Source organism: Neoarius graeffei, chromosome 14 (genome assembly GCF_027579695.1).
Source record: "Neoarius graeffei isolate fNeoGra1 chromosome 14, fNeoGra1.pri, whole genome shotgun sequence".
In the NCBI taxonomy this organism is placed as follows: Eukaryota; Metazoa; Chordata; class Actinopteri; order Siluriformes; family Ariidae; genus Neoarius; species Neoarius graeffei.
Genome location: NC_083582.1, coordinates 14,672,760 through 14,744,848, shown reverse-complemented (window position 1 = coordinate 14,744,848; position 72,089 = coordinate 14,672,760). Strand labels below are relative to the sequence as shown.

At 42.9% G+C, this 72,089-nt stretch overlaps 2 protein-coding genes across 3 annotated transcripts in view; both read right to left on the bottom strand.

Moving 5' to 3' along the window:
- pyyb (peptide YYb) overlaps positions 1–433 on the bottom strand; it is a 2,874-nt gene extending 2,441 nt beyond the window's left edge. Inside the window, exon 1 of the mRNA XM_060938759.1 lies at positions 264–433. Within this exon, the coding sequence (XP_060794742.1) occupies positions 264–430 (167 nt within the window). The 5' untranslated portion in view covers positions 431–433. The remainder of the gene's footprint in view (positions 1–263) is intronic.
- A 29,396-nt stretch (positions 434–29,829) lies between these two features.
- Positions 29,830–61,762, bottom strand: tut1 (terminal uridylyl transferase 1, U6 snRNA-specific). 2 transcript variants are annotated; one of them, XM_060939337.1, is made up of 10 exons: positions 61,609–61,762; positions 60,756–60,946; positions 60,443–60,649; positions 60,253–60,367; positions 59,747–59,871; positions 59,313–59,542; positions 59,115–59,224; positions 57,406–57,528; positions 54,303–54,395; positions 29,830–32,042 (listed from the first exon to the last, which is right to left on the bottom strand). In XM_060939337.1, exons 1-10 carry the CDS (start codon positions 61,682–61,684, stop codon positions 30,928–30,930), a joined length of 2,385 nt encoding a protein of 794 aa, XP_060795320.1. In that variant the 5' UTR covers positions 61,685–61,762; the 3' UTR covers positions 29,830–30,927. The 2 variants fall into 2 exon arrangements, with proteins under 2 accessions (XP_060795320.1, XP_060795321.1); XM_060939338.1 differs by having other exon boundaries at positions 59,313–59,539.
- Positions 61,763–72,089: the final 10,327 nt, after the last annotated feature.

The window sequence follows — 72,089 nt, the reverse complement described above, 5'->3', positions numbered from 1 at the left end:
AAAATAGATTTTAAAAAAAGTATGATACATCATTCTTTAGTGAATGAAAAATTTTAAATGTTGCAAACTTGCTGTAGTGTATAATGGATACAACTCTCAGGGATGTAATCATATGACAAAATAAGGAATTTGTTCGAGATCCAGCTGTTGCAGCATTGCTCTGGCAGAATGGATGTGACCCAAATCTTGGCAAAATGTATTTTGCTGATTGGGTGATGAATATAAACCTGTAGATAATGCATAATAATGGTGTAGCTGCTCACCTCTGCCTAGTGATCAAGTTGATGTAGTGGCGCAGTGCTGTGTGGTACTTGGCCAGCTCCTCGGGTCCCGCATCTCCTGCTGGAGGTTCAGGTTTGGGTGGGTATGCGTCTGCCACACACACCAGGATACACAGCACTATGGCTATGGGCGCCAACCAAGACTTCATCGTATCGGCTGAGTCTGAGAGGGACAGAGGGAGATGATAATGAAGTCAATCATAGAGAGGAAATGAGTGTGTGGAAGAAATTAGTGAGTATAGTCACAACTAGCATGCTAAAGTCACTTGCACAGGGGTTAATTAACAACTAGCATATTTTAAAATATCTGTTTGAGATGGTTAAATTAATTTTTTTTTAAATGCTGAACTCACATCTACAGTGCCAACTTAACATGAGAGGTGTTCATTCATTTTACTCTGTCAATAATTGTGAATCTTTTAAGATTTCTGCAAAACGTCTGGTTTTTTTTTTTTTTTTAAGTGTTTACACAGGAAAAATTTTCAGAAAGGATCCAATTTGTCAATGAAAACTCATTCGTCAGTAATCCCATCACAAACTTAATCTGGTTTTTAAAAAAATGCCAATGAGCCAACTGGAAGCAAAAAGTGTCAGCTCTCATTGGTGAGGTGTGTCAAATGATAAAACAGTTTTAAAGAAACAAGATTGTGTTCGCCAAACACTTTTTTTTAATTATTCCATTATCATAGTGATAATAAGGACAATTTTATAATGATGTAACTAAAAACATTACACATTATTACATTTACAAATGACTTGTGCATAGTATGGGGAATTACATGGCTATTAGTTAGGGATCAAGTTTTAACTCAGAAGTTGGTAAGATAACAGTTAAGAGGTCAAAAGTTAAAAGTCCTTTTAAAAATAAAAAGCCTATTTAAATATAAAGGTACTTCACCCAAAAATTCTATATATTTTTTGGATATTTATTACAACTTTTCTGACCTTTTTGAAAATTGCTGTGAAACTCGAGACATAATTTACCCTTTTGGATTATTGTGCTTTACATTCAACACAATCAATTCTAGTGACCAGTTAATTACTCTTTTAATTACTATAATAACTAATGAACACAATGACTTTTTTAGTAGCGTAATGATGCTATGTTAATTGGCCACAGTCACATTTATTATTATTATTATTATTATTATTATTATTATTATTAATAATCCAAGTTTCTGATCCCTTTAAAACTCATCTGTCCTGAAGACTGTCAAAAAAGTTACAGCTTTACCACTGAGACCGGAGACTCCTTCCATAAATATTAATTTTTTATATTATTTGCCAGAGAAAAATAATCAAAAGCCAGGAAACACTAAAAGAAGCAAGTAGAATTTTTTTTTAAAAGCCAGTTCTGTAGGACATTTAGAAATGACCTGAACTGATGAAACCCATAACCTTATCAAGAAGTTATGTGACAGAAAGCAGATGAAGAAGAATAAAGACAATCACTCACTGTGTAGTGGATGTTGAGGGTCGAAGTAAAGGTGCAGCTCAAACGTTGCTGTCGTTTCTCCTGCTGCGTCTAATGCTGCTGCTTATATACAGGCAGTGAGGGACGGAAACGAGGGAACACTCCACCCTCATCTCTGCCCATTTACAATCTCTGAGTCAATGGGGGGGCATATTGACATTTGAGGCTCATTACGCATTTAAACATTGGCAAATAATTTTATAAGCATAGAAAAAGTCTGGTGCTGAGGCATTTCCAACAGTTTAAATACATTAAGACTGAAATGGCTTTTTTGCTTTTTTGTTATTGAACTGCGAGATCATATTTTACATTTAATTTATTTAGAAAATACAAGTTGCTTGACTAAGACAGGGTTCCCACAGGTCAGGGAATTTCTAAAAAGTGTTGTCCAGGCCTGGAAAGTCAGGGGCAGGGGGATTTGGGGCAGGGGGAGCCATGGAATATCAAGGAATTTTTTGTTCATAGCATGTTTAAATTTTAGCTGACATTTGTCAAAATGTACTACTTTCCATGCAGTATTTTTCTTGATCTGGTTATTTCACTATGTTTAAACAGTGAAAATTAAATTTGGGACCAAAAACTTCTAAACTACTAAATAAAGCTCGTACACTGATGGGTTTAAAATTCTGTGGTTTGTTTTTGTTTAGTCAGCACTATGCCTATGTTTCTGGTCATTATATAGTTGAGGTCAAAAGTTTACATTCAGGGACATGAATGTCATGATAATATTATGGGTGGCACGGTGGTGTAGTGGTTAGCAGTTGCCTCACAGCAAGAAGATTCTGGGTTCGAGCCCAGCGGCTGGTGGAGGCCTTTCTGTGTGGAGTTTGCATGCTCTCTCCATGTCAGTGTGGGTTTCCTCTGGGTGCTCCGGTTTCCCCCACACACAGCTGGTTAACGTGGGGTGGCCTTGGGCTGAAGTGCCCTTGAGCTGAAGTGCCCTTGAGCAAGGTACTTAAACCCTGACTGCTCCCCGGGCACTGTAGTGTGGCTGCCCACTGCTCTGGGTATGTGTGTTCACTGCTTCAGATGGGTTAAATGCAGAGGATGAATCTCACTGTGCTTGAAGTGTGCATGTGACTAAAGGTTTCTTCTTCTAATATCGGGCTTTCAGTGGTTTCTCTGAACTGATCTTTTTCTGAGGCAGAATGATTGTACAACATACATCTTTAATAGGAAAAAAAGAAAGAATTTGGTGAACAAGTTAATGTATTTGGGGTTTTCAGTGTCAAAATTATACACACACGGTCAAAATGTCCCTTAGCAAGTTTCACCCTAAAGCATATATGCAGAACCTTTATTTTTAAATACATTTCTGAGTGGATAGTATCTCCATCCTTGACTCTTGTATGCTGCATAAATGGGAATAAAAAAAATATTATATATATATATATATATATATATATATATATATATATATATATATATATATATACACACACATACATATATATATATATATTTTTTTTTTGAGAGTTAAAATCGACCGCAAAGTTGGCATTTGAGCTGCCCCACTGAGCCAGCCAGCCCTGAGTGCGTGACGTCACAGCAGGAACCGGTTTTAAGGCCGAGGCCTTTGGCTATAGACCAAAGTCTCGTCTCGTCATCTTGTCTCGTCTTCTTCTGCTTTATCCGGGGCCAGGTCGCGGAGGCAGCAGTCTAAGCATGGAAGCCGAAACTTCCCTTTCCCCAGACACCTCGGCCAGCTCCTCGGGAAGAATACCGAGGCGTTCCCAGGCCAGCCGAGAGACATGGTCCCTCCAGTGTGTCCTGGGTCTTCCCCGGGGCCTCCTCCCGGGGGGACATGCCTGGAACACCTCCCCAGGGAGGCATCCGAAAAAGATGCCCGAGCCACCTCAGCTGATTCCTCTCGATGTGGAGGAGCAGCGGCTCTACTCCGAGCTCCTCCCGAGTGACTGTGCTTCTCACCCTATCTCTAAGGAGCGCCCAGCCACCCTGCGAAGGAAACTCATTTCGGCCGCTTGTATCCGCGATCTTGTCCTTTCGGTCATTACCCAAAGCTCATGACCATAGGTCAGAGTCGGAACGTAGATCGACCGGTAAATTGAGAGCTTCGCCTTTTGGCTCAGCTCCTTCACCACGATGGACCGGTAAAGCGACTGCATCACTGCGGAGGCTGCACCGATCCGCCTGTCGATCTCACGCTCCATCCTTCCCTCACTCGTGAACAAGATCCCGAGATACTTAAACTCCTCCACTTGAGGCAGGACTTCTCCACCAACCTGGAGAGGGCAAGCCACCCTTTTCTGGTCGAGAACCATGGCCTCAGACTTGGAGGTGCTGATTCTCATCCCAGCCGCTTCACACTCGACTGCAAACCGCCCCAGTGCATGCTGAAGGTCCTGGTTTGAAGAAGCCAACAGGAAGACATCATCCGCAAAAAGCAGAGATGAAATCCTGTGGTTCTCAAACAGGATTCCTTCCGGCCCCTGGCTGCGCCTAGAAATTCTGTCCATAAAAATTATGAACAGAACCGGTGACAAAGGGCAGCCCTGCCAGAGTCCAACATGCACTGGGAACAGGTCTGACTTACTGCTGGCAATGCGAACCAGACTCCTGCTCCGTTCGTACAGGGACCAGACAGCCCTTAGCAAAGAGCCCCGAACCCCACACTCCCGAAGCACCCCCCACAGAATACCACGAGGGACACGGTCGAATGCCTTCTCCAGATCCACAAAGCACATGTGGACTGGTTGGGCAAAGTCCCATGAACCCTCGAGCACCCTATGAAGTGTATAGAGCTGGTCTGGTGTTCCGCGACCAGGATGAAAACCACATTGTTCCTCCTGGATCTGAGGTTCGACTATTGGTCGAATTCTCCTCTCCAGTACCCTGGAGAAAACCTTCCCTGGGAGGCTGAGAAGCATGATTCCCCTATAATTGGAGCACACTCTCCGGTCCCCTTTCTTAAAAAGAGGGACCACCACCCCAGTCTGCCACTCCAGAGGCACTGTCCCCGACCGCTACGCGATGTTGCAGAGGCTTGTCAACCAAGACAGCCCCACAACATCCAGAGACTTGAGATACTCAGGGCGGATCTCATCTGCCCCCGGTGCCTTGCCACTGAGGAGCTTGCAAACCACCTCAGTGACTTCGGCTTGGTTAATGGACGAGTCCACCTCTGAGTCATCAGCCTCAGTCTCCTCAATGGAAGACATGACGGTGGGATTGAGGAGATCCTCAAAGTATTCCTTCCACCGCCCGACAATGTCCCCAGTTGAGGTCAACAGCTCCTCACCCGCACTGTAAACAGTATTGGCAGAGTATTGCTTCCTCCTCCTGAGGTGCTGGACGGTTTGCCAGAATTTCTTCGAGGCTGACCGACAGTCCTTCTCCATGGCCTCCCCGAACTCCTCCCAGTTCCGAGTTTTTGCCTCCGCAACTGCCCGAGCTGCGGCACGCCTGGCCTGCCGATACCCGTCAGCTGCCTCAGGAGTCCCGGAGGTCAACATGGCCCGATAGGACTCCTTCAGCTTGACAGCATCCCTTACTTCTGGTGTCCACCACCGGGTTCGGGGATTGCCGCCACGACAGGCACCGGAGACCTTGCGGCCACAGCTCCGTCCACAATGGAGGTAGAGAACATGGTCCACTCAGACTCAATGTCCCCCGCCTCCCTCGGAAGCTGGGAAAAGCTCTCCCGGAGGTGGGAGTTAAAGACCCCCCCGACAGAGTGCTCGGCCAGATGTTCCCAGCAGACCCTCACCATACCTTTGGGCCTGCCAGGTCTGTCCAGCTTCCTCCTCCGCCAGCGGATCCAACTCACCACCAGGTGGTGATCAGTTGACAGCTCAGCCCCTCTCTTCACCCGAGTGTCCAAGACATAGGGCCGGAGATCAGATGAAACGACAACAAAGTCTATCATCGACCTCCGACCTAAGGTGTCCTGGTGCCACGTGCACTTATGGACACCCCTATGCTCGAACATGGTGTTCGTTATGGACAAACCGTGACTAGCACAGAAGTCCAATAACAAAACACCACTCGGGTTCAGATCGGGGAGGCCATTCCTCCCAACCACACCCCTCCAGGTGTCACTGTCATCACCCACGTGAGCATTGAAGTCGCCCAGTAGCACAATGGAGTCCCCAGTCTGAGCACCCCTCAGTACCTCTCCCAGGGACTCCAAGAAGGCCGGATACTCTATACTGTTATTCGGCCCATAGGCACAAACAATAGCAAGAGCCCTCCCCAATCTGAAGGCGCAGAGAGGCGACCCTCTCGTTCACTGGGGTAAACTCCAACACATGGCAGCTGAGCTGGGGAGCTATAAGCAAGCCCACACCAGCCCACTGCCGCTCACCATGGGCGACTCCAGAGAAGTGGAGAGTCCAGCCCCTCTCGAGGAGCTGGGTTCCAGAGCCCAAGCTGTGAGTGGAGGTGAGCCCGACTATCTCTAGCTGGTACCTCTCAACCTCCCGCACAAGCTCAGGCTATTTCCCCTCCAGCGAAGTGACATTCCATGTCCCAACAGCTAGCCACTGTGTCCGGGGATCAGGTCGTCGAGGCCCCTGCCTTCGACTGCCGCCCAATCCACACTGCACCAGTCCCCTACTGCTACCTCTGTGGGTGGTAAACCCACAGGAGATCGGGCCCACGTCACCTCTTTGGGCTGAGCCCGGCCGGGCCCCATGGGCAAAGGCCCGGCCACCAAGCGCTCGCATACAAGCCCCAACCCCGGGCCTGGCTCCAGGGTGGGGCCCCGGCTGCGCCATACCGGGCGACGTCACAGTCCTCAGTTGTTTCTCCATAAGGGTTTTGGTGAACTGCTCTTGGTCTGGCCTGTCACCTAGGACCTGTCTGCCTTGGGAAACCCTGACAGGGGCATAATGCCCCCGACAACATAGCTCCTAGGATCATTCAAGCGCACAAACCCCTCCACCACAATAAGGTGGCAGTTCTTGGAGGGGCTAGTCATATAAATAAAAATTTATGGTGAAAGTAAGAAATACCTTTACCAACTTGCTCAACTAAGACTGATTTGACTTCATTGATTGTGGGTTGACTCTCATTAAAACAGGATAGGTGTTATAACTTATGCAACATACAGTACATGTACATGCATGCATTTTCACTGATAAAACATAAAAGGCTAATTAAATAATCAGATGAACTGAGACAAATCACATTCTGAAGCAAATTAAATAATCTTATACCAGTAACTTAAATACACAATACAAGTTACATGTATTAATCTAAATGCAGGTAAACAACGTGTTGTTTTATATCCAAATGAGAATCGGCACTTACCCATCTGTGTTCTCGCTTCTTGAAGGCCGATCTTGTGGCCGATTGTTTCAAAACAATCTGATTTTCAGTTGTTCATTCAGTTCTTCGTTCATTCGCTTCTTCCACGTAAGGGCGAGATGGCAGCAATATCCAGTGGAAAAATCAGACGGCTGCTTCACTCATCCTCCATTTTCTCCATACTGAGTACTCCGCCATTACTGCTTAGCTCAGGCAATTACCAAAACATGGGACGGGATGGAACGTCACCAGTTTTAGCAACAACCGCGGGGAGGTCACTGCCGGAGCGATAATAATGTCACGTCCCGTTCCGTCCCGGGTTTTAGCAACAATCCTTGGCTCACACTGTGGGAGAACTGGTGCAACTGAACTTACTTTCCTTTTTTAAATAAATAAATAAATAAATAAATACTTTCCTTTTCTTGTAGTTTTCTTTTCCTTTAATTGCTGGTACTGCACCCTCTTTCAATACCGGCTTATAGCCAACGCTCCTCAACAGATCAGAGGTCTCGTACGAGTCTTCAGTAAAATGTACAGAGCAGAGGAGAGACCACTTCATAGGCGCTCAATGTGCCCGTGAACTTCTCGCAAAACACGTCCAAATCTTTGCAGTTTGAACATTCTTGGGCCATGAATGTAACATAAATCCACCTTCTGTCATGTTGCTGCACCGTCCAGCAATACATCTACATGGCATGGTGATAAATTAGCTCAAAATGGAGGATCGGAGTTGCAGTCAGCTCTGTTTTAGTATAGCGGAAATGGCGATGAAACCGATAGACTTCCTGCTGTGACGTTACGGACATCAAGGTCATTCACTCAGATCACTACCTATATGAATCATTTTAATCGTAAAAATGACTATATTAGATTTATTGTTAACACTTAAAACTATTCATGTGCCATTCTTGAGGTCTCAAGGTGTTTATAAACAAAAGTGAGGCCATGGTTCTGCGTATCTCTTTTAACCAGACGCTTGTGTTCACCATCACCAAGCTTCTGTCAGAATTCTGGTTGGATATTTGTCCACTCTTCTTGGCAGAATTGGTAAATTAAATCTGTATGTTTCCTGGCACGGACCTGACTTTTAAATGCAGTCCACATATTTTCAACAGGGTTAAGGTCAGGACTTGTTTTAAGCTTAAATGTTATTCTGCTTTATCCTCAACAACCAGCTTTAATGTGTGCTTGGGGTTACTGTCCTATTGGAACACCCAGTTGTGTCCAAGTTTCTCATGCTTAGAGGTTATGTTAAAGAATTCTGAGAGTGTCTTCCACCTTCATTTTTCCATATACTTGGTGCAAGGATGCTACCACCACCATACTTAACAGTTGGTACAGTCTTACTCTGAACCTCTGGTCATTGTGGCCAAACAACTCAATCCTTGTCTCATGTGACCATAAAACTTTCCTCCAGAAGACTTTGTCGATGTGATCAGCTGGAAACTTTAGTCAAGCTTGAAGGTGTGGATCTTGGAGCAGGTGCTTCTTTCTTTGATGGCAGCCTCTCAATCCATGGCAATGTAAAACTCTCTTGACTGTAGACAGTGACACTGGTGTTCCAGCAGCTTCCAGTTCATGGCAGGACTGTGCCATGGTGGTTCCCAGGTTGTTCCTGACCATCCAAACCAATTTCCTTTCAGCTAAGGGTGACAGTTTGGGTTTTCTTGAAGCAAAGTGACTACACCTCACAATAACTTGCACACAATTGTTTGAACTAATCTTGGAATTTGCAGTTGTTTAGAAATGGTTCCAAGAAACATTCCCGAGTTGTGTACATCTGCAATCCTCTTTTTCAGATCTGCACTGAGCTCCTTGGACTTTCCCATTTTATTGTGTGTTGGTCAATCCAATGAGTGCTGTAAACAAACCCTTTTTATGAAGGCACAGAGAAGCTACCAGCTGTAGTCAATCATGATCACTAACAGGAAATTAAGAGATCTTGGCCTTGGCAAGATAAAAGACATTTTGGAAGTTTCAGCACCTCTGAATTAATAATCTAAGTGAATGTATGTAAATTTTTGATCATGTATGTATAATTTTGACTGTGTTGATTTCAGAAAACCCAAAGAAAATTAAAACTTGTGCAACAAATTCTGCTTCTTTTTTTTATTAAATATGTATGCTGTACATTCTGCCACAGAAAAAAAAGAATAGTTCAAAGAAATTACTGAAAGCCCAAATATTGCCACGACATTCATGTCCAAGATGACATTCATGTCACTGTATGTAAACTTCTGACCACAACTGTATAAGGCTATGTTTTATTAGTTCACCATAAAAACACAATGTCCAACATTTATTTTACACTTGAGATGAAGAACTTTGACATTTATTATCTGCGATTTCTTTAGTGGTGTTGTGTTAAGGACGCACTTTATAACGACATTGCGAAAGATGTTACGTCATTCACTTCAGTTAATACACGACTGTGGAGGTTTAAACTTGAGAAAACAATAGTGTCTCGTCTTTGAAGCTTTAAATAAACCAATCTGTCATTCCAGTTCCATCATCATGTGGTGGACAATGTGGTAGTTTTCCATAAAGGCAATGCTGTTCATGTTCCCCAAATGCTATATATTCAGTTCAGAACATACCTCTCTACTAGAAATATGAAGCGATTGAAGGTCCAAAGCTGCAGGCTTAAAACTTGTGCAGCTTATAGGAGATTGGAGCTGTTAGTTATTTTGATGGATGTGTGGTAAAAGCATGTAGTTATAAGTTACATATCATCTACAACACCTTGGTGATGTTTGGGAGATTCCAGTTCAGTGACCTGGAGCAATAATCTTGCTAACTGCCCTGCATCATCCATCTTTTCTTTTCCGTCCCCTTCTTCCTACCAAACCAATAATTCATCTATGTCCACATAGACTGTCGTGTTCATATGTCCAGAAAAAAAGGATGGCGCCAGCAATGTTGACAGTGCGATCTGGCTTCTTTCATGTTTCAAATGTATTGAGCCTTGAAGTAGCATCCCACTGCCTGGAAAAAACACTAATTCATTCATCATTAATAGTCTAAATTTGTCCGATTTTGCCCCTGTAGTCACCTGCCGATCAGCGTTGAATAAAAATGTTTGACCTGCCAATGTTATAGCAATGCAATCAATAGAATATTAATGTGTCTTTAACAATGATGGAAACTGATCCACAAATTAAGACATGGATTGAAAGGGAACTACTTCTAACTGACCAGTTGCTGAGTGGAATATGATTTCAATGGTCTTAACATCATAACATTGTAAAGTACTGAATGCTAGCGTATTGAATATCAATTGACCTTTCCATACTTTGTGCAACACTGCTGTACTGTACACCTCCACAGCAGATACAAACAGCCCAAAAATAAACATTTGCTGAGCTCTTGCAGTTTCCTCCAGCAACAAGACTGTCACCGTTCACCATGCAATAAAAGTCAACCAACGCGCAGTAGATGATGATCCTCCACTTCAACCGATTGGCATGGGTAAATATGGAGAAAGCCAGCAGAGATAAGAGCTAACACAAACCCTCATGCTACGCCAAGTCCACAAACAGCACGTTCTAAGATAATGCACTCCTAAATGGATGATTGCTGGAGCTTTGCGTTTGATAAGTAAACATCTTAGTGAAGTAGAAGTCTCCAAGACTTAAGAACCTAGACTTGTTCCTTTGGCTTTGAAATTTTAATATAACCCTTCACAGAAAATTCAATATAGTGGTTTGGTCCGAATGTTCACCGGCCACTTTATTAGGAACACCCATACATCCACCTGCTGTTTTATGCAGTTATCTAAAGTTAATGTTCACTTCAAACATCAGAATGGGAAAAAATTGTGATCTCTTTGACTTTCACTGTGGCATGGATGTTGGTGCCAGTTGGACTGGTTTGAGTATTTCAGAAACTGTTGATCTCCTGGGGTTCATACACACAACAGTCTCTAGAGTTTACACAGAATGGTGTAAAAAAACAAAAACGCTGAGTGAGCGACAGTTCTGTGGGTGGAAACAAATGCCTTGTTGATGAGAGGTCAGAGGAAAATGGCCAGATTGGTTTGAGCTGCCAGGAAGGATATAGTAATATAATCACTCTTTACAACTGTGGTGAGCAGAAAAGCATCTCAACATGCAGCAACAGAAGACCACATTGGGTTCCACTCCTGCAGCCAAGAACAGGAATCTTAGAATCAAAGAGTTCCTATTAAATTGGCCGGTGAGGGTATACGTACATCAGCCGTTCAAACAAGTGTTCATAAAATCCTCATTAATAGCTCCAGACATTTTAAAATGAAATGCTCATCAACATTTTTCCACAATTCAGTTTTGTGAGCACTGAGCTAGGTTCTACACTTTGCTCTTGAATCAAGATGCAAACCACACCAACACTATAACATCTTGAACATAAAACCTCATCATTAGCAGCATCCAACACTTGCTACATGAGATATGTTATTTACATTCACCTAGACAAGACTTAGTCGCAGTCCAGTTCAGTATGTTGTTCTTGATGATCAGCCGCTCTCGGTCACTGACATTTAGAAGGGATTCAGACACAATGAAAAATGTACAGAAGCTGTACAAATGTGCTCTTCTTTATAACAACCTTACTCAACCCAGGCTAAATAATGGAGCTAGCCAATGTACTTCATTTCAAAATCAACCATGTGCATGAACACGTGTTATTTTCATAGCCATTATTTAAACTGAAGAAACATAAAAGGAGTGAAATAAAATGTTCCATGATGTCCCTGATTGATTGGTCTTCAGTAGATTACTTATTTGTACATCTATCGGAATTGACGAAAACTGAAATCCATGCACCCGTTCTGAGAAAAACACAGTACTGATTCAATCCTAATTACGACAGCATTTATGCTAAGCAACCTATCAGGAAGGAAAGTCAATTCCCCCATCTATTGCAATGAGTCAGGCATCTCGGAGAAAAAGAAAAATGGTTTCATTAGGGAAAAGAGTTGTTTCTTCTGCTGGGAAATAAAATGCATGTCTTAAAGGTGTTTAAAAATGCACTGTTTATAGAATGCACCTTTAGCTATGTATTACCAAGTTTAGAGATGGCACAACATAGCAGTGGTCCTACAGGCGTGGAGTTGGACACGTGTGATTTATCGTTTTCATTAGGGAGCAACTGAAACGGAGATGATTGTTGGTTGGGTATGACGTTGGAATTTAGCTGCAGGTGAACATGAATGGCAATGCCTCATCTTTGGAGGGGGGAAAAAAGCACGAGAAGAGTGATGGCAGAAGCTGAAATAAATGTTTTCACTTATCAATGGCTTCAGAAGGGATTAATAGTTGATATTTGTCTTTCAGCAGCGGTGATCCAATCACAGACACTGACGCTGAACTGTAATAAAACCAGAGCCGGAGAGTGGTGAGTCAAATTTCCAGACGCTGACCGGACCCAAGACAAACAGCTTCACCCCCAGAGACGCAGCCACTTTAAAACCTCTCACTGCTGTGTCAAATGGTAGTGCTAATGGTATCAGTCGCTGCGTGCTCACTCAAACGAGACCTAAACTCGCGTATCTTTATGGGCGCCTCGCTGATAGTGCGCTAACCCACCTGCTGTCTGAGGCGGCTAATGTGAGCAGAGGGCTTCAGAGGTCTGTTTGCGCTGGTGTGTGGGAACGGAATAAAGACTGCAAAGACCAATATGGATCAAGTACCGTCTTAAAGGAAGAAGCACAATGGTAATAAAATATTCCAAATAAGGTCTTTTTTTAATCGAGGAATCATGAATAAGGCATTAAGTGAGGGAAAGCGTTAATTCCCCCATAGCTATCAAAAGACAAAGGGGTCAAGATGACATCCGGAGTGTCACGACACCATCGGGTACAACCACAGCCCTGTTGATTTAATTCTCTCTCATTTGTTGCTGGAAAAGAACAAATTAAAGGAGCAGCATGTAATCCTGTTAGTACACTGAATCTCATGGCTAGCATGCAAGAGACATTTGTAACAGAAATGGTTCATTGATGAGAGATCAGAGATCTTGATGAATGACCAGACAGCAACTCAAATAACCACTCTTTGCAACCATGGTGAGTAGAAAAGCGTCACAGAATGTACATGTCCAAAATCGAGGCGGAAGAAGAAACCTTTATTCGTCACATGCACACTTCAAGCACAGTGAAATTCATCCTCTGCATTTAACCCATCTGAAGCAGTGAACACATGCACACACCCAGAGCAGTGGGCAGCCACACTAGAGCACCTGAGGAGCAGTCAGGGGTTAAGTACCTTACTCAAGGGCACTTCAGCCCAAGGCTGCCCCACGTTAACCTAACTGCATGTCTTTAGACTGTGGGGGAAAACGGAGCACCCAGAGAAAACCCGGGCAGAACATGCAAACTCCACACAGAAAGGCCCTCGCCGGCCGCTGGGTTCGAACCCAGAACCTTCTTGCTGTGAGGCGACCGTGCTAACCACTACACCACCGTGCTGCCCGGATGGGCTACAATAGAAGAAGACCACATCACATTCCATTCCCGTCAGCCAAAAACAGGAATCTGAGGTTACAGAGGGGACACTCGCCCAAACTGAGCGGTTAAAAGATGTGAAAAAGACGAAGCGATGTTTGTTCTGATGTTCGCCACAAACGTTAACTGAAGCACGAAAATAAAACCTGCATGATTTTATTCTTGTAAAATTGCCTCCAAAGATACAGCCAAAGCAAAAATAAATTCTCAACATCACCTGAGTTACACCCGCCTTTATTTCCAATAATAAGAACACAAGCTAGGTAGCCAATACTAGCTAGGACTAGCCAAGAAATGGTGTGTAACTAACCAATATTTACCATTAGATAGAGTTTAACTGGCCCTGTCCACACGGCAACGGATTCAGGTGAATCCGATAAAATTTATCGTTTCGGCCTGGCGTCCACACGGCACCGGCGTTTTGGGTGCCCCAAAATGATATTTTTTGAGAACGGTTTCCAGAGTGGAAAAATCTGGCAACGGCGCCATCGTGAAGTCGTCTGGATGAGTAGAACGGATTTGTTTACGATGACGTCACAACCACATGACTAGAACAAGCAGCACTCACTCATTCACGCCGGGTAGAAGAAGGGGTTTATGCGCATGCGTCCTACTTCTTCTATTGTTCTGGTGTCTCCGATGGGACCGTCTTACAGCGCACGTAGAGGTGTGGCATGTGTATTGCATCGTTTTCAGCAAGCGTTGCGTTGCCATATGTACCTGATATTTTACTGATCCGTTGCCCATTTGGACGCGATATTTTTTTTACCTGCTAAAAAAAAAAAAATCTCGTTGCCGTTGTCGTGTGGATGTAGCCTAAAAAAAGTACAATATTAGCTATTGGAAGTGATGCTATGTCATTAGCAAAGAAAACAGGCTAACTTAGGTTAAACCTATCTAGTTAATGAAGGAAATTAGTGAAACTTACCTCCACATGCTTTCTCAAATTTGATGGCTCAAAGTTCACGCCTTCTACAGAGGTAAATGAGATGCCCAATTCTATACAAGTGTTTACTCCAATTCTATGGAGTGTATACTCCAGCATATTGGAAATTTTTACCGATGTAGCGCCAGAGACGCTCATTCTCAAGTTCAACACTGCAGTCTGGTGGATTATCCATATTCACATGGATAGCTATAGCGCTAACTACACTGTGGATCATGGCATGGTCACAGATGATAAATTCGGACAATTCTGGATTTTGTTTTTCTCTATGCTGATGAGGTTGATGGCAAACTGAGCCCATAGAAAGGTAATTGGGTAAGAGTACAAGTATTCATTTTCAGTCATAATGTAGTGACGTATAAATATGTCAATAAATAAATAAAAAAATCATCATCACACTTAACCTGGTATAGAGGATGTGCAGTCACGTGACCTGTCCGTGTTTACTCCGCCATATTGGACGGCTTCAGGATTGTTTACCTTGCGCAAGCGTAATGGATCCAGGGAGTAAGCCCCAAGAAAATTCGGAAAATACCCCATCTACATCGCGCGATAACTTGTCTAAGTTTGTTCAGCATCTTGAAGGTGACGTGAGGCAGCGTTACGTGGAAAAGTGTTCCAGGTTGGGGATTGCAGATCCGTACAACTTGCCGCAATCCTTGTTCATGGAAATTCGGAGCTGTGGTGCCGGCGATTTGCCCGATCTGGCCTACCACGACATTTACAATTTTCTTGTTAATCGTGAATCGTGTTACACTGGCAAAGCCCTCAAAGCTTACAAGAGCCTGGAAGCTTATAAATATTTTGTTGCGGGATGGGTATCCCAACTATACCTCTGGAAGGTTCCGAAGAAGAATGTCTACTTGATAACCTCACGGGTAAGTGGCATTAAGACGTTTATCATAAAGAGACTATGCAGGACGTTTTATCGTAAGAATGTTCGAAATCTAAACTCAGTTCCAGATAATGACAGGGTTGTAAATATGTATGTTTTTGTCTGAAAAAAAATCACAAAATCACCGACTATGCAGTTGTCATTCAATCCGAAAATCAACTTAACAGATATACTAGGAGTATTGAATTACAAGATTACACCTACCTGATATGAAGTGTTCACTACAAATTCAGCTGGTAGAACTGGGGTACCAGTTTTCTCTTCGCACAGCGGACACCCATTTTGCACGTCTCTCCTCGTCTGCGGGGAATCTATAAAATGACAGGCCCTCCTTTTGGCCCTGTCTATTGGTACAACCAAATGCTGAACAAGATACAACCAACCATTCTCGAAAGATCTACTCCCACACACTTGATAATTAGAACGGGTTCATCTAAGTTCTATGCGCGGTCATGCCGTCCAAGATGGCAGATAAACAAATATCACGTGACCTCGTGACGTCACGTGCACGCTCTCTATACATACCATACCTGGTAAGTCCTTCATAAAAGTTCCTCTAAGAAGCTTCACAAGTAGCTTTTTTTTGGCCTTTTTTCACCTTTATTGTTGGATAGGACAGTGTAGAGACAGGAAATGAGCAGGAGAGAGAGATGGGAAGGGATCGGGAAATGACCTCGGGCCAGAATCGAACCCGGGTCCCCAGATTTATGGTATGGCGCCTTATCCACCTGAGCCACGACGCCCCCACAAGTAGCTTTTAAGGAGATCAGCTCCACTTAGGAGAACTCTTATTGCTGAGATGAGGTCTTTTGTGAATCTCCATTTGAGTACAAGAAACAATGAAACAACTTCTGAACAATCCACATTAGGACAAACAACTTCTAGGAGTAATGCTCCTTGAAGAACATGCTGTGAACCTTAGCACCAACTATCACAGCTCACTTTGTGTAATGACAGCCATTAACCACCTGCAAGTGAGGTGTTGGATACTAATGGTCACGGGAGTGGCGTTACATGGCAATTTCCAATCAATTCAGGAACTCCTTAACAAGCATGTTAAAAATGACGCCAGCATGGCTAGCAACAGAGACTTCTTTTCATGAGGGTATGGCTTTAGGGTTACAATAAACATGATTTAAACTCGAGCTCAGCTACAGTCATGGCCGAAAGTGTTGGCACCCCAGATTTATTTTCCAGAAAATGAAGCATCTCTCCCAGAAAATTATTGCATTTACACATTTTGTTATATACATGTTTATTTCCATTGTGCGAATTGGATTAAAACAAAAAGAAAAAGGAAAAAAGCAAAATTGATATAATTTCATGCAAAACTCAAAAAAATGGGTTGGACAAAATTGTTGGCACCCTCAACTTAATATTTGGTTGCACACCCTTTGGAAAAAATAACTGAAATCAATCGCTTCCTATAACCATCAACAAGCTTCTTACACCTCTCAACTGGAATTTTGGACCACTCTTCTTTTGCAAATTGCTCCAGTTCTCTCATATTTGAAGGGTGCCTTATCCCAACAGCAATTTTAAGATCTCTCCACAGGTGTTCAATGGGATTCAGATCAGGACTCATTGCTGGCCACTTTAGAACCCTCCAGTGCTTTCTTTCCATCCATTTCTGGGTGCTTTTTGAGGTATGTTTGGGGTCATTGTCCTGCTGGAAGACCAATGACCTAGGACGCAAACCCAGCTTTCTGACACTGGGCCCTACGTTGCGACCCAAAATCCCTTGATAATCTTCAGATTTCATGATACCTTGCACACAGTCAAGGCATCCAGTGCCAGAGGCAGCAAAACAACCCCAAACATCTTTGAACCTCCACCATATTTGACTGTAGGTATTGTGTTCTTTTCTTTGTAGGCCTCATTCCATTTTTGGTAAACAGTAGAATGATGTGTTTTGCCAAAAAGCTCTATCTTGGTCTCATCTGTCCACAAGACGTTTTCCCAGAAGGATTTTGGCTTATTCACATACATTTTGGCAAACTGCAGTCTAGCTTTTTTATGTCTCTGTGTCAGCAGTGGGGTCCTCCTTGGTCTTCTGCCATAGCGTTTCATTTCATTCAAATGTCGACGGATAGTTCGCGCTGACACTGATGCACCCTGAGTCTGCAGGAGAACTTGAATACGTTTGGAACTTGATTGGGGCTGCTTATCCACCATTCAGACAATCCTGCGTTGCAACCTTGCATCAATTTTTCTCTTTCATCCTCGTCCAGGGAGATTAGCTACAGTGCCATGGGTTTGGAATTTCTTGATGATGTTGTGCACCGTGGACAAAGGAACACAAAGATCTCTTGAGATGGCCTTGTAACCTTGAGACTGTTGATATTTCTCCACAATTCTGGTTCTCAAGTCCTCAGACAGCTCTCTTCTCCTCTTTCAGTCCTCCATGTTTAGTGTGGCACACACAAACACACAATGCAAAGATTGAGTCAACTTCTCTCCTTTTTATCTGGTTTCAGGTGTGATTCTTATATTGCCCACACCTGTTACTTGCCACAGGTGAGTTTAAACGAGCATCACAGGCTTGAAACTAAATAATTTACCCACAATTTTGAAAAGGTGCCAATAATTTTGTCCGGCCCATTTTTGAAGTTTTGTGTGAAATTATGCAAATTATTATTTTTTCTCTGTTTTTTTTTTTGTATTGTTTCAATACACACAAAGGAAATAAACATGTGTTTAAAAAAACATGAGTAATTGCGATAATTTTCTGGAAAAAAAATCTGGGGTGCCAACACCATGACTGTATATTAAAAAAAGGTGAACTGGGAACGGACAGCCAGACATTAAAATGCAAATTGGGCAGCACGGTGGTGTAGTGGTTAGCACTGTTGCTTCACAGCAAGAAGGTCCTGGGTTCGAGCCCAGCGGCCAGTGGGGTCCTTTCTGTGTGGAGTTTGCATGTTCTCCCCATGTCTGCACGGGTTTCCCCTGGGTGTTCCAGTTTCCCCCATAGTCCAAAGACGTGCAGGTTAGGCTAATTGGAGACTCTATTGACCATAGGTGTGAATGGTTGTTTGTCTCTAATGCCGCTTTTCCACTACAAACGCGGCTGAGTCGGGCTGAGCCGTGCCGTGCTGAGTCGAGGTGAGTGGGGCTGTTGGAGTTGCATTTCGACTACAACCGCGCTGAACCGTGCTGGCTGGAAGTGGGTGGACACATTGGGTGGAGTTAGCGAAAGTGGGTGGACTTCACGTGATGTCGTTAAGCAGCGCAAACAGTGACATCAGTGAGCTTTTAAGCGGTAGTCTCACGACCCGAATAGTAAACAATAAACATGGAGGACATGGAGTCGTTAGTGTTGCTGGTCTTGGTGCTGTGGCTTGTTGTCACCGACAACGCCAACAGATACTGGCAAGAGCGTATAGATGAGGTGAGGCGCATAAGGCTTCATAATTCTCGTAATTCGTAATTCTCCTTCTTCCGGGTTTACGGTGTTTACAGATCCCAGCGTGCTCGCGGGGCGTGTGTGGGCATGTGAGGACACTCCTCCTCACCAATCAGTGCACAGGGGAGTGTCTGCTCACGCCCCCAGCCTCACTCGGCACGGTTTGGCTCGCTTCAGCCCCACTCCAAAACCGTGCGAGTTTTAGGGGCTAAGCAGGGCTGAAGCGAGCTGAGTCGTGCTGTTTTTTGGTAGTCGAAACGCGAGCCGTGTCGGGCTGAAGTGAGCTGAAAAAGGGTAGTGGAAAAGGGCCATATGTGTCAGCCCTGTGATGACCTGGCAACTTGTCCAGGGTGTACCCCGCCTCTCGCCCATAGTCAGCTGGGATAGGCTCCAGCTTGCCTGCGACCCTGTAGAACAGGATAAGTGGCTACGGATAATGGATGGATGGATAAAAAGCAAATTTACAAAGTGCAATTTCATCAGAGATGCTTTTCACCGAACCGTCTTTAACCATTTTCACTGCTGCAATCATGCCTTGTTTTGCAAACAAGGTCCTATGCTAATCAGATCAGATTAGTCTTTTAAGGCAGGGGTTCTCAACCTTTTCAACTTTAACACCCACCTATTCATACTTGGAATGAGTCAGAGCCCATTAGAAATGATCCCCAATTATTTTGGCTCATCTAAACTATTAGAATCTAATAATCAATTGTAAAGTGTATTAATGGAATGCAACATCACTCCCTGTTACAGATGGGAGCCCAGAAATTAAATAAATACAATAAAAAAAATTTAATTGTAGGTATTGTATTTAAAAATGTATGGATGTACCAGAAGCCAAACCATGTATGCAGGGCATTGTCAGTCAAAAGGGATTAATGATCCAAAAATGGAGTCTGGTCGATTAACACAAGAACTTATTGCCATGTTTGTGTACAGCAAACAAGCAAGTTATTAAAACCAAGAAGTACACTCAAAAGAAGTGGATATAGAAACCACTCAGTGGGATAGATCCTAACAAATGAACAAAGAAGGATTTTTCCGATGAAACAAAAATTTACTAGCTAAATTTGACATTAGTAGAATAAATTTTTATCCTATTGTAGCCAGAACTAAATATAAAGACAATAGTTATGCATTACATTAATTAACTTAATGTGAAGATAATTAACAGATAATCAACAGATTTTAAAGGAACAGTCCACCGTACTTCCATAATGAAATGTGCTCTTATCTGAATTGAGACGAGCTGCTCCGTACCTCTCCGAGCTTTGCGCGACCTCCCAGTCAGTCAGACGCAGTCAGACGCGCTGTCACTCCTGTTAGCAATGTAGCTAGGCTCAGCATGGCCAATGGTATTTTTTGGGGCTGTAGTTAGATGCGACCAAACTCTTCCACGTTTTTCCTGTTTACATAGGTTTATATGACCAGTGACATGAAACAAGTTCAGTTACACAAATTGAAACGTAGCGATTTTCTATGCTATGGAAAGTCCGCACTATAATGACAGGCGTACTAACACCTTCTGCGCGCTTCGGCAGCGCATTGATACGGAGCTCAGATATCAATGCGCTGTCGAAGCGCGCAGAAGGTGTTAGTACGCCTGTCATTATAGTGCAGACTTTCCATAGCATAGAAAATCGCTACGTTTCAATTTGTGTAACTGAACTTGTTTCATGTCACTGGTCATATAAACCTATGTAAACAGGAAAAACGTGGAAGAGTTTGGTCGCATCTAACTACAGCCCCAAAAAATACCATTGGCTATGCTGAGCCTAGCTACATTGCTAACAGGAGTGGCAGCGCGTCTGACTGACTGGGAGGTCGCGCAAAGCTCGGAGAGGTACGGAGCAGCTCGTCTCAATTCAGATAAGAGCACATTTCATTATGGAAGTACGGTGGACTGTTCCTTTAAGGTTTTTTTTTAAAAGCTTGCGAATATTTTGTCTTTCGTATTTATAATTACTTGTATCTGTACATGCATGACCCCACCAGCTCTGCTGATCAACTTATGTTTAAATAAAGTTATTCATTCATTCATTCATTCATTAGGCGTTGGAAAATTATCCATCATTCTACACAGATGAAAACCTGCAAGAGCATGGAGGTGTACAACTTTTTATACGTGGCTAGGTTAAAGATCTGGGGATCAGGACACTACAAAATAAATCCTGTATCATTTTTGCCCAGGTAAGGAGGAATTTCTGGGCTTTTTGTCCGCATCTTTGCAATGGTTGATAGGACGCTACAAGTTTTAGTATCGGGTGTAAACAAACCACAGCCGCTCGATTCTCAATCCTTCCTGTTCTTCTCTTCCAGCAGGCATCACAGATCCATATAATTTACCCACAAACATATTTATTTATTCTGCACATGTACACTCTTCCTCCATGTGTGCGCGCGTGCATGTGCTCGCTCTCTCCGTGTGCGCGCGCACGTGCAAGCACAGGTTAAATGCAGACGAGGAATGTGACAAAAATAAAAGACATGTTCTTAATTTACCCACAAATGTATTTATTCCACTTGAAGCGTATGGTGAACCAGATACCAGATTTGGGATACTACGACATCCTGAACTATTTAGAATTTGGCTTCAAACTTGAAAAAAATTTGCAGCCCACTAAATGGTTGAGAAACAGAGTTGTAAAGTATTGCTAAATACATAGTGGTATTGGGCTGAATGTGAATACAAGATAAAAAGATAAGCATGTAAGCTTATGTCCTAAACATACACACATTATTTTTAGTTACATTGTAATGATCGAATAACCTATATTCGACATGACGTAAATCTCCTCGCATTCACACGCTAACAAGGCTCAAGACACCTTCACGAGCACTTATGTCCTACATGTTTTTTTTTTTCTTGCCATCACCTAATTGGTCATGAGGTTTTAAAAACTAACAAATGTTTGAGGTCACTGTTACGACCAACAAAAGTTTGACAGCAGCGATTTTTAAGAGTGTCCACATTGCTCCTGGCTTAAAACCACTTCCTGTAGGATTAAACGTGCTGGCGCTGAGAAACCTTAACGGTGAAGTGTGAAAGCAGGATCACAGGTAAACTTTACATCAACCTTATGGTACCACATAAAAGGGTTAACACTGCACCTTGAAGAACCCTGGATCTGTTCAACTCCAATTCAGTTTACCTTCTATTTATTCATTTGTCAGGGACCGTGTACAACAGACATTAAACTCAAATATATGAAAAAGATGTATTGTACCAGACTATAGCTTTTAGCTAATTTCCATCTGTAGTCCCTGCAACAGGTAGACCCAAGAACAATAGGTAGGGTAGGGCAGGTAGATACAAGCAAAAATACTACACTGAGAAGGGTAGGTAAACATAATATGGCAGACACACAAAAAAACAAAAAACCCACAACTTGATGCAACAACACAAAAAATACAATAGAAAAGGTGGACAATATGACCGCCTCTGTTCAGTGATGGTCGTTCCAGGTTGATGAAGATGGCTTCTTTTACTCCTCTTTCAGGAGGAACAGCCTCCCACAATGCAGTCCTTGGCACACTTCCCAGAAAATTGAATACACATCCACACCAAGACTCAGGCTACATCCACACGGCAACGGCAACGAGATGTTATTTAAAAAAATATCGCGTCCAAATGGGCAACGATCAGTAAAATATCAGGTCCATATGACAACGCAATGCTTGCTGAAAACGATGCAATACACATGCCACACCTCTAGGGGCGCTGTAAGACGGTCCCTTCGGAGACACCAGAACAATAGAAGTAGTAAAGACGCATGCGCATAAACTATTATGCGCGAGACTTCATATTAGCCACAAAGTCAGAAAAATCTGTTCGTAAAATTACATTATAATGACCAAATACAATGAAAAGTATTTTTCCAGTCTCACCTGTGAAAGGTAATCCCATGTGATCTCGTTTGGACGGCAAACCTGTTGGTACAGTTAAACGCAGCACATGAATGAGGCATCTTTATTCTCCGCTTTGACCCATCCAATATGGCGGCGAGGATGACGTATGATTCTACGTATGATCCGGAATAAATTGAATGCTATACGTTGATGGATTAATTTGTTCTCCTACGCCCTTTTTGAGGAATGTATTGTAGGACTTAAACCAACATCTGAAGAGGTGAGATCGCTCCTTTTTTTCCCTATTTTTGCTGGCGGGATAGACTCTGCCCTAAGAGCTATTCTCTCTCTCTCTCTCTCTCACTTTGCACCATTACACAATAAATATTCACAGTGAAAATATTTTGTAAGCGCGTTTCATGAACCAAGTTATAGGATTTGTTGACAACTCGCATCGAGTTCGTTACACTTCTACCCGGCGTGAAGCACATGTGGTTGTGACGTCATCGTAAACAAATCCATTCTACTCATCCAGACGACTTTGCAACGGCAACGTTGCCAGATCTTTCCACTCTGGAACCCGTTCTCAAAAGATTGCCGGTGCCGTGTGGACGCCAGGCCGAAACGATAAACAATTGTATCGGAGTCACCTGAATCCGTTGCCGTGTGGACAGGGCCTCAGCTGACTTCAGTGACTCACATGATGGGAGAGAACGCCAACGACCCACAGATCACCCTAACAACCCTCTAGACCAGGGGTCATCAAACTACGGCCCGCGGGCTGACTCCGGCCCGCCACCCCCCTTTGACCGGCCCCCCAGCCCCTCTGCCCCCCCACCACTTGAACCGGCCCTATGAGGCAATCCCCAAAAGTGGTCATGGCCTATTTTTTTTTAAATTGCTTTTTGGTAAATAATAACATGTCTGCATCTTGTATTTTGTTGATTTTATCAATTAAAATTGATATTTAGTTATAAAATGAACTATTCATATTTTCCGAATTTTCGTCATATGCTCGCGATCAAGCAGTGACAGGCAGTGCACGCGCAGAAAACTGTCAGTGTTCAGGACAGCAAAATGGCTAGCGGTCAGCGAAAAGCTGACAGAGAGTGCAGAGTTTTTAAACAACAGTGGACCACCGATTATTTTTTCGTTCAGTGTAAGGACCGTGCAGTTTGTCTTGTATGTAAAGTGTGTCGGTTTTCAAAGAATATAATCTGCGTCGTCACTATGAAACCCACCACAAAGAGTATGCTAGTTTGCGAGGGCAAACAAGAGAAGACAGGATTCGGAGGATGAAATGCGGACTGGCTGCACAACAATGTACAGTGGTGCTTGAAAGTTTGTGAACCCTTTAGAATTTTCTATATTTCTGCATAAATATGACTTAAAACATCATCAGATTTTCACACAAGTCCTAACAGTAAAGAGACCCCAGTTAAACAAATGAGACAAAAATATTATACTTGGTCATTTATTTATTGAGGAAAATGATCCAATATTACATACCTGTGAGTGGCAAAAGTATGTGAACCTCTAGGATTAGCAGTTCATTTGAAGGTGAAATTAGAGTCAGGTGTTTTTAATCAGTGGGATGACAATCAGGTGTGAGTGGGCACCCTGTTTTATTTAAAGAACAGGGATCTATCAAAGTCTGATCTTCACAACATATGTTTATGGAAGAGTATCATGGCACGAACAAAGGAGATTTCTGAGGACCTCAGAAAAAGCGTTGCTGATGCTCAGCAGGCTGGAAAAAGGTTACAAAATCATCTCTAAAGAGTTTGGTCTCCACCAATCCACAGTCAGACAGATTGTGTACAAATGGAGGAAATTCAAGACTGTCGTTACCCTCCCCAGGAGTGGTCGACCAACAAAGATCACTCCAAGAGCAAGGCATGTAATAGTTGGCGAGGTCACAAAGGACCCCAGGGTAACTTCTAAGCAACTGAAGGCCTCTCTCACATTGGCTAATGTGAATGTTCATGAGTCCACCATCAGGAGAACACTGAACAACAATGGTGTGCATGGCAGGGTTGCAAGGAGAAAGCCACTGCTTTCCAAAAAGGACATTGCTGCTCGTCTGCAGTTTGCTAAAGATCACGTGGACAAGCCAGAAGGCTATGGGAAAAATGTTTTGTGGACGGATGAGACCAAAATAGAACTTTTTGGTTTAAATGAGAAGCGTTATGTTTGGAGAAAGGAAAACACTGCATTCCAGCATAAGAACCTTATCCCATCTGTGAAACATGATGGTGGTAGTATCATGGTTTGGGACTGTTTTGCTGCATCTGGGCCAGGACAGCTTGCCATCATTGATGGAACAATGAATTCTGAATTATACCAGCGAATTCTAACGGAAAATGTCAGGACATCTGTCTGTGAAGTGAATCTCAAGAGAAGGTGGGTCATGCAGCAAGACAACGACCCAAATTACACAAGTCGTTCTACCAAAGAACCGTTAAAGAAGAATAAAGTTAATGTTTTGGAATGGCCAAGTCAAAGTTCTGACCTTAAAGGTCCCGTGGCATGAAATTTTCACTTTCTGAGGTTTTTTAACGTTAAAATGAGTTCCTCTGACCTTCTTAAGTCACCCCAGTGGCTAGAAATTTCATAATGTGTAAACCAAACTATGCCCAACATTTGAGAATGGCGCGTCAAAACGGCGCGTTGATAAACTCTTCCCTTGCCTACGTCAACAAGGGAGATGATCCCCACGCTCCCCCTCTGGATTCCCACCCACTGTATGGATTGCCCGCCCAGCTCAAAAGTTGCTGTTTGTCCTACCAAGCCTACTGTGCATGCGCGAAGCCTACTGCGCATGCGCAGAACACGACTACATTTTGTAGTGAGGAGCCCATAGAAGACACAACATGGAAATTGCGCCGTACATGGATGTGACAACACAGAAAGGAGTCTGGTTTTACTGCCGACGGGAGAGCCCCTGAAGACGCAGTGGCTTAATTTTATTTACTTCAATAATACGCCGTCGAGTCTACCTAAGACGGTGTATGTTTGTCAGAAGCATTTTCCTGAGGAATGTTTCCACAACTTGGGACAGTAGAGCAGGTTTTGCACATCAACTGTCACTGAAGCCTGGGTCTGTGCCAAGCATCCCTGCCGCATCAGCAACAAACACCGAACAAGTAAGTGTATAACTTAAGTCGTTTTGCCGTGTTTTAAAATCGGTGCGTTAGCCTAGCAATGGCTACATTAGCTGTGCAGCTAACCGCTTCCTGCAGTTAGCCAGGTACATGGGCTCGAGTTGTACCATTTTTTTTTTAGACAGGGCGGACGGACCAGGGCATTCGCCCGCCTGGCCGTGCCCGACGAGGAGCGCTCTCGGCCGGCTTGGGAGGCAGACGGCAGCCCCTCCTGGAAGTGGAGTTTTACCATGGGCCTCATGCGGAAAAAAATGACAGTCCCACTGCTCAGTTTTACCATGGGCCTCAGGCGGGAAAAAATGACAAAGTCCCAGTTTTACCATGGGCTCGAGTTGTACCATTTTTTTTTTTTAGACAGGGCGGACGGACCAGGGCATTCGCCCGCCTGGCCGTGCCCGACAAGGAGCGCTCTCGGCCGGCTTGGGAGGCAGACGGCAGCCTCCCCCTCCCCCCATGGCCCAATGACCTCCCCCTCCCCCCATGGCACGCCCCCACCGTCTACCCTTCCCCGCCTCCTGCTTCTCATTAGCAAAACGACGCACTGGGAAAAGCGCTGAAATGGGGCTTTCTCCCAGGAGGCTATATCTACGTACTGAGGGTTCATTTCGAGAAAGGCTGCGGATATAACATCTGGAAACCTCCACGATCCCGTTTAAAGCATCAACAAACCACCATGCCATGGGCCCTTTAATACAATCGAAATGTTGTGGAAGGACCTGAAGCGAGCAGTTCATGTGAGGAAACCCACCAACATCCCAGAGTTGAAGCTGTTCTGTACGAAGGAATGGACTAAAATTCCTCCAAGCCGGTGTGCAGGACTAATCAACAGTTACTGGAAACGTTTAGTTGCAGTTACTGCTGCACAAGGGGGTCACACCAGATACTGAAAGCAAAGGTTCACATACTTTTGCCACTCACAGAAATTTAATATTGGATCATTTCCATCAATAAATAAATGACCAAGTATAATATTTTTGTCTCATTTGTTGAACTGGGTTTTCTTTATCTACTTTTAGGACTTCTGTGAAAATCTGATGTTTTAGGTCATATTTATGCAGAAATGTAGACAATTCTGAAGGGTTCACAAACTTTCAAGCACCACTGTATTCCTTCGCCAAACCCAGATCAACCAGGCTGCTGTCCGAGCTAGCTATAAGGTAGCTCACGTACTAGCTACTCATGGAAAGCCGTTTACTGATGGGGACTTTGTTAAAGTATGCATGCTTGCTGTGGCCGAGGAGGTGTGTCCTGACAAGAAGGATGCGCTCAACACGGTGAGTCTCTCCGCACCTACTATGACCAGGCGAACCGAAGATTTGGGGGACAACATGTATGACCAGCTGAATATGAGAGCGTCAGAATTCGAGTTTTTTGCTTTGGCCATGGATGAGAGCAATGACGTGCAGGACACAGCACAACTGCTGTGATCTATTGCTCATATTATTATAATTTCACTTTTTTTTTTAAATGTATTTATTTTATAGGCCTATTTATTTGATCTTTATTAAGTGCTGCACACAATTATTATTAATAATATCAACAGGCCTACCTACAATTTATAATTTTCCACTCACCTTTGCCAGTGTCAATCACCTCAACTAGGCAGATGTTTCTTACCTTGACAGCTTTGATGTTATTTTTATTAGAAAATAAATAAATGGAATATCTGTGGTATTTCAAATTAAAACAAAGTGTGAAGACTCGATTACTACTTTTGCAAACCACTAGTAAAGATAAACAAATATGTGCCAGGAATCAAGTGTTGATATAGTAGTGGGGATATAGTAGTGTGGATATAGTAGTGGGGATGGCTGTGCCAGGCTAGTAATCTCTACTACACAATGAGGCCTGCTGGTGGTTATATTTATCTGGGTCATACAATTCTGTTATATAGAGATCTTGCAGTCACGTGACCGGAAAGTACACAACCGCCATCTTGTCGGTCAAAAACACCGCTGAATACTGCTGCACTCGTGTACAGAATGGATCAATTTCAACCGACGGACTACACGGCTCATTTTTCTAATGAACAGATAACTAGATATATGTCTAAAATAAACGATCTACAGATTAGTGACCCTTATGGCTTACCAGACGGAGTTTTCACGACCGGATTTTGAACTGCCAGCGGAATACCCAGATGTGTATAATTACCTCGTTAACTTTCCCTCGCTGTTCAGTGGTGAAGCACTGCGTGCTTATAAATCTCTGGACAGTTATCTTTACAGAAATTCAGGATTTGTCAGCGACTCAGATGTGGCATCTTGTAAACAAGAATCCTCATTGGATGGGTAAGTCACTTAAGTATTGAGTATAGCACTGACCAGCCGATTATAGAATAGAATAAGGTAATTCCAGCTGTAATTCCAAATCGTCCGTCTTGTTTACATGGATCTGGCGTTGGAGAGGTAGAGGCTTAGCAGTGGAGGTTTGAGTGGCTGTTTTCTGAGCTTAGTCAACAGGCCGGCTCTGCCTGCAGCCTCGCTTTTGCTTCCGCTCCCGGCGCCGCCTCCTTCGCTTTGCTTCCGATAACAATCCACGGAGACCCCGCTGGTCTCGCTATCTCGTCCGGAATGTTGTGCATGCGATGGAAATTGCTACAAACCGTCATTTTCTGCTGGAAACCAATGTCCAGTAAGTCCATACGGTTGTAGTGGATATTGAAGTCCGGTACAGACGAACAACACGCAAAAATACACACAAAAAACATAAAAAACGGTGCACAGGTAGGGAGAGCTTGTAGCCGCAGCCGTTGTAGTAGAATTGTATATAGTAGGGTTTTCCAGAAGAAAAGGTAGAAGTAAAAGCAGAAGTAGAACCAGAAGTAGAAGGCGGAATATGGCGTTTGACCGACAAGATGGCGTCTGTCACAATCTGGATCGGCTGTGACGTCACATGCAAGTGCTCCATAGCTGACCCGACCCCCCATTACAGTCAGGAACGACAATGTGACCCCTGCTCTAGACTGCTAACACCGTTCACGTCCAGCCTCCAGTGACCCCAACACCGACAGGATGACTGAGAGGGTCAACGACCCATAGGACCTCAACGACTCTCCTTAGGTTTGCTTTTGTTCCACTAGAGGATAAAATATCTGGAACTCCCCACTAGTCAGACAGAACTAAAGCCGCCTTTCAGATGAGAGGTGAAACGTCTTCAAGGATTTCAAGCAAGTCCAGTTGCCTTCTTTAGCACCTAGTTTACGGTGACTTGGATGACTGAGAACCTTCACTAACATACGACAAAAATTCATTTGTTTTAATGCCGACACTTTTGGTTTCTCCAAACCCAATTTTTTTTTACTTCTCTAGAGAAGATCTTAAAATTTGCACAGGTTTTCAAATCTGTGGGGAGTTTGTTCTACTCCTTTATGGCTTTGCATGAGAAAGCGGATTGTGCAAAAGCAGTTCTTCGTTTAAGAATGCTACACTGCCACCTGATGGTTGACCTTGTACTTCTGCTCCGAGGTCAGTTGAACAAAGTTCTTAAGGGGTGGAAGTGCAGCATTGGTGATGATCTTGAAAATCAAACGTACAGCTGCATACATTATGAAAATATCAAAGTTTAGCATATTGTGCCTGGAGAGTATGTAACAATGGTGATAGTGTCATGTTTTCTTATCTAAAATGTTAGATTTTAGATCAATCAACCCTTCTCCTTTATTAAAGTCATACATGTTTATAGCTAGCTCCAAAATGAGATCATATGGAAACAACGTAAGGATCCTCCCCAACTCCAGAACAAATGATAGGAAGTACCCAGCCCTGGTTTCTCTCTCTACATCCTAATGCAGTCCTGAGCCATTATGTCAGCTCGGATCGAACAAAACAAGGTGAAGTTAATCAGCGAGCCTGTCTGGGGGCTGGTTTCCAAACTCCAGCACACTCCATTTGTAACAAAACAGCATGTCCTTATGTATAAGTAAACTCATACATCTTGAGCTAAGCAATGGAGGCTGGAGACTGACTTTTTACTCCATCTTGCTAGAAAAGAGTTCTGTAAAAGCAGTGCCTGTATTGGTAACGAATCCTAAATGCTCTCATAAGGATTTTTAACTAAAAGGTCTGAACATTAGAAATTTTATTATCTGTACAGAAAGAAAGATGTCCACTAGATCAGCGTTTGACTTGGTGAATCTTTTTGTTCATGATGGGGATTCTCTCTTCTCTCATTCACAGGGTCAGTGTTTGACTTGAATGAATATCAAGTGTGACCAAAACAATTCAGCAATTTAGGGCCAGGAACTGGTCCTCTCAAGTTTAGGGGGTTAGTAGTGTTTGACTCAAATGAATCTCATCCATGATCATACAGATTCAGTCAGAAGAAAGCTCTTGTTCTGAAAAGGCTCACCAATCCATTGAATGAGAAAGATGTGACTAAGTCTTGACTGAAATGATTAATCGAGTTAAACACTGGTCTCCTGTACATGAGTTAAGCTAATTTCAGCCATGATAGATGGGATTCATTGCGTCAAACCCTGACAGAATGAATGAGAAAAGGAGCAAATCTTGGCCGGAGATCATCAAACCAGACAGGAACCAACCCCAGTCTTGACTGAAAGGATTCAGCAAATCAAACATTGATCAAATTGAACAAAAGGAGCAAACCTTGGCCATAAATGAAAATGAAACAATTCACCCAGTCAAATACTGATCATCTTAATAAGAGCAGAAGGAATGTTGGTCTTGACCAAAAGAACTTGGTGAGCCAAAAATTCTGTCCAACATTTAAAAAATACTGACAGGTACACATCACAAACATACAAAAAATCTGTTTGATCGTGATGAAGTTGGTTATGAGTATCGATGAAAATGTAGTCCTTTTGCTTCCATTTACCTTAGTGGCGCCTTCAAAAAACCTGAAACATTCACGAATGGAACGTCAAACAGAAGCTGAAGACCATAAACTGGTTGCTTTATAACCTACACTAACTTTTTTTTTTTCTTTACAATGAACAAACCAAAATATACTACAAACTATTTTAAATCAAAACTCAGTTTCTATTTAAACCTGAATAAACAATGAAATGAATAACTCAATTAAAAGAAGTGATTAATAACTAATGTCGTTTGAATTACTGAAGCAAACAAATTTCCTTCTAAAAAGTTTACTTATATTCTTAAAATAAATGTTCAGGAAGGACAGTCAAAGAATAAAAATGAATTATTCAGGTTCCGCCAACAACGTTTCAATCATCTTGGGCAGGAAAGAATCGAGAAAATGGAAGAAGTCTTGAAAATGTCCTGCAGGATCACTGGTTGGTTTAAACTTGAGCACTACTCTTGTGCACTCATCACTGCCCACCATGACGGCATCCACCCTGAAGTCCAGTTTCTCCTTGGGATTCGAGTCGTTCTCGATGATGTATTGTGTCACCCTGCTCTCAATGCTGCTGCAGCTCCCTTCAGGCTTGGAGGTCTCGTCACCTGTTTTTTGTAAATCTCTCCGGATCTTCCTTCGGCCAGCCCATACCCGGTGTCTCTGTGTCCAGTTCCAGTGAGCCGCCTCTGGATGATCTACTGAAGGTTCCAGTCTCATCCTCTTTCCTTGGGGTGAGGAAGAGGAGGCTGGACCTTCCTCTACAGACAGGGGTCTCTTTACTCCTGATTGAGCTGTGGGCTGATGGTTGGAACTATCAAGACTCTGATCATTGTTCACTTTCTCCTCTTTGCTATCTCCTTTGACCCTTGTTTCATCTTGACTGATCTCAACATGGTCTAAAGGTGTACACTTGAGAATGTCATTGAACACCACCTTCAAGGTGGAGCAGACCTTCTTAAACCAAAGGACTCTGAATGTCTCTCCTGCTGAACTCAGCTCTGTACAGAAAGACGGTGTCAAAACTGCTGCTCTGAAGGGGATGTTAATCTCTGGGATTTTTTCTGTAGCATCCTGTGAGCAAGACAAACCCTCGATGCGAGGTGCAAAAAGCTTTACTAGCCCCCAGGACTTGCCCTTGGATGACTTTTGCTGGTACTGCAGGCTCCGGCAGTACTTCTCTGCTTCGCAGAATTCCCTATGAAGATTCTTGTGTGTTCGTTCAGTAAGGTTGCCAGCTACATTATGGTAGACTTCAAACGGGTCCAAGATGTTTACAGGTCCCAGTTTAGGACGTACAGTCTGTCTGGCAGTGTCCAAGCTCTCTGCAGCATCAGGCATTTCATCATTTCTGCTCAGAAACTTCGTGATGGGAAGAGTGCATCCAGCTCTCAGAGACACCACCAATTCAGGAAAATTAAACTTGGAGTAGTAGGTAAAGAAACCAAAAAGTAAGGTGCCTGAAAGGGAGAAAGGAGAAATAAGACAATGAGAAACTGGAATAGAATGAGAGAATGGACATAAAACATCAATCTTGGGGGACCAGAGTAAAGGTGTGTGGGGACTTGTTTTAAAATCCCAATCCCACCCACTCTGCAAGGAATTCTGACTGATCCTGTCTGCTCCTGCAGAAGGTTTGAGCTTCACTATATGGACACCTGACCATCATCACTCTATGGTTCTTCCCCAAACGGTTGCCACAAAGTTGAAAGCACACTAGGGCTGGGCGGTATATCAGTATTACAATTTATACCAATATATTTTCGGAGGAGATACTGTATGTAGATGGGACAATACCTTAAGACCGACATATCTTTGATGTTGCATTATAACTTTTTTTTAGTAAGGCTGTTTACTCCCTCTCCTCTTTGAGTCCATAGAAAATAGGCAGCCTTCACTCTGCTCATACTACCCGCTAAACCCCGCCCCCTGCGTCTGCATGCAGGCCTCCCCCTCTACTCGCACAACATGGAGGCAAACATGGCACCGGTCGGCAATGTGGAAGAGCTAGTTTCGGGCGGGGCACACACACGTTCTGTAATTTGGAGATATTTCAGATTCAGGACTTCAAATGAGGAGCAAAGCAAAGTTACCTGTAAAGACTGCCAGAAGCAAATTTTATCAAAAGGCAGAAGCACGTCCAATTCTCTTCCATCTACAGCAGCACCACAAACTGCTTTATGAAGAGAGTGTGAAACTATGTGCTACTGCAGCCTCTAAGCCCTCGCAGTCCGTGAAAGCCACCCCAAAACAAAACTTGTTGCAAGTTCCATTTAGTAGTGCTGTGTCTTACAAAAATAAATTGCCCAAGTGGTGCAACATAACGAAGGCAGTGGCCTACCACATAGCTAAAAGATATGGTTGCTATTACAATAGTGGAACAAGAAGGCTTTAAAAAAAGTTGCTAAAAACACCTGACCCAAGATAAAAGTTATCCAGTTGCAACTATTTTGCCAGGGAAGTTCTGCCAGAACTTTTTTTTTTAATTAAAAAAATATAAAAACATCTCCCGCACACAAGGCCAATAAAGTGGATTATGTTTCTGATAGGACATAGTATGGATGACAGGCACATCACCCCAGCCATTTCTCTGTGTAAGAGAATCGTCAGCAGCTTCTCCTACAGCTGGAGGAGAAGAAGGGAGCTGGCTGAAGTCCAGATGCCGCTGGGTCTGCCAGCTCATCTGCTCATTACAGAGTCAGCCATACGCTGGGGATCGAGGCAACAAATGATAGAGCAGATCCTGGAGTAGTGGAGCAGGTTAAGGCAGATTTTGCTCCAAATCGTGCACTTTGTGATATAAGCATGAAATTGGCACGATTGTTGCTGATAGGTCACTTTTTCAGGAAAAAGTGCTAGCCACGAAAAAAATTCAATATGGTGGCCATTTTTTCAAGATGGCCGCCAGACGTGTCCCCGTTTTGTGGTTTTGCTAAAAAAATACAGTGCAAATTATGATATGAACATGAAATTTGGCAATAATGTTCTGTGTAGGTCATGTTATCAGCTAAAAGTGCTAGCCCCCCAAAAAATTCAATATGGTGGCCATTTTTTCAAGATGGTCGCCAAAAAAATCCCCCGTTAGTGGTCTTGCTCTGGTGTCAAAGTACAAAAGATGAATTCAATGAAACATTTTTGATTTATTGCCATTATAATACTGAATTACATGCAGAAAAACAATGATTGCACAATTAGCCAATCTGGCATGATGAAAAGCCTATTTTTCACAGTGGATAATCTTGTGAAACCCTTACATTCCAATGCTTTTTTGGGAAAATTCCCATCTCTTTCCTAAGCTCCAAGAGTTGTTTCTTGCTGATTGATCCTTCCATCAAATAGTCCCAAATGAATTGATCACATGATTTTCCAGCATGCTCATAGGCCTTTCAGAGAAAAACAAGTGAACGAAAATAGTGCTAATGCTCAACAGTGAAAAATAACTTGGTCAAATCTATGACATCGACAAAAATATCCATTGCTGAGATCTCTCTTTTATCCCTGAACTGCTACCCCCCCTCCCCCAGCACCCAATTACACAGTTTTAGGTAGACAATGCCCCCTACCATAAAAATGGTTTGCCAGCTCTGATTTATGAATGGATATGTACCACTGTCCAAAGTGAAGTTTGGTAGACCATTTGAATTTGGATTACTTTGCCATCGCCAGCATGGCTAGGCCCAAAGTTCAGTCACTGTTCCTTGCTTAAAAATCTCACAAGGGCAACTGCACAGTGGAGTACACCCTATTCCAGCCTTCGAGCACTTGCATTTGGGATATTAACTCAATGTTTAGCTGACATTGAACCCCATGCTGAGTTTCACAGCAGTGTCTGTCACCAGTGTGCCCTGGTAGTGAGCGACATACACTCTTCTTACGCCCTATGAACTGCCAGATGTGCCATTACTCGGCGTCCTCATAGTCCTGTTCCAGTAAGTGCCATTACTCGTCCTCTTCATCCCCTTCCAGTTAGTGCCATTACTCAGTTTCTTCTGCCAAGAGCAACTGGTTTTGAGGCGCCAGATACCCGCCTTTCGCACCACCTCTATCTGCAAAAATCACCCCTGCTGGCTCTGGAAGGCTAGGGTGGACACTTGACTGCCAGAGGCTGTGTGGTTCACAAGCCATTTGGGATATTTTGTAAGCAATGACAGCTCATTGCCATCCCGGCAATAGCAGTCCATTTTAGGGGCACACATGAGCACAACCACACAACGGGGATGTGCGTCTGGCAGCCATCTTGAAAAATGGCTGCCATATTGAATGTTTTGGTCTGTTAGCACTTTCAACTGAAAACATGACCTACACAGAACATTATTGCCAAATTTCAGGTTCATATGACAATATGCACTGTGGCTTTTTAACAAAGCCACAAAATGGGTACGTGTCTGGCGGCCATCTTGAAAAATGGCCGCCATATTGAATTTTCTGGAGGGCTAGCACTTTTAACTGATAACATGACCTACACAGAACATTATTGCCAAATTTCATGTTTATATAACAATTTGCTCTGTGTTTTCTTAACAAAAACATGAAACGAGGATGCGTCTGGCGGCCATCTTGAAAAATGGCCGCCATATTGAATTTTTTTCGTGGCTAGCACTTTTTTCTGAAAAAGTGACCTATAAGCAACAATCATGCCAAATTTCATGCTTATATCACAAAGTGCATGATGGTTTGCTTAACCTGCTCTACTAGAGCAGGAGGGAGCAATCACTAAAATCCTGTCCTCAGCCAAGAAGTCCAGGCACCTAGTCCTTACCTGGCAGGACATTGAGGTCCTGGAAACGGTCCAGAAAGTTCTGAAACCCCTTCAGGACTTTATGAATGCCTGGGGAGGACTGTGTCACTCTTTCATATGTCAGACCTGTGCTATACCTTTTCAATACAAGTCTCCTGGCACATAAGGAGGGCAATAGTGAGTTGTGCAGATCAATCAAGACCTGCATTGTGGATTACCTCAATGCTAAGTACTCTGATCCAGCCACTAGTGACCTCTTAGACATGGCCTCACTTGTGGATCCACAGTTCAAGGCCACATACATCCCAAGTGAAAAGACCAGAGGTGGACAGTAACAAAGTACATTTACTTGAGTACTGTATTTAAGTACACTTTGAGTATCTGTACTTTACCTGAATATTTTTTTGGAAACTTATAACTAACTTCACTACATTTGAAAGGCAAAGATCATACTTTTTACTCCACTACATTTCTATCAAGATCCTCGTTAGTCGTTACTATCAGGGATGAGAATGGGACATTTAAAAAAAAAAAAAAAAAAAACTCTGAAATGTCTGCCAAGGGCAAAAAATTGAGCATAATGTCCCCTTACGCCGGCCTAACCTGGCCGGTCTAGGGGGCATTTGCCCAATTCGCAATCCCCCTTTCCCACATTTTATATATATTATATATATAAAAATTTTAAGATAACAAATCCCTACAGATATATATATTGTGAGCGATGATGGAAGTAACCGTAACGATATATTAGATTCCTCCTGACTCTTTGACAATTTAAGTAAAAAGTACCTTTGTGCTTTTTTGTTTTGATGTGCTCCTGGATATTTCTAGCTCCTCTGTTTCCATAATTGATCATATCTGAGCACAGAATACACAGAACCTTTCCCGGCACGTCCACTTTTCGGATATGTTCCGTCAGGCACGTTGTCACAGTTTGTGTCCCTATCTGCACGGTAACGCTACTATCAAGCCATGCCCATCGGAAACAGTTCTTTATCCTGTTCGATTTATCGATTTCCCTGGCATAATCCTCATTTTTGCAGTCCAAAACTTTCGCCATACTGGCAAAGTAACTTTGAAAACTAACCAAAATAACTAGAACTTAAGAAGTGATCAAAACCGTGAACGTATAGCTTGTTTCTCCGTGAATTGTAGAAGTGAGATCAGGCTTTCATCTAAACCGGGGAACAGGGGCACTGCGCCCTCTTACCGAAATGCTGATTGAACCCCAAGTCACACTTAGGCCATGCACTTATATGCTACTGCACAACATGCAATCTCTCTCAAAACGATCTATTCTCCATGAAAACATCCCAGCAACACCACGTGACAATGTGTCTGATCATCAAATACGTTATAATTACTCCAAAAATATTCCAGTCATAGCAGATACACCGCCAGACTGTGCAAAAACAATCCGAATTGGTGTTTTCCAGACTGAGGCGCCATGTTGTTTACTTGTCGCGGCTGCTCTCGCAAGATTTGACATGGGTTACATACAAGGTCAGCTGACTTGTAGAGCGAGATTTCTCGAGACTGAATGACCTTTCACCCACCGGCGCGGGAGCTTTTGACAGAAGTAGTTCGTGAGTTGTTTTTGTTGACACTCGGGCATTTAAAGCTGTCATCCCGCGGCACGAAACGGAAGAAAGCCGAAGACTGTCCGGGACAGAAGATTACTTTTCTTTTTCAATGTTGACAGACAATTTGTTACAATTTCCCTCTCAGAGAGCCTCAGAATGTCCCACTGTAGCCTCAATTTTTCAAAGGCTTCGCACGGCGGAGGGGGGACGGACAACAGGCACCATCCCCCCCCGCTTCGCTCCCTCGCAATGGTGAGTGCCCTCATTCTAAATTTTTCTAGAAAAAACCCTGGAGATGAAACTAGCGCCAAAACGTTGCCGGAAATCGTCATGAGTTGTTGTTAGCATAAACATTGAAGAAAGCAATGACGATTTCCGTTATCACAGCTGCAACTAATTTTGCAATGAGCGTTGCCGAAAGATGCTGGCGGGCGGGCGGGCGGTCGGTCCTGCCTGCTTGTGCCACCACAAGCCTCGCCTCGCGCCGACCCCTACCCCCCGAAATTCTCAACGGATTTACACGTTTCACAAAAATCACATTTTCAGCGGGAAAAACTCGGAATTCCGCAGATCCGTGGAAAATTCTCATCCCTGTACTATGAAGCAGCTTTGAGAGTGGATGGCTTTCTTCTTTTATTTTCTAAAACGTGATTGGTTTTTTCACAGGTGACACTGAGACAGCCGATCAGTAATCACTAGGGTCACGTCACGTTCATAGACTGTATAAAATCAAAGATCAATGATTTCTCAGCAGCATTATTTGAACACGATCAGATGATGACAGGAAGGAGGTGGTTCTTCTGGGGAATGCACACACACACACCCATGGCCATACCTCAAACCCATGTTTCAGTTTTCTGAAAAGAATAAAGATTCGTTTCGTTTTAAATGTTTGCTTTGTCTGCCAAAAACAAACCACATCACGGCCTACAAAAACTCGCCATCTGACCTGCGTTAGCATATTGAGGTATATAAACGTTTTATTCCAGGAGAAAGCTTGCAACAAAGAAGTTGTCTGTGCTTTTAGAGCTAGCGATAACGTTGCAATAGCTATGCAGTCTGGTTAGTCATATGACCTTCTATGGATTTTCCTGCCAAGTCACCATCGCCTTGTCCATGGCTAACGTTAACACATAGCTAGTTAACTTGAACACTGTTAGTTAGCATTAACTAACATAGATTAAAGTGATTTATATTAGGTAGTGGTCTGAATGAATGACCTTGACGTCCGTCACGTCACAACAGGAAGTCTATCGGTCTCATCGCCATTTCCGCTATACTAAAACACAGAGCTAACTGCAACTCCGAGCCTCCATTTTGAGCTAATTTATCGCCATGCCATGTAGATGTGTTGCTGGCTGGTACAGCAACACGACAGAAAGTGGATTTACGTTGCATTCATGGCCCAAGAATGTTCAAACCGCAAAGATTTGGACATGTTTTGCGAGATGTTCACGGGCACATTGGGCACCTGTGAAGTGGTCTCTCCTCTGTTCTGCACATTTTACTGAGGACTCCTGCGAAACCTCTGATCTGTTGAGGACCGTTGGCTATAAGCCTGTATTGAAAGAGGGTGCAGTATCAACAATTAAAGAAAAAGAAAACTACAAAAAAAGTATTTATTTATCCAAGATGGCGCCGCAGACGGTTGCCTCGGTACTTCGCTCTATCGTACTTTCTACGTTTTTGTGTATTTGTTGTGTCTCTTTGCTTGTCACATACTCTAGAGAAGAACTCAAACACTGGATTAACCACCAGTAAAGTTCTTTCATCGGCTTTCATCAATCCGGAAAGTTTTTCAGAGTTACTTGTCGGGGGAGCAGAAGCTCTCTATGGATTACGCCGAGGACGCCGGAGACACCGGGGGAAGTGAGCCAGCGCACTCGTCAGACTGAGGCAGCGGGGGTTTCGCACTGCGCTCCCGTCTATTCACCTGGCTAACGTCCACACTCTGGCCAATAAGATGGACGAACTGCTGCTCCTCAACGCAATCAACACAGATTTTAACAGATCTGCTGCCTTGTGCTTCACCGAAACCTGGCTCGGTGAGCACATCCCAGACTCTTCTCTCCATCTGCCTGGATTTCACCTTCACCAAGCGGACCACGAAACAGAGCTCACGGGGAAAACGAGGGAAGGCGAAATCTGCTTTTATATTAACGAAGGTTGGTGTACTGATGTCACAGTTCTAAATAAATCATGCAGTCCTCATCTGGAGACATTATTCATAAACTGCAAACCGTTTTATGCTCCGCGAGAGTTTTCCTCGTTTATTCTGGTTGGAGTTTACATCCCCCCTCAGGCGTGTATTAATGAGGCGTTACAACACCTGGCTGACCAGATAAACAATGTGGAGAAAAACCGCTCGGACCCTTTGCTCATTGTTTTGGGGGACTTTAAACAGAGCAAACCTCAGCCACGAATTGCCAAAATATAAACAGCACATTAAGTGTCCCACCAGGGACTCTAAGGCTACATTTACATTAGACCGTATCTGTCTCGTTTTCTTCGCGGATGCACTGTCCGTTTACATTAAACCGCCTGGAAACGGGAATCCGCCAGCATCCACATATTCAATCCAGATCGTGTCAGCTCCGGTGCTGTGTAAACATTCAGAATACGCGGATACGCTGTGCTGAGCTCTAGCTGGTGTCTCATTGGACAACGTCACTGTGACATCCACCTTCCTGATTCGCTGGCGTTGGTCATGTGACGCGACTGCTGAAAAACGGCGCGGACTTCCGCCTTGTATCACCTTTCATTAAAGAGTATAAAAGTATGAAAATACTGCAAATACTGATGCAAATACTGCCCATTGTGTAGTTATGATTGTCTTTAGGCTTGCCATCCTTCCACTTGCAAGTGGTAAGTGACCTGCACTGGGATCACACACACAGCGGCTCAGTCCCGAATCACAGCTTGTTCACTTCACTCGCGTGCTCTGTGAGCTGCGCAAGGCTGGAGTGCGCACCCTCCAGAGGGCACTCGCTGTTCAGGGCGGAGGGATTTGGAGCGCAGGATGCCTGCGGAGCCGAGCGTATCCGTGTATTGGTGTTGCTGTGTGCACACAAATCGTGTATTGGTGTTGCTGTGTGCACACTAATCGTTTTAAAAACGTTAATCTGATGATCCGCCGATACGGTCTAATGTAAACATGGGCTAACACTCTGGACCACTGTTACACTGTTTTAAAGGACTTATACCACTCTGTCCCCCGTGCAGCCTTGGGACTATCTGATCACTGTATGGTTCATCTTATCCCATCCTACAAGCAGAAGCTGAAATCTGCTAAGCCTGTAGTTAAGACGGTGAGGAGCTGGTCTGATGAGGCCAAAGTGGAACTACAAGCCTGCTTTGACTGCACTGATTGGAGTGTTTTTGAGGCTGCAGCTTCAGACCTTCATGAACTGACTGATACTGTGACATCTTACATCAGTTTTTGTGAGGATGTGTGTGTGCCCACCAAGACCTTCCACACATACAACAACAAACCCTGGTTCACCGCAAAACTCGGACAGCTTCACCAGGCCAAGGAGGAGGCCTACAGAAGTGGGGACAGAGTCCTGTACAAACAGGCCAGAAACACAGTCAGTGTGTTTACATGCACATAGAGAGAATCGAATTTCTGCCGTTGCTCGACTGAAATCGAAGTTCAAAATGCCATGTATACACCTTAATTCGGCTGAAATTGAACCGAACTTGATTTCTCGGAATCGAGCTACACGACCTAGATTATGCGATTTCTGCCGAGCTACTTAGTGCATGTAAACCATATTGAGCTATGTATTCGAGCTACTTACTTCAGCACTGCCCCTTCCGGAAGTGACGAGTGACGAGACCACAAGGGAAACACAACAGCCTCGGTCGGCATGACAACGAATCATGACAACGGCATGAATCTTTTCTTTTTGTGGCATTGTTTGCACTGTTAAAATTTAGCTCACTTACTGTATCACCAAATACATCTGTACAGCTGTTGCATAGCTGTGAATTGTGTACATAAACAAGTCATTGTATTTGTGTGTGTGTGTGTGTGTGTGTGTGTGTGTGTGTGTGTGAGATCTATATCTCCAACATCTGAAGAATATCAATAAAAGCAAAACAATTGAACTTTTTGTGTGTTTATTAAGACATAAGTTAAATTGTAAGCAAATAAAAAATTTTTTTGTAAGCAAAAAATGGACTTTAGAAAAATATTATTGTGCAAAATAAGTTGTCTTACAAAACAGTGGTCTGCGCCGGACAGTTTGTAGCCATACAGTCTGTTAGAGCAAGCCTAACAGCTTGAACACAGAACTGCCAGTGTTGCCAGATTGGGGGTTTTAAGTGCATTTTAGCAGATTTGAACATGTTTTGGGCTGGAATACGTCAGCAGTATCTGGCAACACTATAGCTCTTCTTCATGACGACAACCGGAAGTGTACCAACACGATGGGGCGTGTAGCGCCACGTGTGGCTCGGGTGCACAATGCACCTTGCACAATAGCCCGATTTCACGTGTGCATGTAGGATTGGATTTCTCTGGCACCCCTGCTGGGACCCTTTGCTCGATTACCGACAGCAGCTCGATTTGGACGTGCATGTAAACGTACTGAATGACGAAAGAGGTGAAATCAGCCAAGAGGAGCTACGCTGAAAGGATCAAAAACAGCCTTTCAGCCAACGATCCAGCATCAGTGTGGACAGGCCTTAAGAATAATCACTAACTACAGGAGCCCATCCCCCTACACTGCAATGAACCATCAACTGGCTGACGAGTTGAATGTGTTCTACTCCAGATTTGACAAATTCACACCTCTCCCCCCCTCAGACATTAAAGACCCATTCACACCCCCTGCTATTCTGCCTCCTCTCGCCTCTGACCCCACACCAGCACTCAAGATCTGTGAAGAGGATGTTTGTCAGCTTTTTCGCAGACAGAAGATCAGGATGGCACCTGGCCCAGATGGTGTGTCACCCTCCTGTCTGAAGGTCTGTGCTGATCAGCTGGCTCCCATCTTCACCCAGATCTTCTGTAGAGATCTTGCAGTCACGTGACCGGAAAGTACACAACCGCCATCTTGTCGGTCAAAAACACCGCTGAATACTGCTGCACTCGTGTGCAGAACGGATCAATTTCAACCGACGGACTACATGGCTCATTTTTCTAATGAACAGATAACTAGATATATGTCTAAAATAAACGATCTACAGATTTGTGACCCTTATGGCTTACCGGACGGAGTTTTCATGACCAGATTTTGAACTGCCAGCGGAATACCCAGACGTGTATAATTACCATTAACTTTCCCTTGCTGTTCAGTGGTGAAGCACTGCGTGTTTATAAATCTCTGGACAGTTATCTCTACAGAAATTCAGGATTTGTCAGCGACTCAGATGTGGCATCTTGTAAACAAGAATCCTCATTGGATGGGTAAGTCACTTAAGTATTGAGTATAGCACTGACCAGCCGATTATAGAATAGAATAAGGTAATTCCAGCTGTAATTCCAAATCGTCCGTCTTGTTTACATGGATCTGGCGTTGGAGAGGTAGAGGCTTAGCAGTGGAGATTTGAGTAGCTGTTTTCTGAGCTTAGTCAACAGGCCGGCTCTGCAGACTCGCTTTTGCTTCCGCTCCCGGGGCCGCCTCCTTCGCTTTGCTTCCGATAACAATCCACGGAGACCCCGCTGGTCTCGCTATCTCGTCCGGAATGTTTTTTTCTTTTCTCGTCCGGAATGTTGTGCATGCGATGGAAATCGCTACAAACCGTCATTTTCTGCTGGAAACCAATGTCCAGTAAGTCCATACGGTTGTAGTGGATATTGAAGTCCAGTACAGACGAACAACACACAAAAATACACACAAAAAACATAAAAAACGTGCACAGGTAGGGAGAGCTTGTAGCCACAGCCGTTGTAGTATAATTGTATATAGTAGGGTTTTCCAGAAGAAAAGGTAGAAGTAAAAGCAGAAGTAGAACCAGAAGTAGAAGGCGGAATATGGCGTTTGACCGACAAGATGGCGTCTGTCACAATCTGGATCGGCTGTGACGTCACATGCAAGTGCTCCATAGATCCCTGGAGCTGTGTGAAGTCCCCTCATGCTTCAAACGCTCCACAATAATCCCGGTTCCCAAGAAAACCACCATCACAGGACTGAATGACAACAGGCCTGTAGCTCTCACATCTGTAGTCATGAAGTCCTTCGAGAGACTGGTGTTGTCCTTCAGGTGTGACATCACAGACCCCCCTGCTGGACCCCCTGCAGTTTGCCTACTGGGCAAACAGGTCAGCGGATGATGCAATCAATATGGGACTGCACTACATCCTGCAACACCTTGACTCTGCAGGGACGTACGCCAGGATTCTGTTCGTGGACTTCAGTTCGGCATTCAACACCATTGTTCCAGACATCCTCCACACCAAGCTCACCCAGCTCACTGTGCCCTCCTCCACCTGTCAGTGGATTACAAACTTCCTGACTGACAGGAAGCAGCAGGTGAGGATGGGGAGCATCATATCCAGCACTTGGACTGTCAGCACTGGCGCCCCCCAAGGGTGTGTGCTCTCACCACTGCTCTTCTCCCTTTATACCACCCAGGGTTTCTGCAGGCTTGAACAAGTTCAATTTAAGACTTTTTAAGACCTTTTTACAACTCCGATTCCAAAAAAGTTGGGACAAAGTACAAATTGTAAATAAAAATGGAATGCAATAATTTACAAATCTCAAAAACTGATATTGTATTCACAATAGAATATAGACAACATATCACATGTCGAAAGTGAGACATTTTGAAATTTCATGCCAAATATTGGCTCATTTGAAATTTCATGACAGCAACACATCTCAAAAAAGTTGGGACAGGGACAATAAGAGGCTGGAAAAGTTAAAAGGTACAAAAAAGGAACAGCTGGAGGACCAAATTGCAACTCATTAGGTCAATTGGCAATAGGTCATTAACATGACTGGGTATAAAAAGAACATCTTGGAGTGGCAGCGGCTCTCAGAAGTAAAGATGGGAAGAGGATCACCAATCTCCCTAATTCTGTGCCGACAAATAGTGGAGCAATATCAGAAAGGAGTTCGACAGTGTAAAATTGCAAAGAGTTTGAACATATCATCATCTACAGTGCATATCATCATCAAAAGATTCAGAGAATCTGTAAGAATCTCTGTGCGTAAGGGTCAAGGCCAGAAAACCATACTGGGTACCCGTGATCTTCGGGCCCTTAGACAGCACTGCATCACATACAGGCATGCTTCTGTATTGGAAATTACAAAATGGGCCCAGGAATATTTCCAGAGAACATTATCTGTGAACACAATTCACCGTGCCATCCGCCGTTGCCAGCTAAAACTCTATAGTTCAAAGAAGAAGCTGCATCTAAACATGATCCAGAAGCGCAGACGTCTTCTCTGGGCCAAGGCTCATTTAAAATGGACTGTGGCAAAGTGGAAAACTGTTCTGTGGTCAGACGAATCAAAATTTGAAGTTCTTTATGGAAATCAGGGACGCCGTGTCATTCGGACTAAAGAGGAGAAGGACGACCCAAGTTGTTATCAGCGCTCAGTTCAGAAGCCTGCATCTCTGATGGTACGGGATTGCATTAGTGCGTGTGGCATGGGCAGCTTACACATCTGGAAAGACACCATCAATGCTGAAACGTATATCCAGGTTCTAGAACAACATATGCTCCCATCCAGACGATGTCTCTTTCAGGGAAGACCTTGCATTTTCCAACATGACAATGCCAAACCACATACTGCATCAATTACAGCATCATGGCTGCGTAGAAGAAGGGTCCGGGTACTGAACTGGCCAGCCTGCAGTCCAGATCTTTCACCCATAGAAAACACTTGGCGCATCATAAAACGGAAGATATGACAAAAAAAAGACCTAAGACAGTTGAGCAACTAGAATCCTACATTAGACAATAATGGGTTAACATTCCTATCCCTAAACTTGAGCAACTTGTCTCCTCAGTCCCCAGACATTTAGAGACTGTTGTAAAGAGAAAAGGGGATGTCTCACAGTGGTAAACATGGCCTTGGCCCAACTTTGAGATGTGTTGCTGTCATGAAATTTAAAATCACCTAATTTTTCCCTTTAAATGATACATTTTCTCAGTTTAAACATTTGATATGTCATCTATGTTCTATTCTGAATAAAATATGGAATTTTGAAACTTCCACATCACTGCATTCCATTTTCATTTACAATTTGTCCCAACTTTTTTGGAATCGGGGTTGTAAGACCATAACAGGTTAAATTTAAGACTTATGCCACACAAAAAAAAAATAAAGAAAATTGGGAGAGCCTGAATTACTTTCAAAATAAAATTTATCATCATTCACCAATGAACTCATTACATCCATAGGGTGCGCTCTTGCATTAATGAGGAACTAAGTTGCAGTGGAGCCAAAGACATCCCGCAAATCACTTGAGGATGAGGCATTCGATTCCGTACGGTTTGTGTGTTGTAACGTTACAGTTTGCAGGGAGTTAGCTGATACACCGTCTCGAGATGTGCTTGGACCTGACAACGGTGAACAAAACTGAGTGATGGCATGCGATTGTTGCAGACTTTTATGGGCAGCCTGGTGCTTCTCCGCTTTCGCATGCGATTCCAGTGCCTTTACACCCAGGGTGCTGAGTTTGAGTGTTCTTTTGCACAATGTGCAGTACGCCTCAAACGGATTGTTTGGTACATGTTTTAACCAGTCTACAAAATCACTGCGTTCAAGCCAGCAGTCGTTAAACTTGCATTCGCTCATTTTGCTACAAACCGTGACAATCTCCCTCGCTTCTTTTAGGCTCTACTGTCCAAATGCACGCGTGCCATGCCCTGTGCGTCACCATGCCAACCGGGCTAGACGCCGGATTCCACTGTGTCTCATTTGTAGTTTGCAGCATAGCCTACTGATACTAAGTAGGCCTAGCCTATATGACTAATTAAGAATATCACCAACACATTTAACAAAAAAAAGCGAATGGGGTAAATGTCTTAAATCCTTACGTCCTTCACAAAATTACATTTAAGACCTACAATGCAAAATATGCTCGTATATTAGACTTTTTAAGGCCTTAAATTAGGATTATCAAATTTTAGACTTTTTAAGACTCCGCGGAAACCCTGACCAACAACTGCACCTCAAGAGACCCGTCTGTTAAACTCCTGAAATTTGCAGACGATACAACGGTCATCGGCCTCATCCGGGACGGTGACGAGTCTGCATACAGACGGGAGGTTGAACGGCTGGTCTGGTGGTGCGGTCAGAACAATCTGGAGCTGAACACGCTCAAAACTGTGGAGATGACAGTGGACTTTAGGAGGAGCCCCCCCACTCTGCTGCCCATCACCATCAACACTGTGACTGCCGTTGAAAGCTTCAGGTTTCTGGGTTCCACAATCTCTCAGGACTTGAAGTGGGAGACAGTCACTATCATCAAAAAGGCTCAGCAGAGATTGTACTTTCTGCGCCAGCTCAGGAAGCTCAACCAGCCTAAGGAGCTGCTGACACAATTCTACTCTGCCATCATTCAGTCTGTTCTTTGCTCTTCCATCACTGGTTGGTTTGGATCGGTCACCAAACAGGAGAAGAACAGACTGCAACGGACAATAAGGTCTGCAGAGAAAATTACTGGTGTCAACCTGCCCTCCATCCAAGACCTATACCTGTCCAGAGTCAGGAAATGGGCAGGTAACATCTCTGCGGACCCATCACACCCTGGTCACAATCTGTTTAATCTTCTCCCCTCAGGGAGGCGATATAGATCACTGTATGCAAAAACAACCAGACACAAGAACAGTTTCTTCCCTCAGGCTGTCTCTGTGATGAACAGCTAAAATCCAGATTCATATATCAGCAATATCACTTGCAAAATATCTGCACATTCATACTGTCATTCTGTGCTCACTGTTACTTATATTTTTTTTTTACTTATTTAAAATTTACTATTCATCTTCGCACTATGCACCATATTGCACCAAAAGGGAAATCCTTTCTGTGATGAACAGCTAAAATCCAGATTCATATATCAGTAATATTAACTTGTAAAATATCTGAACACTTATACCGTCATTCTGTGCACACTGTATACTTTATATTTATTTAACTATTCCATACTTGACTTACCTGGATTACTTTGCACTATGCACCTATTTTTGTTGTTTGCTTGTTTTGTGTATACACTTTTTTTAATCTGTTTTGTACTATGAGAGCTAAGTGAACCGGAGTCAAATTCCTCGTGTGTGTCCACACACCTGGCAATAAGTGTTTCTGATTCTGATTTTAAAGGAAAGGGAGTTCAGTTCAGTGAATGAACAGAGAACTGAAAGTCAGATTGTTTCAAAAACAATCAGCCACAAGGTCGGCCTTCAAGAAGCGAGAACACAGACGGGTAAGCACCGACTCTCATTTGGATATAAAACAATAAAAGCATGTTGTTTACCTGCATTTAGATTAAACACATGTAACTTGCATTGTGTTTAAGTTACCAGTATAAGATTATTTAATTTGCTCCAGATTGTGATTGTCTCAGTTCATCTGATTATTTAATTAGCCTTTTACGTTTTATCATTGAAAAATGCATGCATGTACATAAGTTGCATGTTGCATAAGTTCTAGCACCTATGCTGTTTTAATGAGAGTCAACCTGCAATCAATGAAGTCAAATCAGTCTTAGGCTACATCCACACGACAACAGCAACGAGATTTTTTTTTTTAAATATCGTGTCCACATGGGCAACGGATCAGTAAAATATCAGGTTCATATGGCAACACAACGCTTGCTGAAAACGATGCAATACACATGCCACACCTCTACGTGCGCTGTAAGACGGTCCCATCGGAGACACCAGAACAATAGAAGTAGACGCATGCGCATAAACCCCTTCTTCTGTAGCATCAGCCACAAAGTTTTGATTATTAGTCAGTAGCGTAAAATAGTATCTATTGTCTAAGACACTTATTTATATTTCATATTAAAACATCTATGTAAATTAATACATAGAAAGCCTGGCCAGGCGCCGAACGTTCTTCTGCCTTCACTTTAAGAGAAATTCAGGGCGAGCATGAGCCTAGGTTCTTCCCTGTCACTGTCACACGCGCACACCTCACTCCCTGCCCTATGGCTATAGTCCCTTTAAATCATGTGCTCGTTTTTTGAATGGAGACGCGGAAAGAGGAATGAACGGGGGTAGATAGAGAGAGAGAGAGAGAGAGAGAGAGAGAATGAACGGGGGTAGATGGAAGTCGGTACGCCAACATTCTGAGATCCTCCAGAATTCTTTAATGGTCCGGAATAAATTGAATGCTACACGTTGATGGATTACTTTGTTCTTCTACGCCCTTTTTGAGGAATGTATTGTCGGACTTAAACCAACATCTGAAGAGGTGAGATCGCTCCTTTTTTTCCTATTTTTGCTGGTGGGATTGTTTTTGTTTTTGGAAAGCGCACGGGCAGTGCGCGGTTTGGTACTGCTTCCGCAGTGTTTGGACTAAAGACTCTGCCCTAAGAGCTATTCTCTCACTTTGCACCATTACACAATAAATATTCACAGTGAAAATATTTTGTAAGCGCGTTTCATGAACCAAGTTATAGGATTTGTTGACAACTCGCATCAAGTTCGTTACACTTCTACCCGGCGTAAAGCACTGACAGTCATGTGGTTGTGACGTCATCGTAAACAAATCCGTTCTACTCATCCAGACGATTTCGCAACGACGCCGTTGCCAGATTTTTTCACTCTGGAACCCATTCTCAAAAGATTTCGTTTTGGGGCACCCAAAACGCCGGTGCCGTGTGGACGCCAGGCCGAAACGATAAACAATTTTATCAGATTCACCTGAATCCGTTGCCGTGTGGACAGGGCCTTAGTTGAGCAAGTCGGTAACGGTATTTCTTACTTTCACTAGGGCTGTGCGATGTCCCTTTAATTGGCATCGACGATGTTTACAGTGCAAACATCGTGATGGACGATCATATCGTGGGCGGGTGTGGGGGGGGGATTTTAATACCACATTATTAAATATATTATTATTATTATTATTATTATTATTATTAAAAGTATTAGATACTCATCCGAGGCTTTGGCACGTAAAGAAAAAAAAAGCGCTAGGTGATGTGGAATATTTGGCCTTGATAACGGATATGTGGTCCAGCTGCAACATGATGCCCTATATGTCAGCTACCGTACATTATGTGGACCGAGAGTGGGCAATGCAGTCCAAATGCCTGCAGACGAGTTTCATGCCAGAGACACATTCAGCGGACAATTTAGAAGACGCATTGCGCGAGACACTTGCCGAATGGAAAATAGAGAAAAAGATCGCCTGCATAACAACGGGGCAAATATTGTCACAGCCATCAGGCAATTGAAATGGCTGTGGTTAAGTTGTTTTGGGCACAATTTGAACCTGGCCATAACCAACTCGCTTGCGCAACAGAGGGCCAGTACAGACCAAGCGTTTGGAGTTTGCCGAGCAGTCAACACTGCGTTTGCGCACAGCTGGCTTCGGAGAAATGAGCTGCGCAAAGCGCAGGTGGAAATGAACTCACTCACTCCCCGAGCACTCACTGATCACGGCAAGATATTAATCTGCTCTAACAATGAAAGACTAGTATTCAAACTATGAGAAGAAACTACACTTAAGCTATTACTCATTGTTTATTTACACCATATCAATTGAAGATGCGTTTCGGCCTTTAGCGCGCACTTGAACGCGCTAATTTTTCCAATTTATTAGTGTTTGAATTATTGCACCAGCTTTTAAAATCATGATTTAATATTGTTTTTTGTTTTTTTTACTGTCTTTACATTTATCAGAATCACCTTCATTCTTCCATTTGGTTTGACATTATGGCTTAGAGTGGACCATTTTGAGTCTGAAAGTAGGCCTATTTACCAGATTAAAGTTATTTGACTTCTGCCGAAGTCTGCGCTTCACTGCCGTTTGATAAGGTGCAATATTTCCCGACTGAAGTCGTTAATAGTGGCTATTTGTTTGAACAACATGACAAATTTTACATTAAAAGTATAGTGTAGGCTAAAAAATGAAGTCAAAATTTATTATTAGTAGCATACTGTATTTGTGTAACCACATGTTATGTTCACTAGCACGTCCCTGCACCATAGCCTACGTGAACAAGCGGTAATAGGATATTACTTTATAATGATTTATATATTTATATATAATTATATGTTATATTTATATATTAAACAAAACTAACTAACTAAACTAACAAAAAACTAACTTTTTAGGTTAAATAGGCCCAGATGATACTGTATATGCATGTTTATGACAGGAGGGGGCGTGGTATCACGATGGTGGCTCTCCATCGTGATGGATGACCACCATCGTCGATGGACGATGGCATCGTCTATCGGCACAGCCCTAACTTTCACCATAAATTTTTATTTATATGACTTTGGTCTATAGCTGTAAAAGGCTTCAGCCTTAAAATCAGTTCCTGCTGTGACGTCACGCACTCAGGGCTGGCTAGCTCAGCGGGGCAACTCGAATGCCAACTTCGCAGTCGATTTTAACTCTCAAAAATATTTTTTTAATTCCCATTTATGCAGCATACAAGAGTCAAGGATGGAGTTACTATCCACTCAGAAATTTATTTAAAAAATAAAGGCTCTGCGTATCTCCTTTAACGTTAAACCACCACGATGGCACATATTTCTGTCTTTGGTAATGGCGTTCGGTTTTGTAAGCTCTGTGGCAATAATACAACGATGTGTTGACAGAAAATGTACTTTTAATACTTAAGTATTTTTAAAAGCAAGTACTTCAGTACTTTAACTTAAGTAAAAATTTGATTGTACAACTTTCCCTTGTATCGGAGTAACATTTGACCAGTGGGATCTGTACTTTGATTTAAGTAATGAAGTTGGGTCCTTTGTCCACCTCTGGTGGACTGATGCTTTGAAACACAAAGTTGTCATGGGGGCGGAGTAGGTGATCAGGACAGCTGTCAACCTGACCCAGCTGTCCTCACTATGCCTTAGCCTGCAGACCAAGAAGCAGCAGTGCCACCAACAGCAAAGAAGAGGAAGTCACTAGCAAGCTTTTTTCAAGCAGAGCACAGCAACCAGCACCATACTGACACACAGGGAGGCAGCTAAAAATTAACTTTCAAGTTACTTGCCGTCAGTTAGGGTAGAGTATGATACAGATCCTCCGAAACAGTGGAAGGAACATGAAATGGTCTATCTAGCACTTAGCCACCTGGCAAAGAAGTGTCTGTTGGTACCTAGCTAAGAAGTTCCCCTTCTGAGCGAGTTTTCAGTTGCAATGGTAACACTGTAACCCGTTACAGGGCATCCCTGGAGTTATCCCATTTCCTTGTGCAGAACCTGTAATAAATATACAAGGCTACATAGGAGGAAATACTTTGTCTACCACAGTATTGTCAGAGCAAGAAGGCATGTTATTTTTGCTCCATTTCCTCTTTTAATATTATTTGCAATATACTCATTTGTATTTCGTATGGGTTATTTATTTTCCATACATTCTATATTTTCACATGTTGACATTGTGCAGCTGTATATTTTCAAACAGGTCAGGCCTGTTCTGTTTACATTTTTGTTTGCACAGATCTATAGGAGCAGAGGTACACCCATTTGTATGTAACATAGGCTATTTCTTTTAGAGATTTCTTTTTGTTACATGTTAATATATACTGTGCAGCTGCATATTTTCAAACAGGGAAGGCCTGTTCTTGTTTACATTTTTGTTATTTGCACAGCTGTGCTTTGCTGAGCAGGAAAGGAAAACCTGGACAGTTTTGAATTTGATAAGTCTTTAAATAGAAGTGCTTGTGACATTATACATGTGGCAGAGTTAAAACTGAACATTAAGCCCATTTCGCATAAAACACAGACATGTATCGTATATCACCATTCCGCCTAAAAATACCGGGATATGATTTTTGGTCCATATCGCCCAGCCCTAAAGCACACAACTGTATAAGATGTCTATATGCTGTAGCATTACAAATTTTCCTTCAATGTAACTAAGAGGCCCAAACCTGTTCCAGCACGACGATGCTCCTGTCAGTGTTGTAGTCGAGTCACCAAACCTCGAGTCCAAGTCCAGTCTCGGGTCCCCAGTGTTCAAGTCAGAGTCAAGTCATTAAAGAAAATTTTGAGTCGAGTCTGACACAAGCCCCGCTATCAGCAGGGCAAATAACATGAGAGTGTGTTAACACTAGCTAATTCATCGGTCAGCAAGCAAGCCTCACTATCAACAGAGCAATGAACATAGCGTGTCACTTCTCTGGGTGTCGTTTTACCAAATGACGATTGAAGTTTGAGGTTGTCCCCTCAATAGTTCTTCGACATATGGACATAGCAGTGCATTTTTTCCCACTGAATGAGAAGTCTGTATAAGCAAAGTGGGCAATCCTGGGGTATTTTCGCACCATTAACGTTAGTTTGTTCCTCGACATAACATATGAACAGGTGAATGTGTGTTCTTGTGCACAAAATTAGTATAAAAATGAATGTACAGTAGATATTTATATCTTATGACAAATTATTATGGCATGTTGCAAAAAATAAAGAAAAAAATCAGAGTCCGAATGCAGTTAATACACGAGTCCCAGTCATCAGCGCTCAAATCCAAGTCATGAGTCCTTAAAATTAGGGCACGAGTCGAACTTGAGTCCTGGACTCGAGTACTACAAGCCTGGCTCCTGTACACAAAGCGAGCTCCATGAAGACATGGTGTGGGAAGTTTGGAGTGGAAAAATTCAAGTGTCATGCACAGAGCCCTGACCGAACTCAACCCAACTGAACACCTTTTGGAATGAACTGGAGTCTCATCAACATTCCAACATCAGTGTCTGATCTCACTAATGCTCTTGCAGCTGAATGAACACAAATTCCCACAGCCATGCCCCAAAAATCTAGTGGACAGCCTTCACAGAATAATGGAGCTTATTATAACAGAAAAAGAGGAATACATCCTGAATGAGATGTTCAACAAGAACATGCAGATGTGATGGTCAGACATACTTTTGCCAAAATACAGTGCATCTCTCACCAACTCCTGAACTAATTCCGACCAATCCCGGCCACTCCAAAGAAACGCTCACCTATCCCACCCATTCCCAAACTAATTCTGACCAATTCTGCCTGCTGCCAAAGGAATTCTGACCAAGCTCACCAAATCCTCAACTAATTCTGAGCAATTCCACCTGTTTACAAAGAAATTCTGTCCAATTCCTCCCACCCCTGAAGGAATTGTTCGCATGAGTGTTTACACAAGAAAATTCACGAACATCCCATAAATTCTACCCCAAAGTTTTTTTAAAGATATTTTTGGGGCTTTTTTTCACCTTTTTATTGGATAGGACAGTAGAGACAGGAAATGAGCGGGAGAGAGAGATGGGGAGGGATCGGGAAATGACCTCGGGTCGGAATCGAACCCGGGTCCCCAGATTTATGGTATGGCGCCTTATCCACGACGCCCCCACCCCAAAGTTTTTTGACCAATCTTGCCCACTTCCAAAGGAATTCTGACCAATCCCACACCTTTCCAAATTAATTATCATCTATCCCACCCACTCCTGAAGAAATTCTTTCCCATTCTTTACGCTTCCACAGATATTATGACTGATCCGGCCTGGCTCCAAAAGAATTCTGACCAACCCCACCCAATCCAAAGAGTTAGTTTGATCTCAGCCACTTGCACAGAACTTTGACCAATCCTGCCAACTCCAGTAATTATTTTTGTTTGTACCTTTCCCTGTTATTTTCTAGTAGAACCGACTAGATTCATTAATCAAAATATAAACAAATTGGCCATTTGCGTCACAACAACCCTGGTAAATGCTTGATCCTGGTTAAAGCTGTACAAATGAAAATGGTAAGCACGCATTAGCAACCCACAGCATGCTGTGTACTCCAATACTGATGAATATGGCATTTCTTTAACTAGTGAGCTTCATAACTGTAATAGTCGGTCTAAAAGTCCTGAAATTTTGTTGGCTCCTGTAGCAACCCAGTCACACTGCCTAACACTAGACCTAGGACTCGTTGTTATAGAGATGTTTCAGATTAAATTCTAGGACTTAACTACTAATCATTCGATTCCAAAAACTACACAAGTCAGAAGTCAAAAAGCAGTCGGTTTCAGCTACAAATGTTAGATCTGCATGGGTACAAGCGCTGATCGTTGAGGTTTTATTGTTGGATTTAAATGTCAGGTTTGTAATTTATTTATAAAAATTGATTTATTGCAGTTGAAAAGCACTCAAATGTTGTTTTCCAGTATCTAAACACCAAAAAGCAAAACTCAAGTAATAAACACCTTATGCAAAACCCTGTTTATGCTGGGTCACCTACTTCTGTGTTATGCTGGTTTACCTGTAACATACAAATGTACATTTTAGTTAATACTTACACAGGTCATCTGTGTTTTTACTAGGAGGTACGCTGATTGGCTGGCTCGGGAAAGTGCAGTCCCATCCGTCAATAACACACACCTCCTCCTCACCTACACACATACACAAAGTCAGAAAAATTAACATTCCTCCCCCCCGAAATTTTTCCCTTGGACATTTTCCATGACAAATGTTGCTCATTAAATGTCGCTGTAGAGTGACTCACATCTGCCTACAGTAATGGATGGTTAAGTTTTAATTAACTCAAGTTCCCTGGAAAAAGATCATGCCAAGGAACCAAGTAGAATACAACCAACATATGGAAAAAAAAATATGCACATGGAATAACATCAAGTTAGTTCTGTAACATGCTTTTAAAAATAAATAAATACATACAAAACAAAACAGGACTAAACAAATAATGGGCCTCATTTATCAAGCTGGCTTTATCCATGAATCATTTGTGCACGTTTACACAAGAACTCCAGCATCCATGAAGATCCCTTAAATTCAGAAAAAAAGGAGGGGAAAAAAAATTCATATCCTGTTCATGATTGTGTGCAAATTTACACACAAGTCTAACTAATGTACATAAACCTCAAACTGATTGACTTCAAATCATATTTGATGTTTTAACTCATGACTTGTATTGGTTTTTCAAAATAAACATATTTCAATTATGATTCTTGATGTTTAGAGACTGAAGACACCAAGTGATGAAATGTTTCAGGTGTTATTTTGTCCCATTCTTCGTGCAAACGGGTCTGAAGGTGTGCAACAGTACAGAGTCATCGTTGTCATGTTTTTCCATTTCAAAATTCTCCACACATTCTCTATTGTGGACAGGGGGGACACACCCTCTTCTTCCACAGCCACACCTTTGTAATGTGTCCAGAATGTGGTTTTGCATTGTCTTGTTGAAATCTCCCTGGAAAAGATGTCGTCTGAAAGGCACCATATACTGCTCCAAAATCTCAGTGTACTTTTCTGCATTAACGCTGCCATCACAGAAGTGGAAGTTACCTTTGCCAAGGGCACTGACACAACCCCATACCATGACACACCCTGGCTTTTGAACTTGTTCCTGGTAACAGTCTGGATGGTCCTTTTCATCTTTGGTCCGGAGCACACGGCCTCCATTGCTTACAAAAAAGACCTGGAATACTGATTCGTCTGATCGCACTACACATTTCCACTGTGTGATGGTCCATCCCAGATGCCTCCGAGCCCAGGGAAGTTGACAACACTTCTGGACCCAGTTAATATAAGGCTTCCTTTTCACACAGTTAAGTTTTAACTGGCATTTGTGGATGCAACTCCGTATTGTAGCTTGACAAAAGGTTTGCCAAAGTAATCCCCAAGCCCATGTGGTTCTATCAGCTATAAATGAATGATGATTCTTGATGCAGTACCGTCTGAGGGATCGGTGATCATGGGTGTTCAGCTTAGGCTTGTGCTCTTGCCCTTTACGCACCGAAATTCCTCCAGATTTCTTGACTTGTTTAATGATATTATGCACCGTAGAGGGTGAAATATCCAAATCCCTTATCTTTAAGGAACATTGTTTTTAAACATCTCAATAATTTTCTCACACATTTGTGGACAAACTGGAGATCCTCAGCCCATCTTTGCTCTTCAAAGACTAGGCCTTTTCTGGATACTGATTTTGTACCAAATCATGATTACAATCACCTATTGACATCACCGGTTTCAAATCACATCCTTATTTAATTGTTTAATCTGTTGTCAAAGTTAAACTTTTATTTGTACTAACTAGTGTGTTTAATTTCAGGGAAATTAAAAACCCTTCAGCAGCTGTGGAACAAATTAAATAAGGGATCTAAATGTTCACCTTCTGTGTTGAACTTCGGTCCACCAACATCATACCTTTGCATTTTCTTTTCCACCCATTCCCGACCTTTTTAAGCAACTATACATCTGACGAGCAAGTATTCTAATTATTCAGGCCAGCCCGTGTCTCAACTCTGTAGCTTTAATGACCAAATCATCAATGCTCTCAGCATTAGAGAACTATATCGATAAATAAAGAGCACCAGTCAAAAATAAGGACTGCAGTGACCATGGCTTAATCGCCATGACCTTCCAACATTTTTGGGTTTTCCAGGATGAGTGGGAACCATGTCTCATTTAAAAATCCTAAACTGTTATTCTTGTTGCAGAACTTCGTGTCTTCCGTTGTGCTTAAGGACAACTCATATAGGGCTGTATTCTGAGTTGGCAGCAAGAGTCCAAAAGCTGTCAATATTTACAAAAGGAAAAGTTACATGTATTCAGAGTTGTGTTACGAATGATTTTCTGGGCTCCATAACCATAACAATCTCCTGTGTGTAGTTCACACTGCCGAGGCTGCTGAGATGCCTTTAAACACCAACCCTTAGTTTCAGACCCCCCCCCCAAAAAAAAAAAAACAGGATAGAAAATAAGGACTAATGCAGAGGGAAGGGGAGGGGAAAAAAGGAGAAAAAAAAAGTTTTCCCCCCCCTAATACAATGCAACATAATGATCTATAAAGGAGATTGCAAGCACTGAAATAAATCTAATACTACTCTCACAAATTGGCAATATATTACTGTATGATTAGTCCTTGTTGTAATTATTACATTAATCACTGGTTTAATTGAACAAAATGACTTCCACACTCATTCAGCAGCCTATAATACAGCACTTGATCCAGCACATACTGTTATTTGTTTGTTTTTTAAATACCAGGCACAAGATACTAAATCAAGGTCATGAACTCATAATTTGATTCACTATTTTGAGTTATCTAATTAAAAAAGAAAACATCAGTGCTTTTGTTAATTTCATACACTGTCCACTTACAGCTCACTTTATGGAAACGTAGTTCATAATTTCATCCATCCTGGATATCCGACATCAGAATCATGTGCAAGTAAGACGCGCCACCGTTTTACTCAAATTCCGCCCCACGTGCACAAGTCCAGCATAACTCTTGAATAGCACTTAATTCTGTAGGATCTTCTGAGGTAGGTCATGCATGCAGAGGAATTTGACTCGGAACATGACCCGTAGTCGACCTGAATGCTGGGTACTTTCAGTGAGGGACTTTTGTGGTAAAACAATAACCCCAGGTGTACATACATGCCATGTTCTTGAGCTGCTCCACAGAAGGCAGTACAGGTGGACTGATGGTCTGCAGGTAGAACAGGACCAGCAGCGTCAGTGCATAGTTATTCAACAGCGGCCCACCGCCAGACGGATTCCCTGTGTGAAAGGAAATTCAAAGAATTAGCAACGCACAACGAGCTGACGAAAAACATTTTATATGTTCCATCAAACCGATGGGCTGGTTTTTAAATTAGTTAACATGAAATTCATCCAGCTACCTCAATTAAACATGCAGATTTAAAACTTTTGGCACCCCATTGGAATTTATGTCATTAGTATTCATTAAATGTTAACATTTCTAACCTTTATTCATCTTGCTTTAAAAGTTACGTTAGATCTATTAATCATTTTAAAGGTAGGCTGCCTTTCAGATTTTTCAAGGATTTTCCCTGACACCCAATTATTTTTGTTTAGCAGACTGAAAGCTACTGAATTCAAAATCACAAACTTCCAATTTTATGAGTTTTTATATATATATATATATATATATATATATATATATATATATATATATAAAAAAACAGAATAAACAACGAATTTAGGGCCACATGGCCCTAAATTCACCACTATTTTTTCCTGCTTCACCATGACCCAATTCAAGCTACTACGTCATGCATCATGTGGTGGGCTTTCCCTGTTCACACAAGGCATTGTGGGATACAAATTTGAAACAGGAGAGAAAAATAAAGGACTTGAATGTGCAAATGAAACATGAAAGACCGATTACAGGAACGGAAAGCGAGAAGAAAAGATGTTATGCTGCGAAAGAAAGGAAACGCAGGACCAAGCTAATAAATACCGGCGGTCAACGAGCACCTTGGTGTGATCAGCTGTTCATTTAGCGACCGAATGATAACTACCTTCTACAGGTTTACCTTTGACGTCAGTGCACGGTCAAAGGTAAACCTGTAGATGGTAGTAATGGAAGACTGTGGATGCCAGCTGCTGTAAAACCCAAAAGAAGAAGGTGGCAAATCTGTGCATGTACACACAAACTTCCTCTGTCTGCTTGACTGCGCAAAGTGAGCGATTTCATGTACATTATTTGCTAGGGAATCCCTTCAAATTAAATAACTTCCCAGCTTGGCTTTTTTTGGGAGATATTACAGAAATAAACATATCACAATGACCAAATTTCAGGTGGAACAAAATTTCACCGATTATATGAAATCGAAAGACCGTCTCGCTTTAATATATATGATTCTTTTGTTACATTTCTATTATCCTGTTTTGTCTTTTAAAATGCACAAAACTTGTATTTCTCTGTACCTGATCCTAAAATGAAGCATTTAATATTCTACAAAAAGAAAAAAAAGAAGTGTTATCATTATTAATATTATAAAACGTCATGTTTATTTAAAAAAAGAGTGTTCACCTACACCACCAAAAGCCTGATTCTTACGAAGAACACTGATGTATTGTCTTTTTTTTGAGATGTGAATTATGGGCTCGTGGCTCAGGACTGAAAACTAAAGCTGTGCTGTCATCTTCTGGTCAAAGTGGACAAAAATAAATCAGAGTAAGGAAAAAACAATTTTTTATTTATGATGCATGTGACATCCACAGTAACTAGAGACATCCTGATCGTCAGCCTGATCCGAGTGATGAGACCCATCAGGTCCTTTACACTAAAGAAGCAAAATAGAAGTTAAGGTGAAAGTGTGTGTGTTCTGATCCAGTACCTGCAATTTGTTTCTGTTTTGCCCAAAATCGTACAGAATAAACAAGAGGACGAACTCTGGAGTCCAGCCCCGAGCACAGCTGCAGAAATCTTGTGTTCCTGACCGCCAACCTATCATCAGCAAAACTGTGTTAGCAATAATTCCTCTTTAAACATATAAGTATATGAGTAAAATAAATAATAATGATAATTGCTGTACCTGTTATTGATTGTGATGTCTCCCTGCAGATTGAGCTGCCGATGGCTGAACTTGACCACAGGGAGGCGCGCGCTGCTCACTGTTTGGACCTTATGCACCCCAGGCGTGCACTTCCTCAATATGGCCGCCACCAGTTCCAGCAGCTCTGCCGGAGAGGCCGTCGCCAGGTTGATGTCGGACAGGATGGACTCATCTGATTGGCTGTCCTCTGACTGGTTCTCGCCTGCCTGCTGGTCACAGAGAAGAAAATGGGAGTGGTTTATACACAGAGAAAAGTCTCTTGTTTAACACATCAGTCTTCAGATTTTATCAGCAACGTTAGTGCATTCCATCGTGCCCAAATATCTTCTCTGTGCATGTGTGTAAACTCTGATCACGAGCACCTTAGAAACCGTCAAAATTTCTCATAGGATGTAGGAGATGCGACTACAGACCTGCACAGACTTCCTGGTGCGGTTCTGGAAGGCTTTGGTGTTCTCCAGGTCCAAGACAAGATCGAGGTCGCACAAATGGATCCCGAATGTGTTCACTGAGGAGCCGAAAGGTATGATCTGACAATCTGAATGAAAAAGAAATTAAATCCATGCTGAACAGATGCGTTAGCTAGACACGAATTTCAATCAAGTGTCAGATGGAGCATCTTAAAATGGTGGAAATTTACATAAGCTAGTTTATATAACTGCAGGCAAGAATTTGTGCGTAAGTGAAGCAGCAGTAACGTTAACAGCATTGTTCACACGCTTATGTACATGCGGAAGATTTAAAAAAGTGACACTTGTGAGACGCCATGTCAGAGCAAAACATCCCTGTCCATCTGGTTTCCACAACAAAATGTTTAGCAATTTGACATGCAGTGATTTTAAAACACACTGACGCCAGTCCTAGCTTTAATGTTTATTTCCAAACATTTATAAGAAAGACGTCAGGTTTTAATTCTGACCTGGTAGGAACTCAATGAAGACCTCCTGCAGGAGCTGGACGAGGAGCTGCCTTGCTTTACTGTCATTCTCACCCAGCTGGAAGATCTCCACCACCTTCTGCATCTGCTCGTTTACCTGAGAGGGGGGAAATGGAGCTCTATGATCAAGGGTAAGGGTGGGTGGGTGTGTGTACTGGGGGTAAGAACTTACTGAAGACAAGAGACAGAGCTCATGGTTGAGCTTCTCTAGGCTAATGTGAGGTTTCGTCTGGTCATGTTTCCCCGTGCTGGCCAACTTGAACTCTTTCCTCTCTCTGGGTTTCACACGGAGCTTCAGTCCATTCAGATGGTGCTGCAGCTGAGTCAACGCTGCCTCTGTGCTTGCCGTCTCAGCAAATTCCACTATGGCATACAGACTCTGCAAAGGAACACACACACACAGCCAGTATTAATGACTTCAAAGCCTGCATCATTACAAAAGAGGTTCTTCAGGGTCCTGTTTCATTTAAGTTCTGCACACAAACCCGCTCTTTGTCCATGATGACCTCAGCCACAGATCCGAACTGCTGAAAATATTCCACCAACTCACTCGTGGATGTGTCAGGCTTGAAGCCGCTGACGTAGACACTGTTCTCCTCCTGAGCTTTCCTCTTTGCACGCAGCCTGCACAGGTGCTGGTGCTTCTTCCCCTTCATATGGGCTTCTAAACTTGGCTCTGACCACACAAAAGAGACCAAAAAGATAATAATTCAGGGAGATAGACAGAAACATAGACAGGTCGATCGGTCAGTCAGACAAGTCAGACAGGTCGGTCAGTCAGTCAGAGAGACAGGTCAGACAAGCAAGCAGATAGACGGGTCGGTCAGAGAGACAGGTCAGAAAGAGAGAGACACACACACACACAGGCTGAATAAATAAACAGACAAGCAGCCAGAAACAGTCATGTTAGAGAGGCAGACAGACAGTTCACTGCAGGAATAAAGGCATTAACTACAGCTACAAAAAAGTAAAACTAAAGATTTAAAAAAAAACCGCTCACGAGTCACCGTTCACACAAAAGAGCCGATTCAAAGAACCGACACCTTTGTGAACAGTTTAGCTGCAACAGAAACTTTATCAACTTTGTCCAGGCGAATAAACTAATTAAAAACAAGCTGCTATATTTGTTGTCAGGTTACAACTACTTATCTGAACACTAAGGGGGGGAAAAGTATAAAACTGAGGTTTCTCCACGTTGTTAGCACTCATGCTAGCTGCAGCCATTACTGACAACAACGCACTGAAAACGTACCCAAGAACATTAGCAGAGGAAAGCTAACGTGGTTAGCACTCGCGCGACATTAAACTAACTGTCAGTCTCTGAGAGGAAAAACATACCATTAGGAATTTTAACATCGCATAATTTACAGTAGAACCCTTTCGGTACTGTTTGAATGTCTGGATCGGTCTCCATCGTGCTTCACGGACAGAAAACTCAAATCTCCCTCCAGCTCGGTTTCCTTCCTCCTCCACCGCGATCTTCTTCTTCTGCTAACAAATCATCTTCTTCGACGTGTTGGCGGTTGACTTTACGGTGCACTACCGCCACCAACTGGGCTGACGTGCGGAGAAACCGCCCGAAAACCAGAATCAAGCTCAAGTCCACAAGGAATTTGCTTTGATGTTTGGTGCTTGAACAGTTAAAATAGCTAGAAGAATTTAACAAAGACAAAAAAGTAGCTACATACATAGAATAAGAAACAGAAGAATCTCAGCTCGTTATCTCTAGCCGCTTTATCCTGTTCTACAGGGTCGCAGGCAAGCTGGAGCCTATCCCAGCTGACTACGGGCGAAAGGCAGGGTACACCCTGGACAAGTCGCCAGGTCATCACAGGCCTGACACATAGGCCCTGTCCACACGGCAACGGATTCAGGTGAATCTGATAAAATTGTTTATCGTTTCGGCCTGGCGTTTTGGGTGCCCCAAAACGAAATCTTTTGAGAACGAGTCCCAGAGTGGAAAAATCTGGCAACGGCGCTGTTGCGAAGTCGTCTGGATGAGTAGAACGGATTTGTTTATGATGACGTCACAACCACATGACTGTCAGTGCTTCACGCCGGGTAGAAGTGTAACGAACTCGATGCGAGTTGTCAACAAATCCTATAACTTGGTTCATGAAACGCGCTTACAAAATGTTTTCACTGTGAATATTTATTGTCTAATGGTGCAAAGTGAGAGAGAGAGAGAGAGAGAGAGAGAGAGAGAGAGAGAATAGCCCTTAGGGCAGAGTCTTTAGTCCAAACACTGCAGAAGCAGTACCAAAAAACAATCCCGCCAGCAAAAATAGGAGGAAAAAAAAGGAGCAAGCTCACCTCTTCAGATGTTGGTTTAAGTCCGACAATACATTCCTCAAAAAGGGCATAGAAGAACAAAGTAATCCATCAATGTGTAGCATTCAATTTATTCCGGACCATTAAAGAATTCTGGAGGATATCAGAATGTTGGTGTACCGGCTTCCATCTACCCCCATTCATTCCTCTTTCTGCGTCTTTCATTTTACGCTACTGATTAATAATCAAAACTTTATGTGGCTAATGCTACAGAAGAAGGGGTTTATGCGCATGCGTCTACTTCTATTGTTCTGGTGTCTCCGATGGGACCGTCTTACAGCACACATAGAGGTGTGGCATGTGTATTGCATCGTTTTCAGCAAGTGTTGCGTTGCCATATGTACCTGAAATTTTACTGATCCGTTGCCCATGTGGACGCGATATTTAAAAAAAAAAATCTCATTGCCGTGTGGATGTAGCCATAGACACAGACAACCATTCACACTCACATTCACGCCTACGGTCAATTTAGAGTCACCAGTTAACCTAACCTGCATGTCTTTGGACTGTGGGGTAAACCAGAGCACCCGGAGGAAACCCACGCAGACAAGGGGAGAACATGCAAACTCCGCACAGAAAGACGGGGCTCGAACCCGGACCTTCTTGCTGTGAGGCGACAGCGCTAACCACTACACCACCGTGCCGCCCTACAGAAGAATCTAAAATATACAAATTTGAAAAGTGGACATAATTTAAGGGGTATGTGCCTGAGTTGAAGTCCAAAGCTGTACAATATGTCCAGAATGTGCAAAATTAAGTCACATGCTGAAGATGGAGACATGATAAGAGTGTGTGAGAGGAAGAGATATGTGTAATGGGCTAAGTCAATAATCAAGCTGTACAGAGTGAGCTGGAATGTACAGTAAAGGTTCACAGAATGGAGATGTATGACATGATCTTGAAATGTGCAAAATTGCAGCTCAGAGACAAAGTGCATTAATGTTACAGAATGGAAGTGTCAGTAGGGGTCTCTGACCTTATTGATGAGGCCAGCTGCAGTGCAGGAAAAAGCTGGCCTTATGGCGTGAGGTTTTGGTTCTAATGGACCACAACCTCCTACCAGAGAGGAGTGGTTCAAAAAGTTTGTGTCCAGAGTGAGAGGGGTCAGCCACAATTCTTTCTGCTCTCCTCAGGGTCCTGGATTCGTACAGGTCCTGAAGAGATGGAAGGTTGCAGCCAGTCATCCTCTCAGCAGAACTAATTATGTAATACAGTCTGCCCTTGTCCCTGGCAGTGGCAGCAGCATACCAGACGGTGATGGAAGAGGTGAGGATGGACTCAATGATGGTGGTGTAAAAGGGGACCATCATTGTCTTTGGCAGATCAAACTTCTTCAACTGCTGCATTAGTACATCCTCTGCTGTGCTTTCTTGGTGAGAGAGCAGGTATACGTCTCCCACTTAAGGTCCTAGGTGATTATAGAGATCTTGCACGTGACGTCACATCCGCTCCAGATTGTAAGCAGTCGCCATTTTGTCGGTCAAATGCCATATTTCCGCCGTCTTTCCAACACTGACTTTGTTTTTTTTTTTCGCCCAAATCTTCAAATATTACCGTGCCACAATGCCAGAGAGTTGTATGGCATATAAATGCCACAACAGGAGAGGTCAGAAATCGGGAAGAAAGTTTCATAGGCTGCCACGGGACCCTGACAGGCGTGCAAAGTGGATTGCTGCTATCGGCCGGGCCGATGCAAACAACAAGAACAAGGCATGGGAACCGACTGGAAAGAACGATCACTGGCGCCTGTGCAGTGACCATTTCATCTCAGGTTCGCCATGTATTTATTTCAGTATATCCATGTGGTTATTCGCAACATAAGTTTATGACTTGCTCTAATAAAAAATTCCGGAAAGTGGGAACCTGAGAAAAGGCTTGGGGTGGGGGTGGGGGGGGGGTGGGGGGTGGATTGGGTCTTTAGTGGTGTGACAATCAATGTAGTCTCTAGATATAAAATTATTTTACACTTTTAGGGGTCACATGTAGAGATAGATAACTTCATAAGTATCAAATCATAAATTCCTCATGCTCAATTGCCACTAGTCAGTATATTTCTGTCTTTCAGGGAAGAAGAGTTCCATATCCACTGACACGGTCGTGAAAACTACGTCCGGTAAGCCATAAGGGTCACTAATCTGTAGGTCGTTTATTTTAGACATATATCTAATTATCTGTTCATTAGAAAAATGAGCCGTGTAATCCGTCGGTTGAAATTTATCCATTTTGTACACGAGTGCAGCAGTATTCAGCGGTGTTTTTGACCGACAAAATGGCGGCTGTGTACTTTCCGGTCACGTGACTGCAAGATCTCTATAGTGCCCAGGAAATAGAAATACTCCACAGAGGTAACTGGGGAGTCAAACAGGGTGATGGGGGAGGGTGTGGCAGAGCTCCTCCTGAAGTCTACAATCATCTCCACTGTTTTAAGAGCATTGAGCTCTCAGTTGTTCTGCTTGCACCAGGACACCAGATGGTCAATCTCCCACCTGTAGGCAGACTCATCCTCATCAGAGATGAGTCCAATGAGGGTGGTGTCACCTGTGAACTTTAGGAGCTTGACAGACTGATGACTGGAGGTGCAGCTGTTGGTGTACAGGGAGAAGAGTAGAGGAGAAAGGACGCAGCCTTGGTGGGATCCGGTGTTGATGGTTCAGGAGTCAGAGACATGTTTCCCCAGCTTCATGTGCTGCTTCCTGTCAGACAGGAAGTCAGTCATCCACCTGCAGGTGGAGTCAGGCACGTTCAGCTGGGAAAGCTTGTCCTGAAGAAGAGCTGGGATGATGGTGTTGAAGGTGGAACTGAAATCCACAAACAGGATCCTAGCATAGGTTCCTGGGGAGTCCAGATGCTGGAGGATGATGTGAAGAGCCATGTTGACAGCATCATCTGCAGATCTGTTGGGTCTGTAGGCGAACTGCATGGAGTCCAGGAGTGGGTCAGTGACGGCTTTGAGGTGGTAAAGCGTAAGGCGCTCGAAGGATTTCATGACCACAGGAGTCAGGGCGATGGGTCTGCAGTCATTTAATCCTGTGATCCTTGGCATTTTGGGGACAGGGATAATGGTGGAGGCCTTGAAGCAGGTTGGCACATGGCATGTCTCCAGTGAGGTGTTGAAAATATCTGTGAACATCAGAGACAGCTGATCAGCACAGTGCTTGAAGGTAAATGGTGAGATTGAGTTGAGACCTGTTGCTTTGCAAGGGTTCAGCTTATTGACATCCATCTCCAGAATGGAGAGAGTTGAGGCTGTGGTGGAGGGTGGATGGGCCTCTGAGGTGTTTAGTTGTAGAGAGGCCCTGTAGCCCAAGAGCATTAGCTCAAAATTGAGTCCAACCCGGAACAAATTAGTAACAAGCTGAATTTTTCAGAATATGTTCAGAATACCTTTAGGAATAACATACTAAAAGTCCCCGGAAATCCCCCTTGTGCTCTCTGAGAAATTCAAGATGGCGTCCAAAATGGCCGCCAAATGGAGATCTGCCCATATCTCAGGCCCAAAACAAAATATTAATGCAATTAAAAGGTCAGAATATATGTTTTGTAGGGTAGGAGAGTAAATTCCAACATGTGTGTATTAATTACATTGTGTATTAACATTATATAATAACAATGTACACATTATTATAACAGTATATTTGTGTATAATGTGTTCGCTTGCCATGTCTGGTTAGATTGTCATATTTTTGGCACTTCACCAGTTCACATTTATGAATGTGCACAGTACTATGAATGTGTGTAGGTTTCATCCAGTCCGATCTTTGAATCAAGTATCAATCTTGAAACGCCCTGGCCCATAAATTCACATCCAAGAAGAAATAACAATGACTGTTATGACAAAATAATCCTTATGGTATCATGAAGATATCTCATATGTTTTTGAAATGGCTTCAGTTCTTAAAGTTTAGGACTAATAATTACAGACTTATAATTGTAAATCTATACATGTGCTATTTAATGTACACTACCGATTATAGAGTGTGGATCCATTGGTTACTCGTTCACTCCGTATCATTCTATTCTGTTCACAAAACAACAAACACAATTACTAGGGGTTGGAGCACTTATTTTCATTAATATTAATTAAAGTAAACTGGTGGTGTAAAATGAAAAATGGCATGTTAAAAGGTCATGCTGAGTTCAGTCATTTTTAAAAGGTCATGCTGAGTTTAGTCATTTTTTTGTCCGAACACACTGGCATTGCTAGTAGTAAAGACTGGCGCTAGAAACTCAAAGATTAATTTTTTTCCACCCTTAAACAAGCTTGAATAAATTCCCTACTTCATTGATGGTACAACAAAGGTCCAAGCATTACAACTGAGGCACTGAGAAGTTTATAAGCAAGAGCTTTTATTGAGGCAGACCTTTTTGTCATGAAAGTCGCCGGAATGTTGAAGAAGTGTACTGAAACAGCTTGCCATTGTAGTTTTAGAAGATAGAGTTCTCAAATTTAATTTCCCTTTAATATTTTATCAAAGCTTAAAGATGCACTAAATATTAAGGACATTGATGTCTAATTGTTGTCTTACATTATGTTCATGTATGTAGGTAGCCTACTAAGCTAATCTGTCAATTATGTCAACCATCAAATTCCATGTAATTTCCACATTAATGACCTTGTAATCTTACACCACCAATTTTACAATTTAGCCCCGGGGCCGGCGAGGGCCTTTCTGTGTGGAGTTTGCATGTTCTCCCCGTGTCCGCGTGGGTTTCCTCCGGGTGCTCCGGTTTCCCCCACAGTCCAAAGACATGCAGGTTAGGTTAACTGGTGACTCTAAATTGACCGTAGGTGTGAATGTGAGTGTGAATGGTTGTCTGTGTCTATGTGTCAGCCCTGTGATGACCTGGCGACTTGTCTAGGGTATACCCCGCCTTTCGCCCGTAGTCAGCTGGGATAGGCTCCAGCTTGCCTGCGACCCTGTAGAAGGATAAAGCGGCTAGAGATAATGAGATGAGATGAGATGTGCAGGCCTACCTGAACTTTGCCAATGAACATCTGAATGACTTGGAGAGTGACTGGGAGAAGGTGTTATGGTCAGATGAGACCAAAATTGAGCTCTTTGGCATCAATTCAACCTGTCGTGTCTGGAGGGAGAGACATGCTGCTTATGACCCCAAGAACACCATCCCCACTGTCAAGCATGGAGGTGGTAACATTATGCTTTGGGGGTGTTTTTCTGCACAGGGCACAGGGCTACTTCACCGTATTAATGGGAGGATGGACGGAGCCATGTACCGTAAAATCCTAAGTGAAAACCTCCTTCCCTCTGCCAGGAAGCTTAAAATGGGTCATGGATGGGTCTTCCAGCAGGATAATGACCCAAAGCATACAGCCAAGGCAACCAAGGAATGGCTGAAGAAGAAACATATCAAGGTCATGGAGTGGCCCAGCCAGTCTCCGGACCTGAATCCTATAGAAACTCTATGGAGAGAGCTGAAGCTCAGAGTTGCCAAGCGACAGCCACGGAATCTTGATGATTTAGAGGTCATTTGCAAAGAAGAGTGGACCAAAATTCCTCCTAATATGTGCAGAAACCTGGTCATCAACTACAAAAAATGTCTGACCTCTGTGCTTGCTAATAAGGGGTTTGCCACAAAGTACCAAGTCCTTTTGGCAAGAGGGTTCAAATACTTATTTTCCTCAATAAAATGCAAATAAATTAATACAAATTCTTTGAAGTCGATTTCTTGATTTTCTTTGTGATATTCTGTCTCAGCATGTTAGACTACACCTACCATTAATATTACAGACTGATCGAGTCTTTATTAGTGGCCAAACCAACAAAATCAGCAAGGGATCAAATACTTGTTTTCCCCACTGTATGTAGGAATCAAGTAGATCATGGGGTGGTCAGTGCAGCACAGAGAACAGTGTGATAGGCATCGTTGACTGTAGTGTAGCAGTGATCCAAAATACTCTCCTCTCTGGTTGGGCATTTAATACACTGTTTGTATTTTGTTAGTTCATGGCTTAGATTACCTTTGTTAAAGTCACCAAGGACAATAACTAGGGAGTACGGGTTAGTCTGCTTCACGCCCAGTATCTGACTGGCCAGCATGCGTTGTGCATTCTGCATGTTGGCCTGCGGTGGAATGTACGGTAAATACCAACCAGAATGAATGAAGCAAACTCACATGGGGAGTAGAAGGGTTTACAGTTAATCAGAGGAGAACCATCAGGGCCTTCAGAGAAGGCCCAAACATATCAGCATTTCAAATGTTATATTTAATTTCTTTCATTCTTTAATTTATTTCATAATTTCATTATAATTATTCTCTTCTAATTTTAATTTGGTCTCTTTTTCTATCAAATTTGCTTCAGAAACGAAAGGGTTACTGTCCTGAAAACATTAGAGTTATCTAATGAGATTTTTTTGTTTATTGTCTCTAGGCAGAGAAGAGTTTGGAGTTGGCTCACTCATTGGTTAGGACTTCATTACCCGGACAGAAGGCCATGGCAGTGTATGATCATGTAGGAAGTGACAGATGAATTAACCAATCAGATTTTGATTTATAGTGGGCGGGACCAAAAATTGATTGCCCTTAGCTTAGTCGGCGTAGTCAATGCTGCAGTGACGTAACTTTCCAGCTGGTGTAGCATTCATCAGGAGTGTTAGCGAATGCTAAGAGCAGTCAAGTCAGTGCTATCAAGAGCAAGTAGCACAGGCTAACAACCAAGAAACTAAGTCAGATTTCTGTCTCCAGACTCTTCTTCCACACACATGTAGCAATGTCATAATTTCATATGAATAAAGTTTTGGGAGTTTTTTTTGTGAACTTCTCCAAATCCCTCTGCTGTAAAATATGTTAATTTGTTGTGTTCCATTAATGGTTGTTTCTTCTATTGTTTCTGTTGGGGCCTTAATTAGTGTAACACACCTGTGTACATTATTGTGCTTGGGATGTCTGGAAAGGGGTAAACTGGCTTCATGAATCCTGGACAATATTCATTAATACAGTAGATTTTTTATTTTTCCCAAGATATGATGTTTATTTTTTGATGTAAGAATGTTTTGACACACATCCGCTGGTTGTATCGGCTCAAATATGTAAATTAGCATCATAAAATTCCCTGTGAAAAGTCGAGTGTTTGATCCAAGTAGCCATGTGGCTGGGTGCTAACTGGTGTATACATATCCATTGTAGGGATGCCAGAATTCTTTCCCCTGCCTTCGTGTGTTGATAGCCCTGTCATTTATTGTTTTCCAGATATGTTTGGCTGACTATGTTAAGAAAACTCTTAAGATCTGTCAAATATTTTAGTCATTACTGTGTGGTTTATTTTATTTAATGTACATTGTAAACTACACTATACGATCACTATTAAAGGTAGACTACCTTTCAGATTTTTCAAGTGTAGGTCATTAAAATAATTTTCCCTAACACTCAATTATTTTTATTTAATGGATCGAAAGCTACTGAATTCAAATCACAGACTCCCAATTTTATTCGTTTTTTTTTTCTAATAGAACAATTAATGAATTTAGGGCCATGTGGCCCTAAATTCTCTTCTGTTTTTGCCTGCTTCAACATGACCCAATTCAAGATACTACGTCATGCATCACATGGTGGGCTTTCCCCGTTGGCGTAAGGCATTGTGGGATACAAATTTGAAACAGGAGAGAAAAATGGAGGACGAGAGTGTGCGAATGAAATGTGGAAGACTGACTACAGTAATGGAAAGCAAAAAGAAAAGATGTTATGTTGCGAAGGAAAGGAAACGTAGGACCAAACTAATAAATATCAGCGGTCAGCGAGCACGTCAGTGTGATCAGCTGTTCGTTTAGCGACAGAATGATGTAACTGTGTCAGTGCACAGTCAAAGGTAAACCTGCGCATGCGCACTTCCTGTGTCTGCTTGACTGCGCGAAGCAGGTGATTTCATGCACATTATTTGCTAGGGAATCCCCTCAAATTAAATAACTTCCCAGCCACAGAATTGCCTGATATTGTGTGAGATATTACAGAAATAAACATATATCACAATGACCAAATTTCAGAGGGAACTAAATTTCACCAATTTTATGAAATCGAAAGGCCGTCTAGCTTTAAATGCACAGCTATTATAGTCTGTTTTATCCCATACAGTGTAATGTAGCCAGCCTACTGAACAATATGTAGTCTACAGTATGTAAATCTCATCTCATTATCTCTAGCCGCTTTATCCTTCTACAGGGTCGCAGGCAAGCTGGAGCCTATCCCAGCTGACTACGGGAGAAAGGCGGGGTACACCCTGGACAAGTCGCCAGATCATCACAGGGCTGACACATAGACACAGACAACCATTCACACTCACATTCACACCTACGGTCAATTTAGAGTCACCAGTTAACCTAACCTGCATGTCTTTGGACTGTGGGGGAAACCGGAGCACCCGGAGGAAACCCACGCGGACACGGGGAGAACATGCAAACTCCACACAGAAAGGCCCTCGCCGGCCCCGGGGCTCGAACCCAGGACCTTCTTGCTGTGAGGCGACAGCGCTAACCACTACACCACCGTGCCGCCCCAGTATGTAAATGTTCTTTTTATTTTTATTACCTCGCCTGGGATGGAGTCCACCAGGGGGCGAGGTATTGTTTTCGATGGGGTTTCCAACCAGACAAAAATTACTTCGCCTTGTGTGACTCAAGATCTAAAACACATCTCTTTGATTATGTCGTGACTCGCAGATCCAACATGAAAGAGATTCTATTAACAAAGGTAATGCGAGGAGCTGAATGCTCAACAGACCACTATATGGTCCAATCAAAGCTGAGACTCAGACTTGTATTTCCTAGACGCAAGAGAGCAGCCTCTATGACAAATAAGAAACTAGACATAGATAAGTTGAAGAATGATGAGACAGCGCAAACTCAAAATAGCTATTACAACTGCTCTACAGGAAAATGTCCCGATCAAGAAGGCACAGAAAATGTTGAAGACGTGGCAATGGCTGAAAGATATTGTGTACACAACTGCAAGTGATACACTTGGACAACAGAAAAAAGTACACCAGACTGGTTTCAAGAACAGGCTGATTCTATCCAAGCTTTGTTAGAAGAAAAACACAAAATTTATAACCCACGTCTAAAAGAGAACTCCGATAGAAGCATGAAAGCTTTCAAAGATATTAAAGCGAAAGTGCAATAAGAAATCCGAGCCATGAAAGACAGATGGTGGTGCAAGAAAGCTGAGGAACTACAGGAACTGGTAGACAAGAAGGACTACCATGGATTATTCACTGGACTGAAGACACTCTATGGACCGAGAAGCAACGTAGTGGCACCAGTGAAAAGTGCTGATGGAAGTATACTCCACACAAATCTAGAAAACATAAAAGGTGGAAGGAGCATTTCTTCAATCTCCTAAACCAGCAAGGGTCAGCCGAACCCTAGACATGTCGCTGGCTTGAGAGGAGACCAACAAGAGATCTGTATGTACCCATCACATTAGATGAGCTTGAGAAAGCACTCAAGGATACTAGATGTGGCAATGCACCCAGCCAA

Bases quoted from the DNA above. Each gene is read 5' to 3' on its own strand.
- tut1 (XM_060939337.1), bottom strand. From the start codon at position 61,684: ATGGAGACCGATCCAGACATTCAAACAGTACCGAAAGGGTTCTACTGT. The intron at 54,396-57,405 runs GTATGTACACCT...GTATGTGTGTAG, and splicing joins GCAGCTCAAGAACATGGCAT to GTGAGGAGGAGGTGTGTGTT. The intron at 32,043-54,302 runs GTAAGTATTAAC...TCTCCCTTTCAG, and splicing joins TAAAAACACAGATGACCTGT to GCACCTTACTTTTTGGTTTC.